The sequence below is a fragment of the Carettochelys insculpta genome, chromosome 3 (assembly GCF_033958435.1).
Source record: "Carettochelys insculpta isolate YL-2023 chromosome 3, ASM3395843v1, whole genome shotgun sequence".
NCBI lineage: Eukaryota > Metazoa > Chordata > Testudines > Carettochelyidae > Carettochelys > Carettochelys insculpta.
In genome coordinates, this window is record NC_134139.1 from 42,048,059 (window position 1) to 42,104,560 (window position 56,502).

Consider the following 56,502-nt stretch of genomic DNA (forward strand, 5'->3'; position numbering starts at 1 on the left):
TGTTGTAGTGTAGTTTTAGGTTGATTCTTTAAGGTTCAGACAAACTTTACACTGGGGTCACCAGTACTAGTGCAAGCCCTTGGTGTAGATGTGTCGCAGCAACAAAATCTGTTTCTTGCACCACTGTGGTATAACCTAGATTGGAACCAACATGAACTGCACCAGTGAACATTACAGTTTATACCAGTGCAATACACCTACACTAGGGATGTTCACTGATGCAACTACATGGGTTTGCTATACCAATGCAAAGAAACAAAAAATGTGACATCCACAGAGGTAATTAGGCACCTAACTTCCACCACTACTGTATATAAAGCATCATTCACATTGGGGTGGGCATTATGAGTAGTTATTTCATAGCAGGGAACTGGGTAGAAAGAAATGTGGGGGCAGATTCTGATCTCCGTTGCACTGATCTCAGGTAATTCCATTGGTTCAAAGGGGTTAATCCAGGATTACATCAATGTAATTGATATCAGAATGCTGCCTATAATTGGGTCATAGTACCCAAAAGAGCTATTAATCATTAAAATACTGTATTGCCAGTGAAGGCTAAACAAAAGAAAGTGTGGTGCCCTGGTTAGAGAAGTCTGATTTTTTTTCTGAAGTGCAGTGCACCTCCAGTTTTGGTAAAAGCTGCAGGTCATCAGCACTCTGAAAAAAATCAGAGCCACACTATCTCACAGGGCCTTCAGAGCAAAGTGAAACTGATGCTTTTTTCTAATCCCCAAGAGCCCCGCCTATCAAACAGTTGTATTAGGATCAAAACAAACTGGTGTCCTCTGCTATATGAGAATGAAGATGATGGATTAGGTTATTACGTGCTAGGCTTAATGTATTCCCCAAGAAATCTACCAAAAGTAACATGAAAATTATTCAGTGCATTTAGGAAGGATACAGATACACTGGGGAGAGTCTGCCTGGCCCTCATCACATGGCATGGAACCACCTCCACATGACAGTGCTCATTAGGTACTACTGTAGAGCAGCTGTTTCAGAGAGGCAAAAATCACCATTCACATCCACCTTGCGACTGAATCATCTGCCCAGATCAAAACTTTTGTTCCAGAGCATTAGCTCACAGTTTCATGACATGAAAACGATGGTTTTTGGGTCAATCGAGCAAATGGACCAAATGTGGAGCCGAGTACTATTCAGCGATAGTTTTCAGGGGACTTCTAGGCAGCTCACAGAATGTGGCAAAATGCATCTATAAAATTCATTTATCCTCCATAAAAGAATGGGGCTGAGACTTCATTTGAAGTCAATAGTAGTAGTGTCTTTAGTGTGGTCAAAAGCAGGTGTGTTATGGTAGTTTTGCACAATGTATGTGTGTATGTGAGAGAGAAAGAAATTAGGGTGATTTGTATATCTATATAAATTTATTATACAACATATAATTGTGTGTTAAAAAATGACCATCGGTCTGCCTAATATACCCTCTCCAGTTACTGACGACTTCTGCATTCAGCAGCATCAGGGATATAAGGAAATCTGCTGCCTTGGTCTGGTCACAGATTCATGAGCTGTATTAATAGATAGGATTAACACATAAGAACAGGGCAGAGGGCTGCAAAGCTCTTTCTTGTCTCTTGAGATTTCCCTGTTTAGCTTCAGTCTCCATGCATAGCTTCCTAGAATGCAAGGAGTAGAGGTTTAGGAAAGCCAGAGACCATCTTCTTTACTGGGCATTTGGGACTAGGCAGGGGGAGAGGGAGGGAAAGGGCAAATTCTGGGGCAGAGGCATCGCCTGAAAATGTCTCTCCAGTTTTCTCCCCAGGCACCGTGGAGGAACAACAACATGACCTTTCTGAACAAAGAGGCTCCTGTCTCAGAACAAGGGGAGACTATTATAGGCTTCTACCTACTGGCCTTAGGTATGTACTGTATCTCTGAATGGCTTATGAAATGAAACTCCATCTAAAATGTGGACTATATTTCAAAGGGATTTCCATGGTGGTCATCTACAAAGGAACAAGTTGTCATAAATTGCAATTTTTTCTTCAGAAAGTTATGTCCTGATAAAAGCTAGTGTGTTTTTTAATTTAAATGCAAACATTTGTATTTTGGGTAAAAGGATTTGATATAGTCCAAGCTACTCCTTTAACTAAGGCTAATTTGAGATGTGAGTGAGAACAAAATATCTTGCTCAGAAAAATATGACATTACCTTGTTTTCTCAATGTCTCACTTAGGGTTTTGTGCTTCTTCTTCCAGCTTACTGAAATCTGTATTCAGTTTGTGTTCGACAAAATGTTCTCCTAAAACTAATCCATTTAGTTAAATTGAATAGAATTCTACAAATGTATTTTAAATTTGTATGTTAATATTCTGACATATAATACATTTTAAATATGTTTAAAGGAAACTTTCTTGATTTGATTCTATTTAAGATTCCTTTAAGTACTAAATTATTACTTACTTCTAGCGCTCACAATTTCAAGGCCATTATTATAAATTCATATTAAAAGTGATTGAAATCTCATATTAACTCACTCTGTTCCTAAGGCATTTTGATTAAGTATTGTATTGTCATTTACAGCAAACTCTTGCACTGGATGATGATGAATTATGGTATCTGTTGTTCTGTAGGCAGACTTTGAAATTTCAAAGAATGTACCAATTGACAAGGAAAATCTACATACCCTTTTATTATTCTATTTTCAGATTTAAAAATATCAGAAATAACTATTTTCCAGAGAGCGAATCACAATCACTTCTTAGCTTTATATTGGTTCTATCAATTTATGATAATGAGCCTACATATAAAAGACGTTGGGCGGAATGAGAACTCTATAGCAATGTAAATAGAAATAGTTATGGAATGCAGCCACTGTGAAACAGCCTTGTAAATTAATCACATTACATAAACTTGTATTTTCCAAAGCTTATCATGTATTGCTCCCTCTCCCACTTCTCCCCTCACCCCATGCCCCCAGCTGCTGCAAACCTCCACCTGATACTTGTAAAGGAAACCACACAGCCCTGATGAAGCTTGAAGGCCTTTCCTTATATCTATACAAGAATAATGTATTTACCAACAAATTAGCAGATATAAGGTAGTTGGAGTAAAGAATAAGACAGTCAAGAAAAAAGTTGGGGAAAAATAGCAGTCACTTATTAGGCAACTGAATAAAAATAACATGAATGAGAAGAAGTAAAGATGTTCTGATTTATCCCAGACCGATGCGCACACATGCATAAATCTGCATACAGCAGGCTCAAGAGACAGCATGCATGTGGCAGCCCGGACAGCACCAACACAATCACCTACTGAATGAACCACACCAGAACACGTTCTGTTAGGGCTTGATCCTGCACTTGTTGACGTCAATGACAAACCACACGTTGATTTCAACAGTCCAAGATCAGGTCTTAACTGATTAGCCCTGTTGAGAATGGGATACGGTGATTAGTTGGTACCTATCAGACTCCTCCCCAGCACTGCAGTGCTGCAGAGTTCACTAAAGAAGTAAAAAAGATACAAGAAGAATTTCTCTTTCTTTTACATTTATTGTTTTGAGGAAATCTTTAGGCATGCGTAAAGCTGGTTGGCATACCAGAGCAAATTCATCCTTGTAATTTCGTGGTGAACCTGAAGGCTCTCACTGTTCACTTCAGTAGCACATACATTTTGATGCGTATTAGTTCCAGAAAATCCAGCAATTTACCAAGTGGACATTGTTCCTACTGATCCTGTAGACTAGGTCAAAGTTTTCCGAATGATTAGCTAGTAGACAATTTAAATTTTTCATTCAAAATATTTTTGAAAAATACCTTTTTTTGTTAAAATGGCTATTTTTGAGGTATATGTCAATTTCTGACTATTGGATGGTGCATGGGGGTGGATGTTGATGAGGTATCCCCAAAGCAGAACATTTCATTTGTTTTTAGGATTGCTGAAAACAAAAACAAACAAACAAAAAAAGGAGGACTGCTTTTCCAGTTTTTGTCCTTTCAATCAAAATCTGGAAATGTGTAAAGGTAAATTTTGAATAACACTTTTTTAAAAAAATATTCTGCTGCCTTTTATTCCCATGGAAGAATATTTCCTGACCAAATCTACTACAGGTTGAACCTCTCTAATCTGAAACTCTCTTGTCCAACAACATCTGTAGTCTGGCATGATTTTAATTAACTGGATGAGCACTCATCATGGGTTTGGCCAAGATTCCCATGGTCCCACAAAGTTTGTTTCTAGTCAGCAGTCCTGGCTCTCTGTGTTCTGTGTTGTTTAGCTCTAATTTACCCAGAACTGTCTATTAAGAGCCCAGTAGGCAGTGGAAGTGTTGGTAGTACTGCTAGACAATATGACCTCTGTCTGTTAAATTCTCTCGTCTGGCAGTGATCAGGTCCTGAGGGTGCCAGATTAGAGCGGTTCAGCCTGTAGCTAGCTTCATGTCCATATGCATAATTAAACATTTGTACTTCTACTATATATATACAGGATCAATAAGTGTCTAGATACAAATATTCCCAGGCTTTGGATTCAGATCAACACTTCATCTAACATCTCGCTATAAGGCCTAAAGCCTATTTGTAACCAAGTTTCTCCATTGCTTTTTGCCATATACAACTTCTAAAGTGTGGTTCTACTATGCTAATTCTTTAAATATGGCAGCAAAAGGTTCCATGTTTGTTAGCTTTCATTTGCTCCACTGCAGAAACCCCATGTTTATAAGTAAAGAAATTTCATAACTGCCAGTCCTATGGCAACCTCTGGTCTAAAAGTCAAACGACAATCATTGTAGAGAGGGTATGATCACCAGTAAAACTTGCCCCACCGTGGTGTGTTAGAGGTGTTGCTCAAGGGCAACTGATGGGTACAATTTCACATTTGCACTTAACATCATCAACAGATGGTATCATTTACAACCAGAAAAAAAAATCTATCTCACTTTCCCATAGTGCTATTGAGTTTGTTCTGCAATGCTAACAGTAGTATTTACTTTAGTTATAGCTTCTGATACCCAGGAAGTAAGACTGTGGCATAAGAAGGTACTATTTTTTATACTATCACTTAATTTGCTCATAAGGGCTTTCAAGAGGATGAGCTTGCTCTGGAGGCAAGATCATTCAGCATATATGTATTATACCCAGGTGTTTGAGTTAAACTAGGCAGCCATAAAAAATAATCTGCATTAGCAAGAACCCAGAGATGTTTATCCAGAACATGCTGCCAATATAGTGTCTGTGAAAGATGGTGGTTGCAGTTTGGCAGCTTCTAAGAAAGGTGCTTCATGCTCTTAAACCTATTTCAATTAAGTTTATGTTTGGTTATAAATTATTTTTTCAACCACATACATAGTTGAGGGACTTCAGCACTACAAGTACTGTACCAAAGGACACGTTCTTACTTCCCAGTTGATATCACAATTAGAGATGCTGAATTTTTTTTGGGTTTTTTTTAAATATGCACTTTGGGTACTCTGAATCTATTTGCAAATTCAAGTAAAAAAAACTACACAAAAAGTCCAAACCCCAGAGAATACTTACAAACAATTCAGTTCCTGAAACTTCAGATCAGAATACTTTGATGTTAAACACGGAAGTGTAGTATAAAAAGCAGGTTAGGAACTTTTCAGATCTGGAACAGTTTTTAATAACAGCACTGTCATTTCTGTCCTAAATTGCTTTTAAATGATTGTTATTTAATTTTACTTTTTGTGCAACCCTCTTTCAAGATGTTTGTTTGTAAACTGCCACATATAGCTTCCCCCTCCCTCAACAACAATAAAACCCAAACGAAAAGCAATATCAAGCAGAGAGAAATAGGATAGCATAATTAGTAAAAAAAAAAAAAAAAAAAAAAAAGTGCACTGGCCTCTAGAAATAGCTACTTCCAAACACGAAAATAGTGCCCTTAAATCTATGGTTGAAAAGATAGACACTGTAACCTTACCTTGGTTTGGTCAGTGCTTTTTTTTTTTCATTTTGGTTAAAAAAAATAAAGAGGAGCCTCCCTCTCCAGTCAATCTCGCGGTTGGGGCTGCTGAAGCGCTGGTACTCAGTACGGGCACAAAAAAAGCACTGGATTTGGTCCTGTTTAAAAAGGCACAAGCACAGTGAATTACACTTCAGTAGAAGCATAGCATCATTTCATGGCATTCTTATGCATGTAGCATAATCAGAACTACCGCGAGTAAATTTTCTTTGTCCTGTTCCAATTCCGAGAATTCATGAAGTCTCTCATTGTATAACGCTGTCATCTACTTTAGCAGAATTTCAGAGTAGCTCTCCCTGTAGCCTACAGTTATACCTCTTTCTCACCATCAACAAAAAGACATATTTAGTATCCAATTATCCTAGTGCATCAAATGATTGCTTTAATTCATGGTCTGTCTAAATTTAGCTACCCAATCCAATTTCTGCCCCAAGCAGGTCATTTTTTGCCCACTGATCTACTTCACTTTTACTGTCTTCTCCCAACCAGTTCCAGTTGAGCTGTATGTGTTTTCAGTGTCACATTGGTGGATTCCATTTTCAAAGTTCTAAACCTACTTCTTCACAGATGTCACAAATGAGAGGGCTGCATTAGTAACTAACTGGGGGCCAATAAGTCTAAGGACAGAGCAGGAAGGGGTCTGCTCTGGCCAGGCAGGAAAACTACCACTGAAGATATGATAGCCAAGCGTGAAATTTGCTCACAAGAGCTTGCAATATAAGAAGCATGAATAGGTTTTTGGCTTGTTAACGTCTTTCAGAGATTTACAGTGTTCTCTTTTGTATTTACAAATACAATTTCATGGATTTTTTTCCCCTTAAAAAAGGCCATCAGTCCCAGCTTCCTTTCCAAGTTTGTTCAGTCCGGAATAAAGAAGTTGAGGATGGTCTGGTGTTGTTGTTTTTAAGATGTTATTTATTTGTTTTGTTTTATTAAACAGCTTGTGTATTAATGAGCAATCCATGACAAATGTGACATAATGTTCTGGTTTATTTCCATATGAACACCAACAAACCTCTTCTGCAGAAGATTGAGAGTCAATGAAAGATAAGAGAAACATGACATTCTCAGAGCAGATGGCCATTGCCAGAATAACACTGACATCAAGTTCTGAGCAACTTCTGAGAGATCATTGTGTGTCACATAGAGGCAGCAAAGTAAATTATTTTTAAAATGGTTCCATGTTGATCTAGGCTGTTGTAAGATGTGGGCCTTTTTGAAGATTTATTGATTCCAAGGCCAGAGGAGACCATTGTGATGTCTTGTGTAGTACAGGCCACAGAACTTCCCCAGAATAATTCCTAAAGTATGCCACTAACACATCCAATCTCAGTTTTAAAATTGTCAGTGAGGAAGAATCCACCAGGATCCCTGGTAAATTATCCCAATGATTAATTACATTCATTGTTGAAGATTTACTCCTTATTTCCAATCTGAATTTGTCTAGCTTCAGCTCCCAGCCATTGGACCGTATTATATTATTTGCTGCTTGATGATACAGCCTATTATTAAATATTTGTTCCCCATGCAGACACTTACAGAAGGTGATCAAGTTACCCCTTAGACTTCTCTTTCTTTCGCCAAATAGATTGAACTCTTTGATTCTATCACTGTAACTGTTTTCTAATTTTTTAATCATTCTCATGGCTCTTCTCTGAACTCTCTCCTATTTATCAACATCCTTCTTAAATTGCAGGCAACAGAAATGGACATTGTATTCCAGCAGTAGTTACACCAGTGCCAAAGATAGAGGTAAAATAACCTCTACTCCTATTAAGATCCCTGTTTGTGCAGCCCAGGACCCACAGTATCACACTGATGCTCATGGTCAGCTGATTATCCATCACATCCCCAAATAAGACTGTAACAGCCATACTGGTCAGCTCAATGGTCCATCTAGCCTAGTTTCCTGTCTACAGACAGAGGCAAATGCCAGATCTATCAGAGGGAATAAACAGAACAGGTAACCATCAAGTGAGCCATTCCCTGCCACTCATTCCTAGCTTCTGGAAAGCAATCTCTTTTAGAATTCCTGCTTCCCAGGATACAGACCCCCCCCAATCCTGTATCTATGGCTTACATTGCTCCTCGGTTTACATTTAGCTGTATTAAAACATAACTTTGTTTGCTTGTGCCTAGTTTTCCAAGAAATTCAAAGCACTCTTCATCAGTGATCTGTCCTCTTTATTATTATTTACCAGTTCTCCAATTTGCTGTCATTTGAAAACTTTATCAGTGATGATTTTATATCTTCCTCTAGATCATTGATAAACTGAGTCCTATGGAAACCCGCTGGAAAAACACCTGCTCAAAGATAATTCACTGTTTACAATTACATTTTGAGACCTATCTGTTAGCTAGTTTTGAATCCATGTAATATGTGCTTTCTTAATTTTGTTCTAGTTTTTAAATTAAAATATTATATGGTACCAAGTCAAAGTATTTATATGAGTCTATTACATCAACAGTACCTTTATCAATCGTACTTGTGATCGCATCAAAAAAGGGTATCAAGGTAGTTTGACAAGATCTGTTTCCATAAGGCCATGTTGATTTGCATAAATTACATAACCTTCTTTTGACTCTTTATTAATCAAGTCCCATATCAGCTGCTTCATTATCTTCCCTAGGCTCAATGTCAGGTTGACAGGCCTATAATTTCTGAGTGCTCATATTTACTCTTTTAAAAAACAGAAATATTAGCTTTCTTCTAGTCTTCAGGAATTTCCCTAATCCTCCAATCAGCCCCTCAGCCAGCTCTTTTAAACTCTTGGATGCAAGTTATCTTAACCTGCTGATTTAAATTTTTTTAACATTATTAGCTTTTGTTTACACCCTCCTGAGATACTGGCCATAGATTTCTTCTTATTTCTCTTTGTTTCCCTTGTCAATTTCTGTAATTCCCAACTTCTGGTTCATATTAATTACTAGCACATTCCTCTTTATTTTCTTGCTCTCAGTCAGTTTCTGATCTATTGCAAAACTTTGCCCCTCACTCCAGGACAGCTCTGTGTTTTTGTTTTTGTTGGTTTTTGTTTTGTTTTGTTATGTGTTTAAAGTACTTTGTTAAAGTCATTTAGTTGGGTTTACATGTGCCCACTCCTGTTAATGAAGCAGTTCAGAAGATGCTAATGAGTTGTTGACATAAATATGCAGCACCTCATTAGCATAATGGCAACCATGCACTATTCAAAAGTGCCACTTTCGAAACTCATGCCACCTGTGTTGACAGGGCCTTTCGAAAGAATCCTCCTGACTTCGAGAGCGTCTTTGTAAAACCAAATAGGAAGAAGGGGCTTTCGAAATTTGGGGGGGGGGGTCCTTTTGAAAGGCCCTGTCTACACAGACAACATGCATTCTGAAAGTGACACATTCGAATTGTGCATGGCCACCATTTTGCTAATGAGGTGCTGCATATTTATGTCAGTGACTCATTAGCATCTTCTGAACTGCCTCATTAACATGCCCCCTCCAAAAGGAGGGGGCACATGTAGACCCAGCTTTTGAAATAAGTTGTATTAGCTGATTCTCCTGTATCCACTTTTTAAATGATGCACCACTCAGGAATACAAGTACCTCGTAGCAGTCCATGGAGCAGATATGCTTCTTTTCAGGCTCTCTCTTCAAAATGTGATCTATCCTGATTCATGTGCCATCTGCAAAACAGCTGGGAGGAATATCTCATAATGTCCCTGAAGGTGGAGCCATTGTTCTTCTTTTTCTCTACTTTGCATTTTGTCCTTTATTGTTTCTTCTTCTAAATTGTTTTGTAAATTAAACTGTGTGTATTGATTTAGGTGTCATTTTAGTCTGTGACTTTAAAAAAAGGTGTTGCATGCTCAGTGGCCTGGTAATGTATAAAATTTTAGAAGACCTTTTATAGCAGGAATTCTTTCCTGTTATAAGAAAAAATACCAGATGGTGCTTGTTTCTGGAGTGTTTTTATGAGTTTTCCACATCTTCCAATAGAATTTGATGTAATTAGAATAACTTCCCTTGGGTTTGATGTTCAGCACATTAACACATTCAAATTGAAAGCCACTTCAGACACCTCAGGTGCTGGACACAGCACAGAGAGCTTGTCTGCTTGCTTCTATAAAATCAACTCCCTCCACCTGTGGCTTTGCCATACACAAAGTTGTTCTGTAAGTTCACTCACCAAGAAGTGTCTGCATTTATTATAACACACCCACATTACAGCCAGATGCACTATCATGCTTGAGGTTTAAGTTTGCTCAATAATTTCACATCTGAGAAAGATCTGTGTTCTCCCATCTTTTCTGTCTCATTTAACTGAAAAGTCTCCTCATTCTCTGTGCCACAGCTTTAGTTCTGTATATTCCCAACCAATGCACCGTGTGCAAATAAAATTTACATATTCATAGATTTTAAGGGAAACTCGCCCCTCCTCTGCAGTGCTTTGGTAGCCTTTAAGTATAGGCTTTTAGACTTTATGAACCATAGGATTTATGTACCTCTGTTTGGCAATATTTAAACATTCCCTAGGAATTTTTATGTATAGTGAAGTATTTCATTACAAATCAAGAACCAATTTTTATCCTATTAAAGTTCTGTATGTCCAATGTAATTTCACTGATTTAACTCTAGTCTTCAGCTGCCCAGTGTTCTGGTGAATTCTGTGCTGTTGTAGAAGATACTTGGTAATTTTTGCCTTTATGTGTTGATAGCCCAAGCTCATTTGCATTTTGTTCCACTCCATTCATTAGCTATTAGATCAAAGTACTGGAATGGGAAATCTTTTTTGCCTCATGAGTACTTAAAAATTAACTTTCCTGACTATAAATGCTCATGCCATTAGTGAGATTTCATAATTAACACTGCAGAGCTAGACAGCTTTCTACAAGCCTTTAGGAAGATAGTCTGTTTCCTCATGCCCTTAATGTATTGATTCCCTACTTTTGGGGTCAGGAAGGTGATTACTGAGACTAGTTGGGGATATTCTACAGCACCTTCTGCCCAAAATTTTCTTCAGAGCTCCATTTAGCATTAAGCCTCGTAATACGCAGATGGTTCCCATCTGCAGATTGAGTCCAGTGTTGCTGGCTGTGATGAATCCTCTTTTGGAGCCTTTGTCAGCAGTTTCTCAAAAGTTTATCACTCTTGAAGGAGGCTCCGTTTTAAACAGGAAGTGTGTGTGTGCTGCTCATGTTTCTGAGATGGCAGCCTTTGCATTACAGGACCTATTTTTAAGTTACCATAAGGTCAATGTTCCATGAAACTTGTGCCCGTGTGCTTTGAGCCTGATCCATGCTTACTGAAATTGATGGAAAGACTCCTGCGACTTCCTGTAGATTTTTTTCATCAAGCCCTTTGGCCCAGATTTTTAAAACCACTGCACTCCTCAGTGTTGCAAAGTCTAAGGCCCAAATGCTCTGAGGTATTTGGGCACCTTGCTCCCATTGAACCCATGTCCAAATGCCCAAGTACATTTGAGGATCTGGGCCCAAGTGATTTAGGGCTTATCTGCATGGGACCATAGAGGAAAGTGAACTAAATTAACTAAAAGTGTGCCTCTGAAGTGGATTAGTTAAACCACATTAAACTTCTATCTGAACATCTTCATTCTGAATTAAAGTGGCCTTAATTTGGTTTAGTTTAATTCACTTCCAAAGTAAAGTTTAATTCACTTATAAAGTGAATAAAACTAAAGCAAATTAAGGCCCATAGAATTCTGATTAACACCATTCACACAAGGATTCAATGTGGTTTAATTAACTGCAAATTCACACTATTAATCAGAATTAATTTTTTTCCATGTCCCCATGTAGACAAGTCTACAGGTGGTTAAGTTCCATTTGCAAAAATATATTGGCAGTTAGGAGCCCAAATCTTAATGAAAGTTAATGGACATAGGCTCCTATGTTTCCCTGCATGAAAATGAGTTTTAGCCATCTTACAAGTCCTGTGTCACCTTATAGACTAACAGATAGTTTGAAGCATAAGCTTTTGTGTTAGTCTATAAGGTGCCACAGGACTTTTTGTTGTTTTTGAAGGTACAGACTAACTAGGCTACCTCTCTGATACTTAGCCATCTAAGTCAATTAGGTGAGGTTTTTAAAGATGAGCACCAAAATATCCTAAAAAATCTGGAATGTAGGACTTGCTGCACTGAGTGGAGAAATGCCTACATACCTTTAAAATTATGGTAGACAAGTTCCCAAATGATTTTCACCAGATTCATAATTCTCTTCCTTATGCTCTTCTCTTCCAACAAGACTGTGGGCTGCTAGACATTGCTATACCTCCAATATCAAAAGGGCTATATAATTCTACCTAAATAGAAATCGGACTTTCCAGTTTCTGGGGGTTTATTCATTCATTTGTAGGTAAAAGGGTGCTAGGCCCGAAGAATATTATCTTCAAATAGATTCAAGTGTGCATCTCTCAACTGTATTCCCATCAGTATTCTTCGTCACAAGGAGATCACAGAATTTTTCATGAGACGTAATTGCATCTTGCCAGCTGAAAAGGGCTGTGCTGCTCTAGAACAGACTGGCAAAGCTGTGCATGATCATTTCACTAGATATTAGCAGGTACATATAGTAAGCTTCTACAGCTGTCGGTTTTTCCAGAGAGGTTCTCATTTCTGTGCTGGGAATGCTTCATGAATCCCATCTGTTTAAAAACTTAATTTTTCTTTATGGTATCTCATCAGTGGACAAGTGCCCTGTTGCTATTCAGTGTTATTATCAGTGTTATTCAGAAGGACATTAACAAGTGAAATGTACTTGCTTACTGAAGGAGATCTAGTATACAATGCATTGGAGTAAAAAATGTGTTTGGATTTATTTGTCTTTAATGAAATCACATGGCCATTGTACTGTCCCTGAGTGTTTGGGCATCAACTATTTACATATCACACTGTCTTTTGTTCTTGTTTGTTTTTAATTCGATTTTCATGGAATTTCGTTTACTTTTCAGGATGGATGTCGTGGTTTGGAAACAGCATTGTGATTTTTGTACTCTATAAACAGAGAGCTATTCTGCAGCCAACAGATTACCTTACATTTAATCTGGCTGTATCAGATGCTAGTGTCTCAGTGTTTGGTTATTCCCGAGGGATCATTGAAATCTTCAATGTCTTTAGAGATGATGGGTTCCTCATCACGTCGATATGGACATGCCAGGTAGGAATGCCTTTTGTGATGAAATATTTACCTAGATAAAATATGTAGTGCTGTTTCTGTATGTGTGCTGTATATGAATAACCCATCAGGTTGTGAGGTGAAAATTAGTGATGAATGACTCCAATGGACTGTAGTTCTGGTTTGTTTCAGATAAGCATCCAAATATGTGGCTGCTTGTCTAGCTATACCAACCTTGACCAGTTCACAGAAATCCCTTTATCCAGTAAGCTCCTGATACTATTCTTAACATTGTACTGTTTCTCATGGGAGCACTCCATAGGTCTGTTGTTAATTGCTATTATTTCAATTGCAGTAGTAGTGTCAAGAGGCCTCAGCCAGGACCTGTGTCCTATTGTATTAGACACTGTTCACACGTACACAAAATGTGGTGCCTGCTCCACAAAGCTAAGCAGAGACTCCTTCAGCGTCTTCAGGGGTAAGCCAATGGGCTTGCATTTTTCTCCCCACTGCCTTTTGTTGTTGGGAATATTTGCAAACCTCCATGTTTATGTTAAACTATTATCCTTTAACATCATACAGGGCCAAGTATATTGAGCAGGTTGTGTAGGAGCTGCTCAGGTTGCATTTTGATTTCCCAGGTGTCTTTGTTACCTTCCAGTCTGATGTTTTGCAAAGGAGTTTGGTATAGGAAAAAAGTCTTACTTGCTTTCATTGATGGTCTCTTTCTAGTGGTAACCATTGGTGAGATGTCCTTACTAATTTTGTTAGAATTATCAGCAGCCTTTGATGTGATTGGCAATGAGGTTTTATTAACTTGCCCCTGAGTCTTGACTGCACTGGCTGGAACAAGCCCTTTCACTGTGTTTATTGTTCTCTGAGTCCTGAGAAATTAATAACGGCCTTCTTCTGTAGAGTTCGCAAGCACACGTTTCCATTTGGTCAGGGAAGTGTTTTGTGGGATGGCCGACATTTTTACAGACTTAAGAGCCCTCCACAGGTACAAGCATGAGTCTCCACAACTTGCAATAATGATGGCACTAATGGCCTCTCATGCCATGGAAGAGAGGGAGACACCAAGTATAGTGACCAACACATATAATGGATGACAAATGTTGTGGGCATTTACATCTTCATGTGCTTTTCTCTGAACTCAGATACTGAAATCTCTTTTTATTTTTCCCACAATATCTGACAGAAAAACAAATGTAACTAGAAGCCTCTTGTTTTATACTCAGTCCATGTAAGATGGCCGCTGTTGCGAAGATGTAATGTCCAGGAGGTATAATGGATCCATTGCTGTTCTTGCTTGTTCAGAAGACAGTCATGGCATTTAGTGATTTTTTTTTTTTCATTTAGTCCTGGCCCAAGAGTTTGATGATATGTCAAGTGTACAGCGTAATGGAATCAAAAGACCCTTTTCTGTGTCACTTGTATTGTCAGTTTTGCAGCAGAAGAGAGCGGGGACTGGACACAGGAGTTGAGAGAAGCTGTTTTTACAGTCATTGCCAGTTCCCACCTTTTACACTAAGTCATAGATTGCCAAGGAGGTGTGCTTTGTCCCTTCTCCATGGGAGAGTTAACGTACCGTAAACCTACTGTTCTGAAATCAGCAAAATGTTCTTCTTCAACCTATGTGCCCGTGCATGCCAGTAGAAAGAGAGTTTATCTAAAGAAAATTAGTTGTTTTAGCAAAATTCCTCTGCTTTCCTTCTATGCGTACTCGCAGCTGTCATTCCTGGGTGTGTTTTAAGAGGATTGACAGGAACGTGCTTTCATTTGGTTTATTTAATACATGGCTCAGAACAGGGCCACTCCTGCCAGTATTCCCCACATTTCTTGGTGCCCCATGCAGCTGCATGTTATATATGGGGCTCAGGTGTCCACCCTATCCCCTGCCTCCATCCTTCCCTGTGGGCTGCTCCAAGCAGAGCTCTGCGAGGCCTGGACCATCCTGCTTCTTCCTGCTCCAGCTCTGCCCCCCTATGTCACCCCTTCCACCCCTCTCAAATCCCCTCTCAGAAGAAACAAGCCCCAGGGGACTATCAGGCAGCCAGGCAGCAGGGACTGGGCCTGCACCTGCCCTTACTGATGGTGCCAGTGGGAAGTGGAGCAACCTGCCCCCAGCCTGGTCTGTTTCCCCAGCTCTCTCTTTTCTTTTTACCACCAGCGAGTGCAGGGACAGTTCTATGCCTTCCCCCCTAGCCCCATGGCTGAGACCCAAGGAAGCAGAGGGGCTGGAGCCTGGTTTCTCCATTTCCCACTGCTGACAGTAAGTGCAGGGGCAGACATAATCCCTGCTGTCAGTGTCATCCTCTGTTAGTCCCCTGGGCTGTACTAGGCCCTAAAGTGCTGGAGTTGGGACGACTGTTACTAGCTGTTTCCCCAGTGGAAGGGGAAAGGGTCGCTCTCACTGGCTGTGCCTCTGGTCTGTTTCTCCCAGCTTCAGGTAAGCTTCTCTACCCTCCTTCTGCCCTCCACGGTTCTAGCAGCTGGGGCCTGTCCCCACACTGCCTGCACCTGCAGTGCTGCCACCTTCGTGGGGTGGTGCAGGTGCTCAGGCTACATAAGGCACAACAATGGGCAGGGACGGCCCCATCACCAATAAAACAAAAAGTTAAACTGAACCTATAAAATTCTGATCCAGATGCAGAATTAGAAGAATTCCAAATGTGTATGTGCAGAGGAAGTGGGGAGCAGGGGTAGGAAACTAAACATGGTCTCAGAAGACCAGAGTTCAATTCCCAGCTGTGTCACAGACTTCCTATGTGAGCTTGGGCAAAATGACCAGCCTGAAATCCTGACCCCATTGAAATTAGTGGGACCCACAGCCCAGTGGGATAAAGGTAGGTTTAAGTCACCTTTACAGGCTGCTGATCTGGACTGTTTGAGTGAGCTGGGAAAGACCCTGGCACTGCTTCAACAGCCCTTGTGACTGTCTATGCTATTGAAGCCTCCATGGGTTGCCCTATTGGTTGCAATGCTGCCTGGATTCACTGATGTTTCATATTGAAACCCTATCTCCATCCGCACCCCAGCATAGCCCCTTCCATGTGGCTTGTGAGAGAGTTCTCAAAAAGCAGCCATTAAAGCTATTTTCCACAGTGTCTGCACAGAGGAATTATTCTTCAGCTCCAACCAGGGCTTTCAGAGCCCCTTTTTGCCACTCTGGGAGCAGGAGTTGCAGGGCAGGAGCTGATCCCTAATCTCACTGCGCCTGGGTTGCCTGACTGTAATGTGAAAATAATAGTACCTCTCTACCACACAGTGGTATTACTGGGGATAAATTCTTTAACATTTGCGAGGTGCCCAGATGCTATGTTGGTGAAGGCAATTTAAACGAGGGGATCTGAGAAATTTAGACATCAAGCACATTTTGAATTGTTTGGATCTGAGGGATGGAGTCACACCCCCCAGTATTAACAATCAGCCTTATGCCTTGTTTAAGGAAAGGAACACTCCGATTTGTATAGTGTCAATGACTATGTCTGATGATGCTGTTTGTGAATTCTAACTATAGTTTCTTGTTTTGCATATATGAATGTGACCTTCATTTTGTAATTAGTGATGTGTAACTACTATGTTTTGTGTACTGTAATATGTTCCCTAACCAGCAAAATGCTTCTTTCAGTTACAGATGTGTAAATCTAGGGGACCATTGCTGAGGTCACTGAAGTTATTCTAGAATTATGCTGGTGTAAATGAGAGAAGAATTTGGGGCACCGGAGAAAAAAACACAACTTCCTCGGGCAAGATTTTGATTATATTTACACTATAAATCTGGGATAACTCCATTTATATGACGGTGGATTTACTCTCAATTTACTACTGTGCAACTAGTATATGCTCATGTTCAGTAGCTGTGATGTTGGAAGTGTAACAAATCATTTTTAAAAAAGCAAAGGATGTTAAAAGGAAAAAGTTCTGAACAAAAAGTATTTCAGGCTACTATATCAATTGAAACATCATTTCCCTGTTTATATATGGCTAGCATCTTAAAAAAAGATTCAAACATTTAAGAATAAAGTGAAATGGAAAAATACAGATAGGGGCACAATTCTATTTCTCTTTTTCAAAATGGCAGTTTTAACAGGCGCAATTCAGCTCAGAGTTCTTATAGGGAGCAAGACACTTACAGATTATTGGATCAAATTTGGATCTATTTTACACATGTAAATCTAGAGCATTTCCATTGCCTACCAAGTTAAAAAAAAACCTAGTTGAACAAAAATCAGAATTTGGCCTATTTTCTTGGTAGGATGAATAAACAAATGGCTCTGTGTCGAGGTTTCACACAAACATGTACTAGGTGAGAGACTGTATAAATATTTCCTTGTAATAAGAATACATAAATAACTGAGCTAAACAGAATGTATTTCACACAGAAAGTTCTTTTTCCTATTTATTGAAGAGTTTAGCCAACTTTTTAATTTAAAGTGGAAAAGCAGAGAAGTCTCTGACTAAAGTTATTGATAATTCCAGAGGAACTGTTTGAGCAGCTATCACTTGTTTCAGGATAAACAAGGTGTGTCAGATGACAGAAAGTGTGGATTTTTTTTGGTGAAGGTTTGTCTCTGGGTTAGTTTTAACGGGAGTCAGATTTCTAAGGACAAGCTCATACACATGTTCATATTTCTTTTCTTAAATATGGAAAACAGAATGCCATGAAAACAAGAAAAAGCTTGTTAATGTATTAACATATTTCATAATTTATGGTCATATCCAGCCGTCGGTTTTTATACAGAAGCTCTGATCAAAATCAACAGACGCTGTATCAAAAGACTAGCGGTAGAGTGTATATGTGTGGCTAGGTCTACACTAGGCCAAAAAGTCAACCTAAGATACACGATTTCAGCTATGAAAGTTACGTAGCTGGAATCAGCATATCCTAGATCAATTTTTCTGACCATCTTCACAGAGAGAGGTTGACGGGAGAAACTCTCCATTACTCCTCACAACAGTGAGTTTCAGAACTGATTGTCAAGCCCTGATGGTTTGATTGAGTGCATCTAGTAACTGTAAACATACCCTCAGTGCATGTAACGCTAATTTTAAAATATTCATAACTTCATTACAATAACAATGCTGTTACTGTGTAGTGCCCAAACTTTCTGTGCATCTGATAATCCACACAATATTGGAATGGCCTCTCTCACCCCCACCTAGTAGCCTCAGGTCTGAAATCTTCATCTTAGTTTGCACCCACCTGGAGCATGATCCAACTTCCATTGCAATCACTGGAAGGACTTCAAGCCTTTGGATTTTTTCTATATATATTTGGGAGGGGCACACAGCAACCTAGGGGTAGTAACACCACATAAGTGTGCATTGTGAAGTGTCTTTATTATACACTGATTGGGAAAGAAACTCAGGGAGAGAGAAAGAGAAATGGTTCCTAAATAATTATTTTCAGGGTAGAGGAAAGTGCCATCAAGCATACACAATAAATGGAATGTTACTACATAATGAATAGAGGGGCTATTTCATCAGCATTATGTACTTCAAAGAAATCCTCTAATGGCAGAGAGTTCAGCAAGCACTTGGACAACAGAACATCCTAAGACAACCAATCAAACCAAGGCCTGGGCACAGGAGACCTGCTCAGTTTTCAGTCCCATTAGTCCAAGTAAACAGAGCCTAGGATGCAGTGGAACATTATTCTTTGATGGTGCCATTGGTCTAGCTGCAGGTCTGTCTGTTTTTCTGCTGTTACTCCTGGTGCAAATAATTTTGGTTGGCTGTGCTTTTTGGCATATTACCATCAGGTTGCTGTTTAGCATGTTAATCTGTGCCTGCCCTCATCTCCCTAGCAGTCAGACTTGATTACCAGCCTAAACTGGCTGGGATTCCTGTTGAATTGTGTGTATGCACATGTACATACAGATATCTCATCAGCCATGACCAATCTCTATTTTCGATCGCTTTGGTGGAGCTGGTTTTCAGCCTCACTTTGGCCTTCCACCTTGTTTGCTTGGCCAGATTCCCAGCTAACCACCATTAACATATCCATCCTTTCCATAAAGATTCTATTAATATGTTCTACTGCAACAGATGTTCGTATGTTAGAAATTTGATGTTGCAAATTACTATCCTTAACAAGGGGAGCAAAACAAACATTACACCTTTCTATGTGAGCATTTCAAATTCTACTAACGCTTACTTCCCAGCAAACACACAATGCCTTCCTTCTCCAATAATCATAATACCAATACAGAGCTGCTGGCTTCAGAAGGCCACTGCCGCCAGTGAGGAAGGGTTATAAATTCTCTTGAAATAATTGAAATGCCGTGATGGTTGGTGGTCCAGAAAACCTTTGCTCACAGTCTGGGGAGAGCCCAGTAGACACAAAGCCCTAGTAGCCTTTTAAAAAATTGCTAACCTGCATTAAAAACAGCTAAAAATATATTAAGGCCAACATTTCCAGGACAGAGCACCAAAGTCTACATTTAGGCACCTAAGTAAAATTAACCTGATTTTTCAAAGATGCCAAACACTTGCAGGTCCCATTAAATTCAATGTGATTTGTTGAGGCTCCGCACAGTGGAAAATCAGGCTAAGCCAGTGGGCCTGACAGTTTCTTAGTGATAATCATAATGCCTTAATTAATCCACTCCCTCTGTTAACCCATAACCACAGTGCGAGTGTGGTATTGTCATTGAGAAAGTAGAAACGGTGCACCAATACTTCAGTGTGCAAATTGGAACATTTCTGTTGTGTTTAGAGCTATAACCATTCAGTGTTTGATGCAATGTCTGCTGCCCACTTTAGAAATCAAATCTGGGGCTCAATTTTGCCTCTTTTTCAGGCTGAGCCATGCTAAAGATGGTTAGGAGTACAAGGCAGGGGTTCCACTGGAGTGCGAGTCATGGAAGCCATGATGTGATTTTTAGCCCTGAGGTTCAGTTACTTGATTACTTGAGGCAGCTGTTGGTATTTTTCCCAAGATGAATCTTAGGGTGCTATTTATTGTCCCTGCCTCCACCCTTTTGGTCGCTGTCCTCTTTATGGCTTCAGCCCCTGTGAATTTGAAATCGTCTTGGGATTTCATTAAAGTGCTATTTAATCCCACTTTTAGGCCATTAAAAAAGACATTAAGCTCTATCCCATACAATTTCTGCAGCACCCCACTGAGCACCTCAATGTTTTGCAATTTGTCGTTACTGATTGTTTTGGGGCCTACTGCCTGCTTTTGGATTATAGCAGGGGTAGGGTAGCCAAACTGTTACTTGAACCTTGCCATGAACTCTGGCTGAGCTGGTGTAGCCCTGGCTATGGAGGGGCTGGTGGACTAGGCAGCAGGACCCTGCACCTGGGATGAGACCTCAAAGCTGCAGTTGGACCTTGTGGCTGAGACCACAATGAGGCCAGAAGATAGGCTCTAATTTAACATCCCGAATGAGCTTTGTGTCTGTCCAAGCTAAAGTGAACTAATTTTGAGCAGCTACATAAGGCACTATCAAATACTGTCCCCAAGTGAAATACAGTAAGACATATATGAGGCTCACAGTAAAATGCCTGAGGATGTAACAATCAAAATGAACAGGAAGGTTTTAGATTAGGTGCCAATCATCACAGGGCAAAATGCACAAATAAGCATCTTCCATGCTAATACACAGCCCAAACCATAGCTGACAAATCAATGGGAGAGACGTTCTGTTGAATTTACTGGACGTTTGATCAGGTTCATAGAGTCCCTTATTACCCAAGGCACCTTGTGTAGTCGTCTCTACCTCTGCAAGTCAAAACGACAGCATTTTACGCACACACTCTGCATACGTTTAAATATCTACACAAGGTAGAAAGCAATGGAGAAGAGCTCTCCTTAAACTGTTGTTGGAAGAAGACTAGACTGGTGTAACTTAAATGCAGAGGTGCTACAAGAAAATGATGTTTAAAGATTTAAGTTTAAGTTGTTTACTTCTTGCATTCGTCCTTTTGCAACTGTCCTCTTGTGTTCAGTTTACACATTTCTCCCTATAGAATGAGGATTGTTGTATCCAGTCCCCTTTCTTCTGTGCAGTCTTTTTTTTTTTTTCTCTATCTCATTCCGTAGCTTTGTATTTTGGAAGGATGCGTTACATCATGTATTTGCTTGTTTATTTTACATTCATGTTACTCACACCACATCTAGTTTTTCAGAGTCTGATCATGGAGATAATGACCCCTGACATTTTTTTTTCAGTGGCATTTGGAAAAGCAAATATAAAATCAACGGTGCATTCCTAAGAGTTTCCCTTAATCCATCTCCTCCCGCTCATTCTGCAGTTGCTTGCAGGAACAAAACCCCTTTTCCTATTTGTTTTTCCTCCAGATTGATGGATTTCTGACACTTCTGTTTGGCCTGGCTAGCATTAATACCCTTACGGTGATCAGTGTGACTCGCTATATAAAGGGGTGCCATCCTGACAGAGGTAAGGTTTTCACCCAAAAATTTGAAGGAATTGAAAATAGTGCTGATCAGCTTCTGCCTTCAGTTACCTCTCTGAAAACTGAGAATAACTCCCTACAAATCAGTGAAGTTACACAGTGAAATATGGACGTTTGGGAAAATCATAATCCGGACCAATGGCTTCTGTTAGAAATCTGCTGTCATGAAATATTTCCAAATGAACCCAAATAAGAGCAGGATTAGTCTTGACGTATTCTCATCCCTTTCGATGGAATTCAGCCCTGTGCACAGGGCCAACACTAAGCTTGTGTGTCACTTAAAAGTCCCTCACAATAGAGTGTAAATGGCGCTTTAGTGGTGCACATGTCTACTGTTCCTCTGCAGACAGGAAAATTTCTTCTGCTATGAAATAAAGTTTAGAGCGATTGCCTGCTATTAATAGCCCTGGCCAGGGACACTTCCCTCCACAAATGCCTTTTTGTTCTCAGTGCTATTTGTCTGTTCACAACAGGCACAGTGACTAGGGTTAGGTATCACTTGGGATACTTGAAATCTACTGTTCGTCCCTGCAACATTTCCAGCACCATCAGTCGTGCATCTGAAACTGCTTCTCTGCAATTGTCTCTAGGATGCCCTACCACCATCTCAAACTGATTCAGATCAAACAGTGTATGTTTTACACCATGTGAAGTCAGACTCAGCCCCACTGTTTTCAATACTGAACTTCTTTCTCCCTTAGCCTTCCTAGCTCCATTGATATTGTCACTTTCCTTCCTGTCTCCTGATCCTGTACTCTGCAAGTCATTTTTGGCTTTCCTCCCAAATTCCTCTTTCTCCAGTTCTCCAACTCCTGCCATTTCTTCTTTTTCAGTATCTCAGAAAAAAATCACCTTTCCTCATCATGCCTGCCCCTAAAACCTTTTCTCGAGTGCTGGTTTCTTGGTTACTTCATATTTCTCTAACCTCCATGCTCTCCAATCTCCATCTCCTTTTCCTTTACACCACTCTGAATGCCTCCGCTGCCTTCCCATCCCATGTTCTGTTAAATTCATACCCTTTGTGGTCACCTACTTACAAAGCCATATATAACCATGTCACCATCGACATTTCTGCTCTTATTCCCACCTATACCCAATCTGTTCCTCACACTTTTCCCAGTCATCCCACTTAAGATTGTGGATGTCCTCCCGTCATTCTTTTTGTGTATCCTATCCTGTTACAAATTTCTCACCAAAAGTCCTTGCTCACCTGGTTCAAATACCTCCCTATAAATCCACTGCTTCCAGAAATTCTCCCTAGCAATTTTCCGTACTAGCTCACTACTCCAGTGTTATCCAGTGTTGGCTTTTGCCTTTGTTTTATGTGACTTTTGTTTTGTAAGATTTAAGGCAGGGATCCTGTCTTGAGCTCTGTATATAAAGAATCATATAAATTCACAGTTATATAAATGACATTTCTATTTGCATAGGCAATAACAACCCCAACAAGGCAATATATATTTTGCAGAAAGTACTACCTCGGCAGCAGAACCAACATACCTTGTCACTGGTATGTTTTAAGGCCCATTTTAAACTTGGTCTGGTGTTGGGCCAATCAGAACAGACTGTGCTGTGTTCATTATTTTGTATTTATTGCATCAGTTTTAAAATATGGCTAACTATGTCTCTCTCACCTAAGTTTCTACCATAGAGCATGGTCTCAGCCTCCTCAAGAGCCTGGACATCATAGCCAAGCCCAAAAATAAATCTCAAACTAGGCATGCTTTGAACGTATCTAGAGGAACACAGAACAGCCAGGCTAGAGGATCATGACAGCTTTATTACTTTTTAGTGCAGTGGTGCTAGCAGGGTAAAAATGTAGGTTCAATTTCCTCCTGTCTACTGTGAGGAAGGGACTTAAACTTTGGTCTCCCACCCATCTCAGGAGAATGCGCTAACCTTTGGGCTAGGAGACACTGTGGGGGGCTTTCTCAATCTCTCTTGCTGAGGCTGTTCCACTGTACATAAATACATATGCATTGGAGCAGGACTGAAACCCAGGCCAACCACATCCCTGGTGAATTCCCTAACCTGGCTTGGGTGCCCAGGAGAGACTGAATGCCCTAATTCTGGCTTGGGTGCCCAGAAGAGACTGAAAAAAACCTTCCCCAGAATTACCCAAGTAATTGGTTTCTGTGGAAATTAAGAGTCTAAGTATCTGTGGATCTAGCCCAAGGTGTCTGAGTTCCTGAATCTACCTCTAAGTAACCACAGGGAGTCTATTGTCCTGGACAGCTACCTTTGCTCTGAAAAAATCTTCCTTCCACAGACTTTTGCCTCCTCAGTAACTCAGCACCGCTCCCATGAGAATCAAATTGATTGCACTGAGAAGGAAAGTGGGTCTGCACACATTATAACCAAGCATCCAAGGCTGCTTCTGGTTAGAGGAGGGTACTTACAAAGCCTGCTTTAAATACTTACAGAACTGAAAATTAAATATATATAAATATGAATCAGATTCTCACTTACGCTAATGCCCCTTATGCCTCTCCAGCAGTGTAAAGGCATATATTAAATTTACTCCCACTTTAAGATCACTTTAGACTGCTGAATTGTTTGAAGGGCCGCCATTTAAATCAGAATTTGGCATAGATGGCTTTTCCCATTCCTTTATTGCTGACGCTAACTGCAACAATATCAAGGGCCATTAATGCAGCCCATCTGTGGCACAAGCTGTAGCTTCATTATCACTGAACTCAGGCCAGATACTCAGGGAGCACTAAAGAAGTAGTGCTCAACCATCCTGGACTTTTATGAAACTTTTAACATGGTGGTGTTAGGGATGTAGAAACCTGGGGAGTGGGAGAGTGAGGGAGCACAAAGTGGATCTCTTGGGGAACTCAGGCTGGAAACAAGTCCTACTTTCAGAAACCCTCTTATCCAAGGACAACAACTTGGGCACCAAAGACAAAGTAGAGGAGAAAAAAGAAATATGTTAATGAAAACAATTAAAAATGTAAATAAATAAAATCCTTTTGCCTTACCCGAGGCTCACGTTCAGTAGGGAAAATGGTAAGTATGGGAAAAAAATCAATAATTTTCTTAAAATACATTCCTGTGGTATCTATGCCAGAGTAAAATGTAAGGGTCATTCCAGAAAGCCCTTACAGTGTTTGAATGGGCTTGACTCTGGGATAAATCACGTCACACCCATGCAATCCCAGAAAAATGTATCTAGACAATTTTTACCATTGTTCCACCAATTGTCTGGAAAGCATAAATTTCTTTCAAATTCAGTAGGTTAAAATACTTTTCCTATGTGCTGTCTGGAACTGAGGGGTTTGCATATGCAGACAACACATTGGCCTAGTTGTGTAACTGATGGCACACAGAAGCATAACAGAAAATGAGGCGAGTACTTTGTTAATTTAATCAGGTAAGGAGATCTCTTTCAGAAGTACACTTTGTAGCACTTTAAAAAAAGGTCGAACTGGCAAAACCACCATAAGGAATTCTTGTTTCTGTGAACGTGAATGAGATGAGATGGATGAATAAATTAGTTTGTTTCTGATTTTCTTTTTCCCTCCCTCTGGATACTTTTATGGGGGCAGAATAGGTTATTTTGAATGCTGTACTTGTGAATTTCTATTCCTTCAGTTTTTTACTTTTAAAAGTTAATTTAAATTAATAAAGATCTATAAAACTGCAAAGTTTGTCTGTTTCTTGTAGCTGTAATTCTGAATTTCATAAATTCTCTCCTATCTAATTTCTCTCTCACATTTTAGTCTAATCTTACTTAATTCCAATGTACCTGCAAAATCTTGGACATTCAGGTATACTATACTAGTGATGCATACTTTCAAATATCTCTTTCATACACAAACTTTTTCTTATTTTTAGTCTGGGAATTATGTAAAGTTCTGTGGTGTTTGTATAGTACAGTAAAACTCCTTCTTATCTGGCTTTTGTTAATAGGAACTCTCAATTAACCAGCACCGGCCCCTGCCCACTCCATCCCCTCATTCTCTAGCTAGGGCTGTCCCCAGTCCAGGGCTGGAGCTGCCAGTGGGGCTCTACCCCCTGCCAGCTCTGGGGTATTCTCCTGACCCCAGACCTGCTGGGGTTAACCCGTCCAGTCCTAAGGCTGGAACTGTCAGCTCTCAGCCCTGGGGCTGCTGGGGTTCCCCTAGCTCCAGCAGAGCTCCGCTTCCTGCTGGAATTCCCCAACGCCCAGGGCTGCTGGCATTCCTCTCCCTCCCCCCAGGGCCACCAGTATTGCCACGCATACCAGCAGAGCCCAGGGCTGCTGGCAGAGCCCCATGTGCCAGCAGAGCCCTGGGCCACCAGCATTGCCCCATGCGCTGGCAAAGGTCTCCCAGTCCTGGGGCTGTCAGAGTTCCCCTGAACCCAGTGCCCTAGCCGGCTTCCCAGGGCTGGAGCTGCCAGTGGGGCTCCTCACCCCAGCCAGCTCCCAGCCATGGGGCTGATGGGGTCCCCTGCCCCCTTGCCAGGGATCTCACAGCCATCTCACTATTAAGTGGCATTTTTGAATATCCAGCAACTTCCCGGTCCCAAGGTTGCCAGATACGAAAGACTTTGCTGTAGTCCATTGGTAGCAGATTAAATCTGCAAAGGGTCAGTGTGTTTCTCACTGTGCTGTATCTTTCAGGGAATTGCATTAGCAGCAACAGCATCGCTGTGGCCCTGCTTCTCATCTGGATAGCAGCTTTTTTCTGGTCAGTGGCTCCAATACTTGGATGGGGCAGTTATACAGGTAAAGGATCCCAAATACATTCTTGCAGTGACACAATTGGCTCTTACAAGAACAAAGATGGTTTTCCCCCTTATATTGCTGTTCTTTGCAGAGCAGATTGATTATCAATAGAGCTGGAGGATTATTCATAAAGAAAAATTTAGCTGGGGAATGCTTACAATTGTATTCTGGGTCTACTTCAGATCAAACATCATTGTCTCTGGAGAAATAAGAATAGTTATTTTTCGTAGGTTTAATCATTTGCTAATCTGTGTTCCATTGCTAAATAATGCAAGTTTCACGTGTTAACTTTTCTGGAGATTGTAAATGTTTGTCCAGGTACACAGATAAAACTTGGGTTCATGCTTTGCTTTTTGGTGATGTATTTTATGGCAATGGTTGTCTAAGCAGTCAACCTAATTTTTTAAAAACTTTACGGGTTATAGAAAACCCTTCTGTTCATCTTTTGTAAAGTACCCAAAACCTTCATACCAAGTGTGAAGTATATCAGCAGGCTTTATCACTATGATACACAAACTCAATCTTTTGTTGTTGGGACAGAATTACAAATAAGAGAGGCTGAGGGAATTGATCTTATTTCGTCTGCAGAAGAAAATAATTAGGGAGGGATTTGATAATAGCCTTCCACTACCTGAAAGGGGAGGCAGTGGAAATTTCCAAAGAGGATGGAGTTAGGCTCTTCTGACATCTGCCACCACTGGGAACAAGAAGCACAGATCTCAGGTTACAGCAGGAGAGGTCTAGGCTGGATATGAGGAAACGCTTGTTCAGTAGGAGGGTGGTAAAGTAGTGGAATGAGACATGGTAGAACCTCCACTCTTAAAGGTTTTTAAGACTAGACTTCACAAAGCCCTGGCTGGAATGATTTAGTTGGGGTTAGTCCTGCTTTGAGAAGTGGGTTGAACTAGATGATCTTCAGATCTCTTCCAACCCTAATCTTCTATGATTCTGATTGTAGTGGGTTGTACAGAAGCACCCATGCAAGTTAGATGTTTAATTCCCATTTGCCTTCTGTTAGGCGACCAACCTATGTAGGCGTTTTTGAAATCCCACTAGGTGCCTAGCGGGATCTTAAGGCATCAAAATCACTTTTTGTAAATCTGGCCCATTATCTAAGCATCTGTAGCCCCTTTATAACCACAGGAGTTGTGCATGCTATTGTTTGCAATTTATCTCTCACTTTTGTGTATGTTTTCCCATTATCTCTGCCATTTGCTATGTTACAAATTTTGTACCTCTACTATAATTAAAGTGGAAGTCCTTTTCCTAGAGAATTTTTGTGGCTTGCTCTTTTCTATTTTGAAAGATTAAATATTTTTATTCCTATTTCTTATTTTTAATTAGTTAGTTAGTGACTTTCTATTGTTTGATGTATTGACTTTGATACAAGAATTTATTATGCTGTTTCTACTGAGATCTTAGAAAAAGTGGCTGTGTAGCAAACAATAGCAAGAACACAACTTGCAATGATATTAAACATATAGTATTAATAATGATTTTTCCAATAATGGGAGCTAAAATATTACATTTTACTGTTCTCCCCCTCCCAGCAATGGTTTGTTTATGCTGGATAGGCAGCACAAATCTAGTTCAGAGACAAATAGCCTGTAATAAATACTGGTGCAATCCATAAGGTCTTCGAAAATTGTGTCTATATAAAATTATATTCATTAAATCACCAAGATCACTTGGTCCTTTTCTTTCTAAGAGAAAACTATAAATTTTTAATTGATAAATCAAATGCTTTATGATTTATAAAGGCAAATATGTTAAAAAGGAAAACAATAGCTAACCAATTTTTTTTTTCCTAGATCGCATGTATGGCACATGTGAGATAGATTGGGCAAAAGCCAGTTTCTCTACAATCTACAAGTCTTACATTGTGTCTATTTTTATCTGCTGTTTCTTCCTACCTGTAATTGTCATGGTCTTCTCATATGTGTCCATCATCAATACTGTCAAGTCAAGTCATGCTCTAACTGGAGTGGGTGATCCAACAGATAGGCAGAGGCGAATGGAGCGAAATGTCACTCGGGTACGTCCTAGGTGCTTAGTGTATGAGAGAATAGAGGGGCACTTTGCGTTTTTTTATATTCTAAAGAAACAGCTTTGGAGTTCAATGAAGAAACTGAAAACATATCAAATTAGACCACAAATGACCATTAAACCAGAATATGGAAAAAAAATCATACAGTCAATTGAAAATATAACAGAAGTACTTTATTTATGGTGCCTCAAACACTTTTTATGAAATAATAGCACCTTGGAGATAGAGATTTATGGTGGAATTCTCAGTAGTGCTAATCATTGGCCTAACGCTGCATCCTGATCAAAGTTAATAGGAGGTTTAGTAGAAGCTGAGTGTTTTTTTTTTAATCCCACTATTCCTTATTGAACCAGGCATAATAAACTGTCTCTTCCTATGCTTTTCTTCTGTTCTCCTTTCTTTTTCTCTTTGATTCTTACCCTATATTTCCTTCCTCTCCTCATATGCCCAGCCCCAACACTGTCCTTCTACCATGTATCTTTTTCTTCTTCAAGATCCACTTTCAGTCCCCCTTCCTATTTCTTTTTTTCTGCTCTTACTTGATTGCTTTTATTTCACATTCCCTCCATCTTCATCCAAGTTCTTTCAAAATACAAAAGAGAAAAAATCAAATGTAATAATTTATATTAGGCACCTAAATCTACATTTAAGGAGCCAAGTAAGCGGCCCGATTTTTAAATATGCTGACTATTCCCTTCTCCAGTGCACTCATGGGGAGCTCACTCTCTCTTCAATGTGTCTGAGAACCAGGGCATTTATTTAGTGCAAAAAGTATCAAACTTTTAGGTAGTATGTTTGCAAATATTGGCCTACTGCCTGATTTTCAGATGATACAATCACCCATCATGCCTACTGATGTCACCACTGGTTGTGAGGTTCTCAACACTTCTGAAAACCAGAGGTCTAGAAATTATTTTAAATATTTACTGAGATTAAAATAGCTAGAGTGGACTTAATTCAGTATCTTTGATTTACTTTTGAGCAACCACCATCAGAGCTGTCCAAATGAAGCCAGAGTACATAGCAATTGAAAAGAACAAGGGTTGTGAAATCTAGCCGATAATGTGCCTTAGTGCAGGGGCGCTGGAACTAACAGAACTGGGAGTGCAGCACGATCCCCTGATCTGAAGTGGTTTCCATTATACAGGAGTTTACAGTTTTGTTTAACGGCTTTCAACACTCCCACTATAAAAACTGTTCCTAGTGAGTATACAATATCATATGGCAATGAAGACATCCTCTCAATTCCTTACCTAAAACAGACAATTAGCACATTTTCTATATAAGAAATGTTCTATAAAACCATATAGTCGCAGAGAGTCCCTGCCTCAAATTTCTCACCATCTAACATGAAGCACGGGAGAGAAAATACAGGCATGGAGAGTTGAAATGACTTGCCCAAAGTGACATAGCAGGACAGTGATACAGCTGAGAATACAAGCCAGGTCAGTCTTAGTCATCAGACCAACAGTGCATCCAATGTATTGTACTGTCTTAAGGAAATGATAGATGCTTTCATTCTTTCTCCTAGGTTTCTATTGTCATTTGTACAGCCTTTATTATAGCATGGTCTCCATATGCTGTCATCTCAATGTGGTCAGCCTGTGGCTACTCTGTTCCCAACCTAACAAGCATCCTTGCCAGTCTGTTTGCGAAGTCAGCCAGCTTCTACAACCCCATTATCTACTTTGGAATGAGTGCCAAATTCCGGAGAGACATTTTCATCTTGCTGCATTGTGCTAAGGAGACTAAGGATCCTGTGAAACTCAAACGCTTCAAAAACATCAAGCAGAAGCAGGAGTTTCGTCCTGCTGAGAGAGAAGAGAAATATGCAGCAGAGGTCCAGCCTGCACCCAGTCCAGATTCTGGGGTAGGGAGTCCAACCAATACCCCGCCTCCCAAAAACAGGGAAATGTGTTCTGTTATGTTTGGTTCTGCATCTACCAACCCCAACATTGAATGTGATAGACTGTAGGGCTGCATTTACCATGTGCACCACTGTATGTACAATTAGGACCGAGTCAACTCATCACTTCTGAGCAGCCCCCTAACTCCCATCCCATCTGTCTCTTATTATAGAGTTAATGACAATCTCTGTACAATTTAAAGCAAATCAGGATGTGCTGCAGATAAAATTTTTATTATATATGGGTTATAAAATGTGGAGAAGCAAATTAAAACAGTGGGCATCAAATCTAGAGCCAGAGGGAAGGTTTTGCTCTCTGTATTAAGTACTCCATTTGAAAAACTGTATTTAGAATGTACCAGTTAGCCAAAGTCATTCATATTTTCATAGCCAAATTAAATTAATTAGGTGATTGTATTTCCTGAACCACAATTTTTCCACTATTTTCTACCCTTTAAGAGTTCCAGTTTTATCCCATTCCTCTGGCTCCACATTCCTGCCTTTAGTCCAAGGACAAAAGGGAAGTCAGCCTTTGCTATCACTATGTCTGCTCCATGACTGACCACTAGAGGGCAAGCAAAAGCCACATGCTCACCACAGAAGACTAACAGTTGTGACCTTCACGATGCTCTGAGGCTATTCAGACTAGAAGGGTGAGTGGATGGGGATGGGTATAGAAATAAGGACCCTGAAGTTTAGCTAGAACTGAGTGTGGTAGCAGCCCTGGCACTGGGATAGTTGGCAAGCTCTTTGTGGCACTGGCATCTAGTACTTTGCTGAACTAGGAATGTCAGTTTCACACCTCTTTGTTTATTTGTTTATATTCATCTTTCCTGACTTTTCTGGTGAATAGGGCATGGTTGTAATAATCAGGGAAGCTGGCCTTAATTTTCTTCGTGTGTCTCCAAACGGGTCTTTTTACTTGGCTACTAAAGCTGAGTGAGGGATGTTGCACAGGCAGTGAAACTAGCAAACATGCTGTTCTCACGAGACTACCAATGAAGTATGGTTTGAAATTTATTTTAAAAACAAAAGCCAAACCCCACCGCAATTGACTCTTCTCAGGGAAGTCCGTATATCTGCCAAAAGTTACAGAGCTGCCAACTACTACCTGGAAATAGCTCCTTTGAAATAGTAGGAGAAAGCAGTGATTTAAATAGAAAAGCTACAGGGTGGGTGGCAGAAAATCACTCAGTAAAAAAAAAACGTTATTTTCATACTATTGGCAGAATCTGCCAATTGTCAGGTTTGTTTTGAAAGCTGAAAACTGAGAGAGACATACTCATTTTCCTCCTCCTCAGGAGCTATTCTTGTTCACAGGCGTCCAACAAAACAAAATGTACAGTATTGGCATGTTTGTGGTAAACATATTCCCTTTGAAACATTGTATCTGCATGTATTTATTGGCATTTGTATGTTCCATCATTAAGCAAGATAAATAAAGGCTTGCAAACCTCATTACTCGTTATGAATCTCTGGGATAAGAGTGTCCGCATACATAAACATTGGATTTGTTTTGCAGAAGCATGCTTATCCATATGTGTTTCTTGGGAAAGTTTCCCACCAAAAAATTCACCTTAATTTCCTCCATTAGTATGTTTGGTTTGAGATTTTCATCTGATCTGAGCTTAAAACAAATAAACTTTATAAGCAACGGCAGTGAACTATGATTTCTTTCATGGCCATAGAGCTGAAGTGAAAGTTTGTTCATCTTCTGTGGAAAATTTTTGACATAGAAGAAGTCAATTCTCATAAATAATTAAAAGCACAAAGGTCAGTTGCTTGGGTCCAAACGCTGCTGCTCTCTGCAACTACAGGAGTCAGTCAACCCCACAACAGATTTAGGGCAAAATCCTATCTTGACTGGATGAACTGAAGCTGAGAGGACAGCAGGGTGAGCAACATGTGCAAGCCCTTGTGTCTAGCACAAGAACCATCCTTGCCATGTACTACTGAAAACACTTTGCTTCTCTTTTGTGAGGTACCATGCGGCGACAGCTGACACATACTACAGCCTCAAATGTACATATTAGCTGTTCAGCTGATGGGCTGATAATGTCTCATCAAGGCCATAATGCACTAGCAACCCTACTGCTCATTGCATGCAGGATGATGAAATAAAGAGGTGACTAGATTCCCAGTACACTCATGGCATGAATTGGCCATACAAACATTGCTGTGGCAATTCATAACGTAAGTGACTTCAAAGACTCACTTCCATTGTCATTTTCTGCCTGTTAGAGTGGAAGCTAGAATTCAGTCTTAACTATAATGTATGCTACTTTTATCCACTTTAATAGACACACAGGAGGTGAGTTATATGGGCTGCTGGTCCCCAGCCCTGTGAATATTCATGGATTGGTGCTCAGTTATATCAATGTGCAGCGACCCAGGTCTCTCAGAGTTTGAAAGCTGCTTCATGCAGAGCTGCAAAGGACCTGCTTACAGCAGGTGATCCATGGCTTTTCTACGTTGTCACGTAAATAAGGCAGGATAAGCAAAATGAATGTAGATAAAGAGTATTAAACAGTTGACTGATTCTATCCATCCTGTCCACTGACTCAGAAAGAGGTTCTGTTGAAAAAATACTTTGTAATCATGTATTTGAATACTGTAACATAAAGCATGGTCAGAAGGGTGAAGAATTAAGGTTGCATGGGCACACTAAGTTACTCTCTCTGCCACAACTTTGGATAATATTCAATTATTTCTCCCCTTGGCTTGCAGTGTTCCTGGGTAAAGTTTAGCATCTGAACTTCAAATTCTTGCTATAGCACCTGTGTCCCAAACTTTTTGTGTTTAGCTTGTTTTACAAACACACTCTGCTGAATTTCAGATCATATCTGATTAATTGTTACTTCAATATTTTACCAAAAAGTAACATGGCTGGTGCTTTGCAATGAAGAAGATGACAATAAGAAAACTGGGTGACAATTCATTTGAGTATCAGACTGAAGTACAGTCCTGTCTTAAGAATGTAAACTCTGTTTAAATGATGGTAGAACTTTTAGCCCTAAACCAGTGAGAGAAACAAACCAGTCTTTTGAGCCTATTTATTGAAATGAAAAATATTTCAGATTCCTATAATGCAAACTATATCCAGTTGTTGGCGTTTTATTCACCAGTTGCTATAAATTAAATAAATTCAGATTTAGGCTACGTCTACACGTGAAGCCTACATCGAAGTAGCTTATTTCGATGTAGCGACATCGAAATAGGCTATTTTGATGAATAACATCTACACGTCCTCCAGGGCTGGCAACGTCGACGTTCAACATCGACGTTGCGCAGCACCACATCGAAATAGGTGCTGCGAGGGAACGTCTACACGCCAAAGTAGCACACATCGAAATAAGGGTGCCAGGCACAGCTGCAGACAGGGTCACAGGGCGGATTCAACAGCAAGCCGCTCCCTTAAAGGGCCCCTCCCAGACACAGTTGCACGAAACAACACAAGATCCACAGAGCTGACAACTGGTTGCAGACCCTGTGCATGCAGCATGGATCCCCAGCTGCAGCAGCAGCAGCCAGAAGCCCTGGGCTAAGGGCTGCTGCACACGGTGACCATAGAGCCCCGCAGGGGCTGGAGAGAGAGCGTCTCTCAACCCCTCAGCTGATGGCCGCCATGGCGGACCCCGCTATTTCGATGTTGCGGGACGCGGATCGTCTACACGTGCCCTACTTCGATGTTCAACTTCGAAGTAGGGCACTATTCCCATCCCCTCATGGGGTTAGTGGCTTCGACGTCTCACCGCCTAACGTCGATGTTAACATCGAAATAGTGCCCAACATGTGTAGCCATGACGAGCACTATTTCGAAGTTAGTGCCGCTACTTCGAAGTAGCGTGCACGTGTAGACACGGCTTTAGTGTGCACATCAGCATCAACCACAAAAGAAAATCTCTCCCCAAGGTTCTCCTGATAAATACACCTGGCTTCTCCACCACAGTCTATACTGAACCACATTTATACATGTTAGTGCAGGCACATTTGTCTTATGCTCACACTCCAAATAACTCCTCACTGTCATTCCAAAGAACAAACTTCATTGCTGATGTATCTCTTCTGACTTCATTGGCATTACATCCCAGGCCTGAGTCTCATCCACTGAAGCTATCTGGCCACCACACAAAACTTCTTACTAATACTTCCATTGGAATAATTCTTAAGTGTCCCTCATGCAGAATGTGCTGTTGTAATTTAGTAAGCACAATCAGAAATAGCTGTTATCATAATCATGCCTGATGGGTATGCTCTCATTTTATGCTTCAGAAATGGTTTTATGTCATTACAAAGCTTCCATTTAAAAGTCAGGCTAGGATAGTATAGGATCATTTGCAGTATTATAGGAAAGTATAGTGCACTTTATTTGCAGTCATAAAGGTGACTATGATTACTGAAGTTTAGGAAAAACCATTAGAAGGAAATGATTTCTATACTGCCCTCTTCCTTTCATCATTACTTATGGGCTATAGCTATGTCTTTAACTTTGAATGCTGGGGACTCTCAAAGGACAAACATCTCCACAGAGTAATACAAAGCTATGACCAATCTCATGAGAAAGTTATTCACAGATGTCCTAATAATGGTCATAATCATGTTCTCACTTGAGCCACTGACTGCTAAGCGCATAGCATTGGGCTTGTTGTCTACTGAATTTATAGCAGTAAAAATTATATATGCAACTTATGTCTGGAGAACCTGGAAAGGTGAGATTTTTAAAAGCAGATGCACCTAATCTGTTAAAAGTACACCAAGTACACCATGCACCTTAGTCAACTACAGCTGTATCAGTCAGGTCTGTAGATTGATCAATCATTCCAGTCAGAAGAAGGGAATCCTGTTACTTTGTATCCAATTGCACATTCAGCAGAAAGAGCCACCAGGCCTCCGCAAGGTGGAAGTTCCCATTTTAAAACAGCAATTTCACCTGTTTTGTTCCTCTTGTAATTGACTTATCTTAAAATGTTGGAATGACTAACGCCAGGGTACAAATTTCTTAACAATGTAATCCTTGTGGAACTTTCACAAGGGAGGTTGGTTAATCTTGATTAGTCCTTATAGTGGCCCAGCTTAAAAAAAGTTGACTTCTAGCAGGTTGTAGACACATTTTAAACTACTGATTCTCATTCAAGACTCTCCTTGAGATCTGGATAAATCCAGCCTGAATTAAATATTCACAGCAGACTCAGGAAACCAGACTGGTCTATGTGGCTGTACTCATCCCTTAAAAATCACTTTGAATCCAATCATGGTTATTTCAGGCTTTGCTAAACAGGCGTGGGATAATTGGACTTGCTCAGCAACAAGCTCAAAAACAAATAGGCAAATTAAAGAAAGAAGAGTGTAAAAGTGTTTGGGAATAGCACAGCTAAGCAGCCAGCAACTCCCTCGTGGAAAGTTTCCCTGGAACAGCGGCTCAATGAAGTCCCTTGTTAATTCAGCAAGGACAGCAGTATGGCTGGTCTGTGAATGCCACAATAGTGAAACTTGTGACATTTCACTGGCACTCAGAAAACAAAGGGGAAAACAAAGAACTATACATTAGGCATACAAGTTGGACTTCAGCTAAACAAACTCTAGAGACAAATGGTGACATTTGCAGTTGCTGCCTACTTCAGATTTTTGCAATGAAATCTGAGCAACTGATTACATATTTTTTTCCAAGCCTCTCAAGTCCTTCTATGACAACCATAAAGAAATGACAGAAGTGAGTTTTTAAAATCATACCAGCTGGATATGAGGGGAGGAGGGGAACAGTCAGGTTTATACATATACATCTGTGGAACGTAGGAACAGCATCATTCGTTCAACATTCTAAAACATTTATCACTGTCCTTACATTAATGACATTCAGGAGCAGAGTTTTGAATACTTTCACAAACTCACGTACCCTCTCCGCCTGCCTAGCTCCAGTAAATTCATGGCTCTGCTTCAAGTTCCTTAAAGTGTGGCTCTGACCCTCATGGTGTAAAATCTTTCAATTAACAGGCCTTGTGAATTATCAGTGCCACTTAATTTAAGTAATCACTGTTTAAAGAGTCTCAGAGGGGTACCCCTGCTAGTCTGTAGCTTCACACAATACAAACATCTGAGGCAGTGGGTGTTACTCACAGAAGCTCATGACTTACTAAATTTGTTCGTCTTTAAGTACTACAGGCCTGCCTGTTAGTATTTTAAAAAAGTCACTCACTAGTCTTTTTCCTTGCAAAGCCTGTCAGACTTAGAGAATAGAACACCTGCTGGACTAAGGTCATGTTAGCTCTCTAAATATAAACAAAAAATGGTGTTGTTTGGTCCTATACTGAGCAAAAAGCAAGATCTCCTCTAACAACTTTTCTTCCCAGGTCCATTCTTGTCTGCCCCCAAACACAGAACCTAACCCAAGACCCTGTTCCTTACAGCCTGCGCATTTCTTCCTTTTTCCCCTCTTCTAGAAAGATAGGTGGTGGCAGACCCCAGCTAAATTGTTCAACTCAAATACCTCTACTTAGCTTGGGGGGGGGCAGGGGGGGGAGAAATTAGCCAAACAGATTTACCCCTTTCCCTCCTGGAGCTGTGGCATGAAATCTTGGCCCAGCTGAAATTAGTAGCAAAACTCTACCTACCTCAGAATTTGCGAAACATAAGGATGGCGTATGTGGTGGGGGAGAATGAGTAATTAGCTCCTGCAGACATCGTGGAGCACCAAAGAGAATCCAGGAGAGATGTTCTCACCGAGAGGCCCTGGGGATCTGTGGTTTAGAAGATAATGTCTCAGTACTCAGACGTGCCTGCAAATGTCTGGAACTCAGCAGAGCATATGAGGCACTAATTCTAATAGGAACTAGGGATGTTCCCAATTAACAAGTTAACTGGTAAGCTTCAGCCTAAATGGCATGGACTGAGGGTTGCTCCAGCCCTGTGGGGTCACCAAAGGTGGAGGGCCATCTATCACAGCTGGGGAATCCCCCATCTACAGTGGCCTGGGTGGGGAAAGGGGGGTCACTGGGGAGGCTGTGCCAGTCCAGCCAGACTAGAGCAGCCCACTGCTGTGGACAGGAGCTTCTCCAGATAGCCTGGAGAATCCCTGCCAACACTGCACCTGGGGCCACCATGGATGGGGGTTGCTCTAGCCTGACCAAGCCACTGCAGATGGGGGGAGCTCCTGCTGTGCTGGAGCATCTCCCACCTGAGCCAAGGCAGTGCCACAGGCAGGGATGCTTCAGTCAAGCTGGAGCAGCCCCAGTCCACGGCGGCTCCCAGCCTCTCCAGCCTTCCCCCTCCCCCGCTGCCTGGTTTAATGGTTAGCCAGTTAAACCTAGCTTTCACGGGTAACTCATTCAGTGGGATTTCATATCCCTAATAGGAACAGGCCCACTGACATGAAGGGATAAAGGTGGCAATTATCCCAAGGCCTGGCAATTCAAAAGGCCCCAAAGCTCCTGGCTGCTATTGCTGCTACTGCAGCAATGGCAGTGGATGGATCCCCAGGCCCTTTAAATCACTGCCAGTGCTCGGGGCAGCTTGCCCTCAGCAGCACTAAGGGTTTGGTTAGAGGTGCAGCATGGACCTGGTGCTGCAGAAGAACTCAGGGGAACTGACAAAATTGCTGTTGCTGTCCCACTTTGGCTGGGTCCCGGCAATTCTGGCAGGTCCCCTGATTAGGAAGCTCTGTAGTTAGTGACTACTGATGTCCCGCATGTGACCACAACTGAACCTTTTATTAAACTCTGTCTTAAGCTGTCGGGAGCTGTTGGAACAAAGTGTGGACACAGGGTATGAACCAATCAGGAGGGTTTATTACACACAACACTGGTGGAGTGACACTTTGCCCATCAGGACTCAGTGGAGCATTGCCAGACAATAGGGTTCAATTGAGTAGATAGATTATTGATGGGTGGGGGGAAACTACAGCATGCGTATCACCCAATCTTGGATAGGTCCTAGCAGCAAGAAGAAATGAGCACAATTAGCCAGTAATCTAAAAAGGTTTCAGAGCATCCCCACCCATAGCTTATAGAACATCTTATCTCTAGTACAAGTGGTTTTCCTTAACAATTTACTTAAACAAAGCAGACATACACTAACATTCATGTGTCTAATTGGATGTCTGATGCGGCTACACAAGTAATGATGGCGCCTTTACACAGGCACATTCAGGGGGTGCTTATCTAGAAGATTAAAGCAAAAGAGACAGTAGCAGCAAAAAGCAATAATGCATTTGTTTTGAATACCAGCCTTGGATAGCAAATGGGATGGTGCTATACCCTAGTTCTCATTTGTATGGTCTCTTCTTGGACTGTGTTTGCCAGGGCAACTATCCCTCCCTCCAAACTCCAAGGCCTTGGCCAAGTTGGAGTGACCTTCACTGGCTCTTGTGAGAGAGATGGGGGGAGGGGAGGAGCAAGCAGGGACAACCTTCCACCCATGCTAACTGGGTTTCTGAACTATAGGAGTATTCCAGCCTTTAGAATTCAGCTAGTGGGTCTTCAGCAGAATACCATAACCTACCTCAGAAATTTCCATCCTACAAGGGCCACGGAATAAAATGCTCTTATCAGCACTCCTGGGTGTCACAGTAATATTGCACTGAGCAGAGAAATCACCTTTCTCTGAAAGCTTTGTAGCACATAGACAGTGTCTATCATGGAAGTACGATCTGCAGCAATGGACATAATCTCAGTCAGGTTCACAGATTTTGCCATCTACTGGTCTGCACTCTGTCCTGACTAATGTACACCTTTCAGGAGGCTTATGTATCTTTTGTAGCCCAGGTTTTACTTCACTGAAAAAACTACTTACTTACGAAAAAAACAGACATAAAAATGCAAATGTCAGAGCATGCTATTATTGAAAAATTTCCTATGTTCTCATTTTAACTGTATAATTATATAATTAAAGCAACTGGACTATAAGTATTGTACTTGTATTTCAGTGTAATGTTTTAGCCTCATTGTCTCTTCTGAGTCTTATTTGGAGCCTAAACACTCCCTGCCCCCCCCCCCAAGAAAAAACACACATTTGGGGCTGAAGCACGTAACTGAGACGCATGGCCCCTGTGGCATAGGTTCTGGTCAGTTGCTCTGCTTGCCCCCCCCATAATGCTGACCCTGCACTTGCAACCCTCTAAACCCATCCCAGCAATCTCCACCCCCTCCACCCAATGGAGCCTCTTCTGCTGTCTCCACCTGAACCTTACTGTTTGTGGTTGTCACAAGGCATGTCCATACTCAGCACTTGGGAACGTAGGGATGTGCCTGTGGTATGAACCAAACAACCCTCTTTGGTGTCCAGGTTGTTTGACTATCATATGAACCAAGTAGCCCGTTCCTGCACTTTTCCCTTTCAGCGCGAAGGGATTAGATGTTTCATTGCTTCAAGGTTCCACCCCTCACTTTGACCTGCCTAGAAAACCTGCCTAGAAGCCTGAATTAGGTTCTTAGCCTCCTTCTTCAGTGGATGAGACAAAACAGGCGCCTAAAAACAGGGAGGCTTACAAAAGTCAGCAAGCTCCCTGCCCCCATAAGATAGCCATCGGGATATGCTGCTGAAGAGTGGTGGGGGGTGCATGCAGTCTTTCACCTGTGCCCTGTCAGAAAACATTTTATGATACAACGCCAGTGAAAATGTGAAGCAGACCCACCCGCCCCCCAACAGACAAAAGCCAAACACCAGAGAACTACAAGAGCCAAGACATGCTTACAAACAAGTGCAAAATGTTTAAAGTACACCAATAATTTCTAAGCCATTTGCTCCTTCACAGGCTCTGTGGAGTCAAGCTAATAGAATTTCTAAAAAGAACCCTGATGTATTATATATGAAGGACTTCATAAATAACAGAGCACAGCAGAACAGCCGCCACCTTGAGCACCCTTACCTCAATGGCAACCTGCGGCACAAGCAGCATTCCTGCCTCTGGTTCTCCTTCCATTACCCCTATCAGGGGGGACAGTCACGCTCAGTGGCCATTCAAAGTCCCAGTGTTGCACCTCATTATTCACAGAGATATAAATAATTGACCCAATGCTTGTGATCAAAATTATTCTTTGCCAAGCCACAAGTACAACAGAATCACTGCTTTTTTTTGTTTTGATAGACTCACAAGCAGTTTTCCATGACCCTCAGCACCAGCTCAGCATCCCAAGAGCCCAGCTCTAGTCTGTTGCCAGTGTCTTTCTTACCCACTTGCCAGGAACATCCATCTGAAAGGTCCCAAATTTATGTCTCCCCCACCCCAACCAACCACTCATCTTCAACTCAGGCCTCCTACAAGAGGACGCCCTGCAACTTCCCATTCCACAGGCCTCCCTCAGGGAATGTCATGCAAGGCACAACCCGTTGTTCTGTGCTCTGCTTCCTGCAGTCTTTATTCAGGCCTCTGGCAAGGGCTTCCACCTGCACGCCACTCACCCAGTCCTCCCATCTGTGCCCTAACCCTGTCCCTGGAACCCATCCTTCCATGTTTCCCTTGTTTGTCGGAGCTGCTGCATGGTTTGCCTGTAACTTGTTTGGGGTTAGCCAGCGCTGTGCAGAGAGCTGAGCCATAGCCACGTTGCTGGCTGCAGGGGAAAATATTCTTGGTGCAGCCAGGGGAAAACAAAAAAAGCTGAGATTCCCCCACACCAAAGTGGAAACCCCGGGCCACTGCTGTCCTCGCTTGGCCCTAAAAATCAGCCCTGTTGGGAAGCCTTCAGCAGCAACTTTCTTCACCTTTTGTTTTCCACAGCTGCCTGCAGCAGCTCTCTCTGCTGGTCCTGTGTCTCCCTGTTCCTTTCAGACAGGGTTCACGTGCACCTCTCAGGCAGTTTTCACCAGCCCTTTTCTGAATCTCTCAGGCTGGTGTCAGACAGCACTTGCTTCTCAGCTATTATTTGCCACAGGAGCTTTACCCACAATCCTAAGCAGCTCAACCTTGCATGTAGCTGTGCTGTTGCCACAGAAGCTGGACCCACGTCATTGGCAGAGGCAAAGAACAGGCGTGGACACGCGCCCTGAGGTCTGCCAGAGTGGGAGTTGGACTAAGTGTAACTGAGGGGGGCGTGCCTGGGAAAGGCAGTGGCACCAATGGCTTCCAACCGAGGCCCCATCACTTGCTCAGTCTTCCTTCCCTGAGCCTCACCTGCTGCCCACAGAGATGGGCTGGGTGGTGCTGCTGCAGAGCCTGCCTGCCCAAGCGGGACACAGCCGTGTGTTGGCCGGGGGGGGGGAAGGTGTTAGGAGCAATTATTAGGGCATAAACAGGGTGCAGGGAGTTGGTCACCAAAGTGAGGGGCTGGAGTGGAGGTCCCAGGAGGCTGGGAAGGCATCTCCGCTATGCCAGAGACAGGAGCCAGTTCCCTAAGCATCTTGCCAGTCCATCAGCAGAACACCTCCAACAGCAGCCACTCTGCGCGCTCTCTCTCTCTCTCTCTCTCTCTCTCACACACACACACACACACACAGTGGCTTAGGCCAGTTCCTATGGTAACCAGCCTGTACTGACTGGACACTGTGCAGGTCCCCAATCTACCAGACTGTCCAGTCAAAAACAAGTTAGCCGGCAACTCTGTGAGCCCTGCTAGGAAGCACCTGGAGTGGGGAAAAGAGATGGCTGACAGCACAGGAGCATGCAGAAGCCTGTTGAGTGCTGTCCTTTCCTGTAGCCTTGCTTACTGGTGCTTGGCAATAGGTGTCTGGCTACAGGTGTCTGTCTGGTAAGTGGGAAAGAAGTGCAAGGTGGGAGGAGGTTGGGGGAAGTGGCAAAGGCTTGGAGTGGGTGCAAGATTCATGGGAAGAATGGGAAAGGATCCTGAGGTAACATATAGGGTGGTCACGTGCCCCTCCCACTTGCTATCAGGTTACCTCTGCAAAGGCGCCAGCCATTTTATACGCAGAGGTTTTGGACAGGAGGCTATCATCAAGTGGTCTGGGTGCTCTGCAGTCTCCCTGCCTTCTGTCATGACATGCATACCTTGGAGCACAAACTTGTGTTTGTGAGGTAAACTACAGGGGCACATATATTACAGAGTTCCCTGCACACCTGGACAGTCTAAGGGTGCCATCTGTTATTCATATTTAACATTGCTCAAATACAAACTGAAAATATTTGGTCAAATGCACTTGTAAAAAAAACTTGATTCATTTCTTCACTGAATATCAACTGTGAAGAGATAATATTTTATAGTGTACAAAAGAGTCTAGTGAGAAGAGGAGTCACCATTTTCAAAGGAAAATGTAGGCTGGATATCAGTTAAAAAATAATTCCTGACAGTCATATCCATGGTTATACTAGTGCATAGTTTTCCATGGGGTAGCAGCGCAGTTCCTGGATGAATATAGAGTAAGTTATGCAAACAAAAACTAGAGCAGATGTTGCCAGGACAATCTGATGCTGAAATGGGATGGCTAGAGGAACAAGGTTGCACTCTTCCATTTCTGAGGATAATCGCATTTGGCGCTTGTGAGTTGAAAAGGGAGCTAATTCTACTTCTGAAAATCAGGCCAGATTAGATGTTAAAAACTGGAATTAAGTGCTCAGTTTAGCTATACAAGTCTGAATAACTGAAAGTCTGACAATCAGTCCACGTGTCAACAGAGCAAAGCAAACCACTTCATCCCCTCCCATAGGCTGCTGTGAGGGGACCAGACCCGCCCCCCACTCCCCTTCAGCCTGCTGAACACATTTCTGGGGCAGTTTGTTACACATGCCTAGAAATGGAGCACTCAGCTCTGCCTGCCCTAAGCTCTTGCACCAGCACTGACCCATGAGGGTATGTTTACATTGCAGCTGGAGGCACCCCGCCCCAGGCGGGTAGACAGTCTCAGAGAAGCCTGGCTTGAGCTAGCATGCCAAAGAGAGCAGTGTGGATGTTGCAGCTCAGTCACATCAAACTCTCAATCTGCGCGTGGGTGGCTAGCCCAAGTCTTCACCAGAGCTGCAACATCTACACTGGTATTTTTAGTATGCTAGCCTGAGCCAAGCTAGCACGGCTGGCTACCCACCTGGGGCAGAGCACCCAGCTGCAGTGTAGCCATAACTTGAGATGCACCACTTACCTAAACACCCCCCTCTCCCAGAATGGCACCCCCAGATATAGAAAGCCAGCCTAAAAGCTTGAAGCTGTTGGCAATTATTCAACTATACTGGGGCATGCAGCAATTGTGGACCAGTGCAGACATACCCATCTTTTGCATGGAGTCCAGTGCTGGAACTCAAGGTCCAAACCCCCCACCTCTGCTCCCCGCAGCAGCTCCAAACTGCCCCCAGGCAGCTTAACCCCCCACCGAGCCCCATACTTCCCCTCTCCTGCCTCCAGACAGCTTAACCCCTCTTCCACAGACCCCAATTGCCCCCTCCTTCCCCTGGGCAGTTTAATACCCCCCTGAAGCCCCAAACCACCCCTTTCTGCCCCCAGGCAAGCCCACCTGTGCCAAGCCACCTTCCCCACAGGCTTAACCTTCCCCCAGCCTCAAATCACGCCCCCTGTATTCCCCCAGGTGGTTTAACTCCCTCTACAGCTCCAAACTGCCCCTCCTGCCCTCAGGCAGCTTAATCACCCCTCCTGCAACTCCAAACTGCCCCCCAGCACTGCATCCCTGAAGCCCCAACCCTCCTCCCAAACCCATGATTCACTCCTCTTACCCAGGACTCAGAGCTCCATGTGCTGTTCTTTTGCCAGGCTGTCTCCTCTTCTGTGCAGCTGTGCAGCTTCCCATAGCCCTCCAGCAGAGGCAGCTCCCAGTGCCCTGTAATTTTGAAATACAACTCAATTTAATTGGAGTAAACCAATTAAACTGAGTCCTTGTTCAGCACAGCAGGGTTCTGCAAGTTGGAAGAGACCAGCAGTGGCAGGAGCTGCAAATGGCTCTTTAAAGAGCCACATGTGGCTCAGAGCTGCTCAGCTGCTTTTAAAAATGGCAGCACTAGGATAAAAGGTGCCAGAACACCGTTCTGTGGTGTTCCAGCAGAAAAAAGACCTGACAGAGGCTAACATATTTCTGGTCTTTTATTTAATCACAAAATATGGGAGAGTATAAATCAGTGGTGAACAACCTGAGGCTCACAAGCCACAAGTGGCACATTGGGGTTCTGTGTGCGGCCCATGAGACATTTTAGTTACTGTTTCCCATGCACAGGGTTGCCAGATTCCTCTGGTTTCTGTCGCCATTGGTTTTTCATACCAGTATTACTAAAGTGACATGCACATAGAGCAAGGGCAAATGAAATGGTGTGCACATAACATTGACTGTGAGAATCACACACTCCATTTGCACCCCATCAAAGCACTGTTGTCAACACACAGACTTTGGGCTCTGACCCCTGACTTGACTTCTAGCTCTGACTTCTGCCCCAAGCACCAGGCTTGTCTCCTGGTCCTTCCCACTGGGCCAGACCACTCATGTTGTAGTTGTGACTCCCATCTGTATCTTAGCGCATCAAAGTACCCTTAAAAATCTGTGCCACACAGTTTCTATTACCTATGAAAAAAAGGGTTGCTTGTTTTTTTTTAAACCAATTCTTTTGTACTGAAACTATTACAAGGATAGTCCTGTATTTCATTTTTCCATCCCTCCAACTGACATTTAAATGTAAGCCTGAGTAATATATCTGTATTGTACTATAAAATGGTTACAAAGTCATAAGGTAAGTAATAATTTTAAAATTATTTTATCTCCCAGATGAGCTGAAGTCTTCTGTGTACTTGCATCACTTAGCAGTTTACCCTTATCTGACTGGACTATATGGTTGATTGTGGTCCTGCATAATTAATTTGTGCTATCATGATTGCATTTTTGAGAAGCATTAACAATAATAACAAAGCTTTTAGAATGGTTTAGTGCAGAAATAATGTCAGCAGTGCCAAAAATACACAATGGTGGTATTGTAATAGTAATTTCCTTTATTGTTTGCTGTTACTTCTGCCCTAAAGACTTGTTACACCTGGCCATATTGCATGAAAATAGAGGCTGCTTGTAATTTACGTATATCAGAAATGCTGTAGGGTTTTTTCTTCACCTATTCTCTCATTTCTTGCTTTTCTTTGTATGGAAAGCCTTATATGGAAAATACTGCCACCATGACTAATATCTAGCTGTTCTATAGGGCTGTTCAGCAATAGGTATGGAAATGCTTCTGAATTTTTGAATATATTTATCGCAAGTATTACTAGTTTAGTTTGAAATCACTGGCAACATTTTCCATATTGTGTACGAAACAGCTGTAAGGAGTGGCAGCATTTTCTTTGGAATGCTGATGGAACTTTCATGCCGGCAATTACAGGAATGAACACAGTATTTCCAGCGTTAAACATGTGACATAAGCAGGTCATTTCAATAAATTGGTAACTTAATTTCGGGTCAAAAAAACGTATCACGCTTTTGGAAAACACAGCCATGGAACTAAAGACAGGGAAGGAGAGGCAAGGCCCTATTCAGAAGGATTTATCCATCCAACAGGATTTGCAGAGCTAGGATCTCCTTTTTAGATCAAACAATGGAACAGGGTTTTTTCCCTCAAAAAATAGATGTCAAAGTGCTTTCAGACTCTATTTAATCGTTCTATGGAACTTAAAAGAGCATTCAGAAGAGGAATGGATGGTTCTTCTTTGCTAATATGTCTCTATAGAACCAACTTTGCAGTTAACATAACTACTGTGTTTAAAATATTTCTTTTTAAAAGGTGGAATAAATTTCAGTGCTTATAAAAGTGAGAATTATTAAGCTTATAGATACAGGCTTACACCCTGCAGATGCTTGTGCATAATGACTTTCTGCTTGCAAAGAGCCATGTGCCACTGCTCTGCAAGGACAAAAAGTTTAAACACATATTCCTCTTTCCATTAAATAGCACATGATATGGGAATTTATCCCCTTTGCACTGAGGCCATGATACAGGGAACACCAGCGCAAAAGGGGTCATTTGTAGAGGGAGACCAGGCATGGCCTGGTTAACACATCACTCCTCTGTGTCCTCACTTTGCATGCAAGGTGTTTAGCAGAGGTGTGCTATAACATCCTCTTATTCTCCAAGGGTACATCAGAATCCTGCTTTTCTTTAGGCAACGTGTAGAGTGCATACCCACCTAGCCTCCCACCAGCCACTCTTACAGGGTGGAATGGGGTTTATGTAAAGCCACGGTCCACAGAGCAGGTTATTAAAAAACATCTCTGGGCCCAGGCAGTCCCACCAGCCCCCTCCACAGAGCCTGCACAAGCTTCAGGAAGGGCTTTAAAAAAAGAGACAAGCAGCCTGGGAGGGAGGGAAGGTAGTGGAAGGGAGTAGAGAGTGGTCATTGGTGCCAAGGGTCAAAGTATTGTCCCTGGGGCACCTAGCCTGAGGCCTCATGACTCACCAAAGAGGACCAAGAAAAGAAAGCAGTGATAGGATAGAAAGACTCGGAGCCTTGAGATTTATGCAGTCGGCAGGAGCCAGGATAGGAAGTAGCCCAGAGAGGACAAGGCCCTGATACACCACGGGGCTTAATGTCACTGCTCAATAGTGGGACCTGAACAGGAGCTCAGTCAAAGGGAATGGGGGTGGGGGAGTGTGTGTAGGTTCCCATATTCACCCCCTCCACTAGCTACAAAGCGCATTACTACTCCCTCAGGAAGTATCTTGAGCATGTGAAAGTGCAACCTAAGCTTCATATCTAAGCCCCTACCCAGTGGCATGGCAGGAAATGCCATACAATGCAGTAACCCTTGAATACATATACAGATGTCCTTCAAGCAGAGGCAGCACATGAGGAGGGGCCTACAGTTTCCCATGCCTCTCCACCTTCTCCCCCAGCCATTTGCTGCTTCGCTTGCACTGATCATGCTCAGTAACACTGCTGAAGCCAGCTGCCCTCACTCTGTCACTTCCTCCTCTCTGATTCCCTACTTGGAGAAACAATTGGAAGGAGGGTGAAATAAGGGAAATGGGTGAGCCCTAAGGAGCTGCACTCATCCATGCATACAGCCCATTCAGTGACAGAGCATTCAAAGCAGCTTAGCAACTAAGGATGGTTTTTGTTGATGGGGGAGGTCTTCCAATGTCTTGTCTCAAAAAAATCCCAAACTGTTATTTACTGTAGCTCTTGCACCCTTAAGCATTACCTGTACCTGTTGGGTGCATCCAAATATTAAGGTGGAGAATAAGGCCCTTGCAGTGAATTGTATGTACCAGAAATGCCCTCTTTCTGCCCTATGAGTCACAATCTTTGAAGCTATGCTGGAAGAGAAACCTCCCAAAGGACATCAAACTGTCCATTGGATGGTGCTGATCAGCTCCAGTGAGAATGAAACTCTTTGTTGATTTACATTTTGCTATTGATTAGCCTGGGCAAATGCTCCTCCATTAGCCCAGTTCCTCAAATATCACTTTAACTGTTTCCACATTGTACCTGAAGCAATACATGTTCCTGGACAAGTTTCCCCCTTCTGAGAAACATGTTATAAAACCATGCTATACAGCTACTCTTGATAACCTTACGGAGTGGTCTATAGCATTGCAGGAGATTAGAAAATATTACCTGTCCATGTAGATTAGGGAAACTACAGGAGCATAATTTCAAAGTGCGGACAGGCCCTAAGTTCACCAGTCAAGGGTGGCAAGCCAATGAGCTTTCTATGAACTCGAGCAACTGCCTTTTTTTAAGATACAAACCAGCAAATAAATTAATGCCTCCCGGTAAACACTCTGGTGGTTCAGACCGTAGAGGCTCGTTGGAGACATGCAGCTGCCAGCACTCTGCTCTGGTTCCAGCAGGCTGCCACCAGAAAAAATCTGCATTTTGAGTAGTCTTTGATCCTTAGCGTCTAGGCTAAAGAAGACGGGGATAAGGGCATCATAGAGATGATGTCTTCAGTTTCAGGGAGGCAGGCACTAACTCAGTACTGTAAGGTGTTTGTTTTTTTTTTCCTGGCATCATCTATTTACACTGACCTCTGATGCCCTACAGAGAGTAAACAGAAAAGGAACATGGTCAGGGAAAACAGACAGAAGATTGTTACTGAATTTGCAATTTATGGGGCAAGAGGCTGTATGATCCACAACGAGGCCTGTTGTGCATGGGAAACTGAATTAACAGAGACAGCTATAGCACAGGGACTGCACTGAAAATGCTTGAAAAGAGACAGACTGTCAAAAGCCACTTGGATTCTATTGGACTTACAAGCCCCTACTTCAGCTCTCTGCGTCCCCCAGTGGAGTTCAGGCCTGCAGAAACACTTCATTGCCTCCACCATACATAAGATTCCTCAACGTAGATGACTTCATTTTTATGAAAGCCGCAACTCAAAATGTTTTTATAGTCTTGTGCTATTTGGCAAACTCCATCAGCGCATTGTCAGGTGGCTCGCAGCTATACCACTCAATATTTTAAACATGAAGATGATAAGCAGTTTTCCCATTTTCAGAGCGGCAGGATTTATCAAAACAGATGTGCTCTCTTATACAGCCAGTTCAAGCATTTTGCTATCGTAGCATTCACAGGTGCTGGAACCCAGGTTTTGGGGAGTGCTGCCACAGTTTCCATTATGCATGGGATATACAGTTTGCTTCAGTGGCTCTTGGCACTCCCACAATACAAAAGGTTCCAGCATCCCCGAATCGTGATGGATCCTAGCTAGGAAGCAGTAGAGAGAGCACAGTGCTGAGGGTTTCCTTAGACTATTCCTTCTCTGTAACAACCTATTCTGAAGACATCATGGTACCATTTGAAATACTAGCAGCTTCTAGCCTGCCCTTTAGTAAAATCCCCTAGGTTGTTCCAGACTCAAAGAGCAGCTTCGTATTTCAGTCTGAATGACCTTGCTCTTTAGTTAAATGGAAAACTACAAAGTAAGTATAGTCCCACAAGAGACCTTAAAACACGTGTGCTTCCTCTATAACAGGCTGCATTGAAACTGACAGCAAAATGGCCACTGTATCCATGAAGAGCAGATTTCTAGAAATGTAAAAGTGTCTGACAACACAGACTCAACAGATACTTAGCTATATACAAAACACTTTCACACAGGACCCAACCCAGTGAACGTACCCTCCTGCAAAAATGTTTTATGAAACATTAGCAAGGACCCCACCCTACTGCATAGGGCTGGAAAGGACCTTGAGAAGTCATCAAGTCCAGTCCCCTGAACTCACAGCAGCACCAATCACCATACGTCACAGCTTTTTTTTTTCCTCCTCCCCCTAAATTGAACCTGTCTCAGAACCTGCTCAAGGACTGAGCTTGTACTGTTGGGGTTATAAGGCACATACACTGACCAAGAGCTACTGCTCCCTACTTACATTGCCATCTTCTCTTACTCTACTATCGTCTCATGAGCAGTGACAGATGATCACTTGCATTGCTCCAGGACTACATCCCTGGAGTGGGAAAGAGTCGGAGGTGGCTGCACTGCACAGGAGGGGAAGAGGAGCCTAGTTTACATTCAAGACCTCGTTCATTAAACAGGGGCACTGCTTTGGCACGTGGTCTCATATAAAGGAGATGTTTACGTCAGTGTAGCGATGTGTACAAAACCTCCCCAGGCTCCACTTAATCCTAGAAAGAGTCAGTCTCCGTCACTCTGGGCTTAAAATGATCACATTGCACAAACTATGGTTTTTTCAGGCTGAGTCTTGTGCAGTCTCTGCATATATTCTTTGCCAGTAATTGGAAATTTGGCCAAAATAGTGATTCACAAATTGACATTTGATTGTGGTAGACATTTAGTCTCCCATGGCACAACATTTCTGTGCCCTTCTGATGGCTTTTTCCCGATGTCATCATGATAAGATGCAGACATCACAATCTCCCTTCATAATACAGCAGTTTCTAAAGCTGGTACACCCGTTGTTGTGTCAAGAATTTTAATGAGAGGCTGGTAGGCTGTGATTTATGCAAAGATCCTCCCCTTCAGATGACCATGCAATTTCCTGAGTCCAAATACACCTTTCAGATCTTCACATGTATTGTTCACAGCTTTTAAATTACAGCCCAATAATTGTGGCACATGCTACTCTAAATTCAGTATAGGGAATATTGCAGCTGTTGTGGCAGAAGTAAACCAGCTGAACTTTTGGCCCCATGTCACATAGCATTACATGTTTAAAGTCTTCTTCACTTGCTATCAAAACATGCAAATACCTTTGCAGCTAGCAGTAGTGTCACGGTTTGTTGAAATGCCTTATTATATTCTCCAGTCCAAACTAAAGTACATTCTCTCTTGTGCTGTCTGATTTACTACAAAGACAGATTAGGACATGCTCAAAACTTACTCAACTCTATGCTATTTAAACAAAGTTTTACTTTGAACACAATGTATATTATTTCTGGGTGAAGCTTAAAAGTTCTACATCAGCCATATGACAGTGAAATCACTGGGACTGAAAAAAGCACATTTCTCCTTTTCCACCACTAATCCACATTTTTAAGTTGTTGCAGTAGAGATCCCAGTTCTCAGAAAAGTGTCTATATTTTCACTTGTAATGAGTACGTCAACTCAGACAGTGTATCATTTCACCAACATCTTGTAATGTTTGGTCCATTATACACTAAAATACAATTGCTGTGATAACCTTTGCAAGGGGAATATTTTCCCACCACACTTCATTTTGGTTATTTCTGGCGAGATAATATCAGGACTCTTGCTTGAGCGCCACCTGCTGGTATGTTTGAGAAATATAGTTTGCTTAACCTTCATCCATTTGTTTATTGCACAAGCCAGTCTAGGTTTTCAGGTCTACATGCAACTAGGTGTTCTCTCAATAACTTTGTAGCTTCTAAAAATATACTCATTGCCATATTGCTACATAAAACGCATAGGTCACTCACTCCTTCTATAAGTGGTTGTACATCAATCAGTGAAAGATGCATAAACTTGGCCCAGTGGACTCTCCTCATTTATAAAAATCTGCAGAAAATAGAGACACAAAGCTGAGTGAGGAAATATTTTAATTGGACCAACAAGCTTTCAAGCTACACTGAAATCCTGCTTGTCTCTCTCACCAACAGCAGTTGGTCCAATCAATAAATGATAGGACCTCACCTACCTTGTGTCTCTATTATCATGAGACCGACATGGCTACAACACCACTGCACACACAAATAGGGCAGACTGGCTATCCAGTTACACTGGTTTCACAAAGCATTTACAAAGCCAGCACACTTGACCTGGAGCTGTCTATGCTAACCAATGGCAGGTGCTGAGAAGATGGGGAATAGAAGCTCAAGTTAGACAAATTTAGATTGGAAATAAGCAAAATATTTAATGGTGAAAGTAATTAATAATCAGAATGCTTTACCAAGGTCTATGGGTGGATTTTTATTAAATCAAGAGTGGATGTTTTTTCTAAAAGATATGCTCTAGGAATTTCTTTAGAGAATTACTACAGGGTGTGCCACACGGAGTCAAATTAAATTATCACAATGTCCTTTCTGGCCTTTTGAATCTACAAAACCTTGGACATAATATACCTGGTCTCCTGGGTTTAAACGTTTCCATTTGTAAGCCATTGAGCAATTTAATTTCTTCAGAAGAATGACCCATCTCTTCCCATTCACCTGGTGCAATGGATTGTGCACAGAGCTGGGAGTCAGTAGACCTAACTTAATCACTAACTGGCTAGGTAGTAATAAGCAGTAACAACACAATAAACCAATCTTGGGCTTCAGTTTTGCCATCTGTAAAATAGGGATAATTGTTACCATTGATCTTTGTAGAGCAGTTTGGACATAGGACTGAAAAGGACTAAAAGAAATCTGAAATTTAATATCATGATCTGGAGATAAAGTGTTTAGCTCATGCTGTAAAGACTGGGATTGAAAGCACAGTTCTAATAAGACAATTATTTTTTCTTTGGTTCAAATAAAGACTGACCTTGTCCTTCAGTGGAGATTGCCAAAATTCAAATGTTTATCATTTCATTTGAGTATTAGAATAAGTCTAACCAGCCTTTAAATTTTTGCCACGAGAGGGCACCACCCACTGAAAATATCACACCACTACAGTAAATCAAAGTGGCAGAACTTGAGGTGGAATTTCCACATGCAGAAAAACTAATTTTTCCTATAATTTGTTTTGATAGTTTCGTGTTTAGAGAATTACAGCCAGAAATGTAAAATATCTGTACATCCACATGAGTTTGGTGGCAAACATACTGGGCCTCTACTGAAGTAGACACAAGTTTCACATACCCAGATATCATAGTGTTCGATATTGACTGTAATATGTGGACTAGGCCACTCTTACAAATTCACATGCACAAACAATACCTTTGCTGTAAAATAGTAACAGAGAGGAAGCCGTGCTAGCCTATACACTATCAAAACAAAAAGCAGTCAAGTAGCACTTTAAAGACTAGCAAAATGGTTTATTGGGTGAGCGTTCGTGGGACAGACCCACTTCTTCAGACCATAGCCAGACCAGAACGGACTCAATATTTAAGGCACAGACAACCAAAAACAGTAAGCAAGGAGGACAAATCAGAAAAAGATTATCTTTTTCTGATTTGTCCTCCTTGCTTACTGTTTTTGGTTGTCTGTGCCTTAAATATTGAGTCCGTTCTGGTCTGGCTATGGTCTGAAGAAGTGGGTCTGTCCCACGAACGCTCACCCAATAAACCATTTTGCTAGTCTTTAAAGTGCTACTTGACTGCTTTTTGTTCCCTTAGACAAAGGGTTAATGGGCACAAAACAGACATCAAAACACTCCAGATCCACAAATCAGTTAGTCAACATTTTAATGGAATGAGGCATTCTATTAATGACCTAAAGGTATGTGTGTTACTGAAAAAGAATTTTCGCACCGTTCTTCAAAGTGAAGCAGCCGAGCTGGCTTTTATATTCAAATTCGGCACATTAACACATGGTTTAAACCCAGACGGGAACTTTCTGAGTCACTATAGGGGCTTGTCTGAATACTTGGCTTAATCTAATTCTTGACCTCCCCACTCCCCGACCCCTCCACTCTCTGATTTGCTCACCTTGATTATCTTTTTCTGATTTGTCCTCCTTGCTTACTGTTTTTGGTTCTCTATGCCTTAAATATTGAGTCTGTTCTGGTCTGGCTATGGTCTGAAGAAGTGGGTCTGTCCCATGAAAGCTCACCCAATAAATTATTTTGCTAGTCTTTAAAGTGCTACTTGACTGCTTTTTGTTTTGCTGTAAAAGAGTTGAGGCTGAATTTTCATTTTCAGTTACATCCAATTGGTAGCCAAAAGAAAACTACACTCATCCCTCACTGTATGAGCACAATTGGTGCCTAACTTTTTGCTCATGGGCAAAAACTCATAAGAAAAATGCTAAATTCCTATTAAAATACTTGTAAAAGACCTGATTGGTTCCAAGTGCTTAAAGTGGCAGCAGGTGGTGCTGCTTTTGAAAGGTAAGTGAACATGGGGTTGGGAGAGGGTTAAAGGCTGGGGGCAGTTTGGGGCCATCGGCGGGAGGGAGGGTTAAAACCTGCAGTTGGCGCAGGTGAAGAAGGTGGTGGCTTGCTCCTCCTGGCTGCAGCAGAGGTACCTGGGCAGGGGGGTGAACAATTGTAAGTATATGTGTCCCTCGTTTTAGCGAGTACGCATAAGTAGAGTACTCATTAAATGAGGGATGAGTGTATTATCTTTTCTCTTTAAAGTTTTGTGCCTTTTAAAGAGCCTCATGCAGCTCAGACAGAGCTGTCCAGCCAGCTAACTGTGCCCCCTGAGGCGACCCTGCCCCGGGCTGCAGCTGCTGCAGGTGTTCGCGGTGCCCCCCACCCCGCAGCCTGGGAACTCTCTAGCTGTGTTTGTCGGGGGGCTACACAGTGAGTGGGGCTTGGGGGAGAAGCTGGGTCTGTAGGAGTGTTGGGGGGTTTCTGGGTGAGTGGGGGGGAGAAGCTGAGTTTGGGGGTGTCAGGGGCTGCTGGATGAGTGGGTCTCTAGGGAAAAGCTGGGTTTAAGGGGCTGTGGTGGACATAAAGGGGAGGAGCTGGCTGGGTTCAGCCTGCCCCTTGCCACTCCCTCCTTTTTATCTCCGCTACCTGTTGCCCTGACTACTCTTCCCTGCCCTATCTGTGGAGGGTGCAGCCTGTGCAGCAGGCTGATGTATGATTTAAAGAGATACTACCCAATTTGTACACCCCAGTGCCTAATACTTACTCCCTGGGGTATTGCAAGTTGTTTGCAAAGAGCTACAAAGAGAGAAAGCCCCATGTTGTCGTACGTGCTCTCTGCCTCTCTCCACATACAAGATAGCACAATGACCTGTAAGCCCAGAGTTGTGAATTCAACCCTTGAGGGGCCTTTCAGGGTTCTGGGGCTGATGTGGTTACAAAAAAAGGGTGTCAGGGATGGTGACAGGTCCTGCTGTGAGGACAGGGGACTGGACTCGATGACCTCTCAAAGTCCTTTCCAGTTCTATGAGATATGTATATCTCCTTGATAGGGTTTTCTTTTGGAGTGAGGGAGGATGTGGCAACATCTGGATGCCTGAGCTACCAGCACACCCTCTCCTACAAAAGGAGACACTGACTAAAGTACAGTTTGATGTTATTTAGGAAGGACTGCCTCGTATTCACGTACGCGGCGGCTCTTGAGGTATTGATTTTGTAACTGAATTTGAAAAAATGGCTTTTCTTGCTATTTTGGTTGCAGACCCCTGCTCTGAGGTAGCTAATGCCCCCCCATCATAGCCAACACACAGATAAGATTGTTACAGTCCTTCCCAGGGTGCCACCTGAGAACAGAGCCTGACCCTTCCTTGCCTGTATCCCTCAAACAAGTGATCTGTCCTAGTAACTACTCATGGCAGGGGTGTTCTGACAGGCAGTAGGTCCAATATGCTGTCTCCCCACATGGGTAATGCACTTTCTCTGCAACTGTAATCCACGCCAGCCAGCTTTATTGGTGCTCATGGTGCCTCCTGCCTTACCCATTTCTCCTTGACAGGCAAGGTGCTCTCCTCACCTGCATCTGCCTTGGCATGTTTTGCACCTACTCTTTAACCTCCACACAGATTTCATACAGCTGATGTCTTCAGGTCCTGGGCAGGTGTGAGACCCTCAGAACTATAATAAATAAATAAATGTGTTTTATTATTTAAGATTTTCCCGTTTTCTACAACATATCCACTATGAATTTATAAACAAGAGCGGGGCGTACGCAATTTTATGTACTTGCCTCAGGTGCAAAATTAGCTAGTTACGGCCCTGGTATACATACAGCATTAATACAGCACAAACTGGTAGACACTGTTACAGATATACTCCCTCTCAGGGCTGTCCTCTTTTTGGAAAGGTCAAACGTGGTAACCCCAATAAATGACATTCCAGTCACATCATCCTCCAAATTCATCTGTGCAGCAGATATTGCATTATCAATGCGTGTCCTCTTTGAAGGCTACAAAAAAGGTGATGAAGAGTTACCTCCAGAAACTTTAGACCCATTCCCAAATATGGCAACTGAAAACCAGCCCTTTGAAACCATTCATCTCTGCCTTGCACTTAACAACCACAAAATCAAAAAGCTGATGAAAAAGAACTTTCATGGGTTGCCTTTACTGAATGACCACAATCCACAGGACCTTGGAGTTACCCTCAATCAGACACTGAGCTACCATGTAAATCTTGACAACACCAAAAAGAAGATAAAAACAAGCGTTAACATCATTCAGAAGTTCATAGGCAAATCATGGGACTGTGATATTTGTACCCTATAAACTTCAATACAAGCCCTGTTTTTGTCAACAGCAGAGTGTGGCACTAAAGTTTGGTACAGTGGCACCCACACCAATCAATGATACATTCAAGATTATTATTGTCTCTCTCGAATCAATGCCAATGCCATGGTTTCCAGTTTTTGTAGAAATCATGGCAGCCAGCATCAGATGCAATACTGCTCTGGTCCAAGAGTTCCACAAGGTCCTGGCCACTTTTGAGCTACCCCTACATCAATTCACTGCTACTCCCCTGACTCAAATCCAGGAAGCATCTCTGGCTCCATGCATAAGTTGTACAGGCCAACTGAAAGAACACCAGTATTCACTGGCTTGAATGGTGGGCCTCTTGTGATATTCCAAACCACGACCCAATGGAAGATCCACCAGAAGCAATCCAAGGATTTCGCCTTCCCCATAGGCAGTGCAGTGCATTTAACCACATTCAGAACAATGCACCAAAGGTGTAGATATTTCCTCTACAAATGGCAAAATCAAAGGACCACCCAATCATGATTGTGGTGAGGTACAAACCATGTGACACATAATAGACAACTGCCCAATTCACGTTTTCAGGGGCAGTAAAAGAAATTCCATCTAGCTAACCCAGAAGCATTAGAATAGCTTTTGCCAGATCAAAGAATATTGTATCATGACAGAGAACAGTATTCAAAGGCTACCATTACATATTTCACCAGCCTTTTTTGTTTTAACTCATACGCAAATAAAATAGCAGC

General features: G+C 42.1%; 1 protein-coding gene across 1 annotated transcript; it reads left to right on the forward strand.

The window, feature by feature from the left end:
* The first annotated feature begins 1,759 nt into the window (after positions 1-1,759).
* Positions 1,760-30,215, forward strand: LOC142010250 (visual pigment-like receptor peropsin). The gene is made up of 6 exons (XM_074988542.1): positions 1,760-1,880; positions 12,889-13,094; positions 21,364-21,463; positions 26,089-26,193; positions 28,005-28,228; positions 29,772-30,215. Exons 1-6 carry the CDS (start codon positions 1,760-1,762, stop codon positions 30,213-30,215), a joined length of 1,200 nt encoding a protein of 399 aa, XP_074844643.1.
* Positions 30,216-56,502: the final 26,287 nt, after the last annotated feature.

Coding starts and splice junctions, on each gene's coding strand:
- LOC142010250 (XM_074988542.1), top strand. CDS start 1,760: ATGTCTCTCCAGTTTTCTCCCCAGGCACCGTGGAGGAACAACAACATG. Junction 1,881..12,888: donor CTTCTACCTACTGGCCTTAG/GTATGTACTGTA, acceptor TTTACTTTTCAG/GATGGATGTCGTGGTTTGGA. Junction 21,464..26,088: donor GGGGTGCCATCCTGACAGAG/GTAAGGTTTTCA, acceptor TGTATCTTTCAG/GGAATTGCATTAGCAGCAAC.